Below are 72,089 nucleotides of genomic sequence, written 5' to 3'. Positions count from 1 at the left end.
TCCTAACCCTAACCCTAATGGTAAACTTAACCTTAAACATAATAATAACCCTAACCCTAATGGTAACCCTAACCCTAATCCTAACCCTAACCTTAATCCTAACCCTAACCCCAACTCCTAGCCATAGCACTAATGGTGACCCTAACCCTAATCCTGTCCCTAACCCTAACCCTAATAGTAACCATAACCCTAATCCTAACCCAAACCCATACCCTAACCCTAATGGTAACCCTAACCCTAATCCTGACCCTAACCCCAACCCTAATGGTAACCCTATCCCTAATGGTAACCCTAACTCTAATATTAACCCGAATCCTAACCCTAACCCTAATGGTAAACTTAACCTTAAACATAATGGTAACCCTAACCCTAACCCTTGTCCTAATAGTAATCCTTACCCTAACCCTAACCCCAACTCCTAATCCTAACCCTAACCATAATGGTCACCCTAACCCTAATAGTAACCCTAATCCTAACCCTAAACCTAACCCTAACCTTCATGGTAACCCTAACCCTAATGGTAACCCTAACCCTAATCCTAACCCTAACCCTAATGGTAACCCTAATACGAACCCTAATAGTAACCCTAACCCTAATCCTAACCCTAACCAATACCCTAACCATAATCGTATCACTAACCCTAATAGTAACCCTAACACTAACCCTAACCCTGTATGGTAACCCTAACCCTAATCCTAACCCTAACACGAACCCTAACCCTGACCAAAATGGTAACCCAAATCCTAACCCTAATGGTAACCCTAACCCTAATGGTAACCCTATCCCTAATGGTAACCCTAACTCTAATATTAACCCGAATCCTAACCCTAACCCTAATGGTAAACTTAACCTTAAACATAATAATAACCCTAACCCTAATGGTAACCCTTACCCTAATAGTAACCCTAACACGAACCCTAACCCTGACCAAAATGGTAACCCAAATCCTAACCCTAATGGTAACCCTAACCCTAATGGTAACCCTATCCCTAATGGTAACCCTAACTCTAATATTAACCCGAATCCTAACCCTAACCCTAATGGTAAACTTAACCTTAAACATAATAATAACCCTAACCCTAATGGTAACCCTAACCCTAATCCTAACCCTAACCTTAATCCTAACCCTAACCCCAACTCCTAGCCATAGCACTAATGGTGACCCTAACCCTAATCCTGTCCCTAACCCTAACCCTAATAGTAACCATAACCCTAATCCTAACCCAAACCCATACCCTAACCCTAATGGTAACCCTAACCCTAATCCTGACCCTAACCCCAACCCTAATGGTAACCCTATCCCTAATGGTAACCCTAACTCTAATATTAACCCGAATCCTAACCCTAACCCTAATGGTAAACTTAACCTTAAACATAATAATAACCCTAACCCTAATGGTAACCCTAACCCTAATCCTAACCCTAACCTTAATCCTAACCCTAACCCCAACTCCTAGCCATAGCACTAATGGTGACCCTAACCCTAATCCTGTCCCTAACCCTAACCCTAATAGTAACCATAACCCTAATCCTAACCCAAACCCATACCCTAACCCTAACCCTAATGGTAACCCTAACCCTAATCCTGACCCTAACCCCAACCCTAATAGTAACCCTAACCCTAACCCTAATGGTAACCATAACCCTAACCCTAATGGTGACCCTAACCCTAATCCTAATTGTAATACTAACCCTAACCCCAACCCTACCCTAACCCTAATAGTAACCCTATCCCTAACCCCAACTCCTAAAACTAGCCCTAATGGTTACCCTAACCCTAACCGTAATCCTAACATTAACCGTAATCCTAACCCTAACCCTAACCCTAATGGTAACCCTAACCTTAACCATAATCCTAACCCTAATAGTTACCCTTATCCTAATCTTAACCCTTACCTTAACTCTAATCCCAACCCTGACCCTAACCCTAATCCTAACCCTAATAGTAACCCTAACCCTAATCCTAACCCTAACCCTAATCCTTACCCTAACCCTAATCCTAAACCTAAGCCTTATAGAAACCCTAATCCTAATCCTAACCCTAACCCTATCCTAAACCCTAACCCTAATGGTAACCCTAACCTAATGCTAACCCTTACCCTAATCTTTACCCTAACCCTATAGTAACCCTAACCCTAACCCTAATAGTAACCTGACCCTAACCGTAATCCTAACCCTTACCCTAATGGTAACCCTAACCCTAATCCTAGCTCCTAGCCCTAATAGTAGCCCTAACCCTAATCTAAACCCTAACCCTAATGGTAACCCTAATCCTAACCCTAACCCTAATGGTAACCCTAAACCTAATTCTAATCCTAACCCTAAAGGTAATCCTAATAGTAACCCTAACCCTAATCCTAAAACTAATAGCAACCCTAACCCTAATCCTAACCCTAACCCTAACACTAATGGTAACCCTAATCCTAAACCTAACCCTAATGGTAACCCTAAACCTAATCCTGACCCTAACCCCAGCCCTAACAGTAACACTAACCCTAATCCTAACCCTAACCCTAATGGTAACCCTAACCCTAATAGTAACCCGAACCCTAAACCCTAATGGTAACCCTAACTGTGATCCTAACCCTAACCCTAATGGAAACCCTAATCCTAACCCTAACCATAATCCTAACCCTAACCCTAATGGTAACCCTAACCCTAACCTTAATCCAAACCCTAACCCTAATGGTAACCCTAATCCTAACCCTAACCCAAATAATAACCCTAACCCTAAACTTAATGGTAACCCTAATGCTAACCCTAATGGTAACCCTAAATCTAAACCTAACCCTAATGGTAACCCTAACCATAATCCTGAACCTAACCCTAACCCTAATGGTAACCCTAACCTTAATAGTAACCCTAACCCTAATCCAAACCCTGACCCTAATGGTAACCCTAATCCTAACCCTTACCCTAATGGTAAACCTAACCCTAATTCTAATCCTAACCCTAACCCTAACGGTAACCCTAAAAGTAACCCTAACCCTAATCCCAACCCTAATAGCAACCCTAAACCTAATCCTAACCCTAACCCTAAAGGTAACCCTAATCCTAACACTAACCCTAATCCTAACCCTAATGGTAACCCTAACCCTAATAGTAACCCTAACCCTAATCCTTACCCTAATAGCAACCCTTACCATAATCCTAACCCTTACACTAACCCTAACCCTCACCCTAATGGTAACCCTAACCCTAATCCTAACCCTAATGGTAACCCTAACACTAATGGTTACCCTAACCCTAACCCTAATCCTAACCCTAACCCTAGCCCTAATAGTAACCCTAACCCTAATCCTAACCCTAATTTTAACGCTAACCCTAATCCTAATCTTAACCCTAATCCTAACCCTAACCCTAATCCTAACCCTAATCCTAACCCTAACCCTAACCCTAGCCTTAACCCTAACGGTCACCCAAACCCTAACCCTAATGGTAACCCTAACCCTAACCCTAATAGTAACCTTAACCCTAATCCTAAACCAAACCCATACCCTAATCTTAACCCTAATCCTAATCCTGACCCTAACCCCAACCCTAATAGTAACCCTAACCCTAACCCTAATGGTAACCCTAACCCTAACCCTAATGGTGACCATAACCCTAGTCCTAATTGTAACACTAACCCTAACCCCAACCCCTAACCCTTACCCTAATAGTTACCCTAACCCTAACAGTAACCCTAACCCTAACCCCAACTCCTAGCCATAGCACTAATGGTGACCCTAACCCTAATCCTGTCCCTAACCCTAACCCTAATAGTAACCATAACCCTAATCCTAACCCAAACCCATACCCTAACCCTAACCCTAATGGTAACCTTAACCCTAATCCTAACCCTAACCCCAACCCTAATAGTAACCCTAACCCTAACCCTAATGGTAACCATAACCCTAACCCTAATGGTGACCCTAACCCTAATCCTAATTGTAATACTAACCCTAACCCCAACCCCTAACCCTAATAGTAACCCTATCCCTAACCCCAACTCCTAAAACTAGCCCTAATGGTTACCCTAACCCTAACCGTAATCCTAACATTAACCGTAATCCTAACCCTAACCCTAACCCTAATGGTAACCCTAACCTTAACCATAATCCTAACCCTAATAGTTACCCTTATCCTAATCTTAACCCTTACCTTAACTCTAATCCCAACCCTGACCCTAACCCTAATCCTAACCCTAATAGTAACCCTAACCCTAATCCTAACCCTAACCCTAATCCTTACCCTAACCCTAATCCTAAACCTAAGCCTTATAGAAACCCTAATCCTAATCCTAACCCTAACCCTAATCCTAACCCTAACCCTAATAGTAACCCTAACCCTAATGCTAACCCTTACCCTAATCTTTACCCTAACCCTATTAGTAACCCTAACCCTAACCCTAATAGTAACCCTGACCCTAACCGTAATCCTAACCCTTACCCTAATGGTAACCCTAACCCTAATCCTAGCCCTAATAGTAGCCCTAACCCTAATCTAAACCCTAACCCTAATGGTAACCCTAATCCTAACCCTAACCCTAATGGTAACCCTAAACCTAATTCTAATCCTAACCCTAAAGGTAATCCTAATAGTAACCCTAACCCTAATCCTAGAACTAATAGCAACCCTAACCCTAATCCTAACCCTAACCCTAACACTAATGGTAACCCTAATCCTAAACCTAACCCTAATGGTAACCCTAAACCTAATCCTGACCCTAACCCCAGCCCTAACAGTAACACTAACCCTAATCCTAACCCTAACCCTAATGGTAACCCTAACCCTAATAGTAACCCGAACCCGAACCCTAAACCCTAATGGTAACCCTAACTGTGATCCTAACCCTAACCCTAATGGAAACCCTAATCCTAACCCTAACCTTAATCCAAACCCTAACCCTAATGGTAACCCTAATCCTAACCCTAACCCAAATAATAACCCTAACCCTAAACCTAATGGTAACCCTAATGCTAACCCTAATGGTAACCCTAAATCTAAACCTAACCCTAATGGTAACCCTAACCATAATCCTGAACCTAACCCTAACCCTAATGGTAACCCTAAAAGTAACCCTAACCCTAATCCTAACCCTAATAGCAACCCTAAACCTAATCCTAACCCTAACCCTAAAGGTAACCCTAATCCTAACACTAACCCTAATCCTAACCCTAATGGTAACCCTAACCCTAATAGTAACCCTAACCCTAATCCTTACCCTAATAGCAACCCTTACCATAATCCTAACCCTTACACTAACCCTAACCCTCACCCTAATGGTAACCCTAACCCTAATCCTAACCCTAATGGTAACCCTAACACTAATGGTTACCCTAACCCTAACCCTAATCCTAACCCTAACCCTAGCCCTAATAGTAACCCTAACCCTAATCCTAACCCTAATTTTAACGCTAACCCTAATCCTAATCCTAACCCTAATCCTAACCCTAACCCTAATCCTAACCCTAATCCTAACCCTAACCCTAACCCTAGCCTTAACCCTAACGGTCACCCAAACCCTAACCCTAATGGTAACCCTAACCCTTACCCTAATCCTAACCCTAACCCTAACCCTAGCCTTAACCCTAACGGTCACCCAAACCCTAACCCTAATGGTAACCCTAACCCTTACCCTAATCCTAACCCTAACCGTAATTCAAATCCTAACCCTAACGGTAACCCTAACGCTAATAGTAACCCTAACCCTAATCCTTACCCTAATAGCAACCCTAACCCTAATCCTAACCCTAACCCTTACACTAACCCTAACCCTAATGGTGACCCTAACCCTAACCCTAATCCTAACCCTAATGGGAGCCCTAACCCTAATAGTAACCCTAACCCGAACCTTAAACCATATTGGTAACCCTAACCCTAATCCTAACCCTAATGGTAACCCTAACCCTAATGGTTACACTAACCTTAACCCTAATCCTAATCCTAAACCTAATCCTAACCCTAACCCTAATCCTAACCCTAACCCTAACCCTAATCATAACCCTAACCCTAATGGTAACCCTAACCCTAATCATAACCCTAACACTAATGGTAACCCTAACCCTAGCCTTAACCCTAATCCTAACCTTAACCCTAACGGTCACCCTAACCCTAACCCTAATGGTAACCCTAACCCTAACCCTAATAGTAACCTTAACCCTAATCCTAAACCAAACCCATACCTTAATCTTAACCCTAATCCTAATCCTGACCCTGACCCCAACCCTAATAGTAACCCTAACCCTAATGGTAACCCTAACCCTAATGGTGACCATAACCCTAGTCCTAATTGTAACAATAACCCTAACCCCAACCCCTAACCCTTACCCTAATAGTTACCCTAACCCTAACAGTAACCCTAACAGTAACCCTAACCCCAACTCCTAGCCATAGCACTAATGGTGACCCTAACCCTAATCCTGTCCCTAACCCTAACCCTAATAGTAACCATAACCCTAATCCTAACCCAAACCCATACCCTAACCCTAACCCTAATGGTAACCCTAACCCTAATCCTGAACCTAACCCCAACCCTAATAGTAACCCTAACCCTAACCCTAACCCTAATGGTGACCCTAACCCTAACCCTAATCCTAACCCTAATGGTAACCCTAACCCTAATAGTAACCCTAACCCGAACCCTAAACCATATTGGTAACCCTAACCCAAATCCTAACCCTAATGGTAACCCTAACCCTAATGGTTACACTAACCTTAACCCTAATCCTAATCCTAAACCTAATCCTAACCCTAACCCTAATCCTAACCCTAACCCTAACCCTAATCATAACCCTAACCCTAATGGTAACCCTAACCCTAATCATAACCCTAACACTAATGGTAACCCTAACCCTAGCCTTAACCCTAATCCTAACCTTAACCCTAACGGTCACCCTAACCCTAACCCTAATGGTAACCCTAACCCTAATAGTAACCTTAACCCTAATCCTAAACCAAACCCATACCTTAATCTTAACCCTAATCCTAATCCTGACCCTGACCCCAACCCTAATAGTAACCCTAACCCTAACCCTAATGGTAACCCTAACCCTAATGGTGACCATAACCCTAGTCCTAATTGTAACACTAACCCTAACCCCAACCCCTAACCCTTACCCTAATAGTTACCCTAACCCTAACAGTAACCCTAACCCTAACCCCAACTCCTAGCCATAGCACTAATGGTGACCCTAACCCTAATCCTGTCCCTAACCCTAACCCTAATAGTAACCATAACCCTAATCCTAACCCAAACCCATACCCTAACCCTAACCCTAATGGTAACCCTAACCCTAATCCTGACCCTAACCCCAACCCTAATAGTAACCCTAACCCTAACCCTAATGGTAACCATAACCTTAACCCTAATGGTGACCCTAACCCTAATCCTAATTGTAATACTAACCCTAACCCCAACCCCTAACCCTAACCCTAATCCTAACCCTAACCCTAACCCTAGCCTTAACCCTAACGGTCACCCAAACCCTAACCCTAATGGTAACCCTAACCCTTACCCTAATGGTAACCCTAACCCTAATTCTAATCCTAACCCTAACGGTAACCCTAACGCTAATAGTAACCCTAACCCTAATCCTTACCCTAATAGCAACCCTAACCCTAATCCTAACCCTAACCCTTACACTAACCCTAACCCTAATGGTGACCCTAACCCTAACCCTAATCCTAACCCTAATGGTAACCCTAACCCTAATAGTAACCCTAACCCGAACCCTAAACCATATTGGTAACCCTAACCCTAATCCTAACCCTAATGGTAACCCTAACCCCAATGGTTACACTAACCTTAACCCTAATCCTAATCCTAAACCTAATCCTAACCCTAACCCTAATCCTAACCCTAACCCTAACCCTAATCATAACCCTAACCCTAATGGTAACCCTAACCCTAATCATAACCCTAACACTAATGGTAACCCTAACCCTAGCCTTAACCCTAATCCTAACCTTAACCCTAACGGTCACCCTAACCCTAACCCTAATGGTAACCCTAACCCTAACCCTAATAGTAACCTTAACCCTAATCCTAAACCAAACCCATACCTTAATCTTAACCCTAATCCTAATCCTGACCCTGACCCCAACCCTAATAGTAACCCTAACCCTAACCCTAATGGTAACCCTAACCCTAATGGTGACCATAACCCTAGTCCTAATTGTAACACTAACCCTAACCCCAACCCCTAACCCTTACCCTAATAGTTACCCTAACCCTAACAGTAACCCTAACCCTAACCCCAACTCCTAGCCATAGCACTAATGGTGACCCTAACCCTAATCCTGTCCCTAACTCTAACCCTAATAGTAACCATAACCCTAATCCTAACCCAAACCCATACCCTAACCCTAATGGTAACCCTAACCCTAATCCTGACCCTAACCCCAACCCTAATAGTAACCCTAACCCTAACCCTAATGGTAACCATAACCTTAACCCTAATGGTGACCCTAACCCTAATCCTAATTGTAATACTAACCCTAACCCCAACCCTAATCATAACCCTAACCCTAATGGTAACCCTAACCCTAATCATAACCCTAACACTAATGGTAACCCTAACCCTAGCCTTAACCCTAATCCTAACCTTAACCCTAACGGTCACCCTAACCCTAACCCTAATGGTAACCCTAACCCTAATAGTAACCTTAACCCTAATCCTAAACCAAACCCATACCTTAATCTTAACCCTAATCCTAATCCTGACCCTGACCCCAACCCTAATAGTAACCCTAACCCTAACCCTAATGGTAACCCTAACCCTAATGGTGACCATAACCCTAGTCCTAATTGTAACACTAACCCTAACCCCAACCCCTAACCCTTACCCTAATAGTTACCCTAACCCTAACAGTAACCCTAACCCTAACCCCAACTCCTAGCCATAGCACTAATGGTGACCCTAACCCTAATCCTGTCCCTAACCCTAACCCTAATAGTAACCATAACCCTAATCCTAACCCAAACCCATACCCTAACCCTAATGGTAACCCTAACCCTAATCCTGACCCTAACCCCAACCCTAATAGTAATCCTAACCCTAACCCTAATGGTAACCATAACCTTAACCCTAATGGTGACCCTAACCCTAATCCTAATTGTAATACTAACCCTAGCCTTAACCCTAACGGTCACCCAAACCCTAACCCTAATGGTAACCCTAACCCTTACCCTAATGGTAACCCTAACCCTAATTCTAATCCTAACCCTAACGGTAACCCTAACGCTAATAGTAACCCTAACCCTAATCCTTACCCTAATAGCAACCCTAACCCTAATCCTAACCCTAACCCTTACACTAACCCTAACCCTAATGGTGACCCTAACCCTAACCCTAATCCTAACCCTAATGGTAACCCTAACCCTAATAGTAACCCTAACCCGAACCCTAAACCATATTGGTAACCCTAACCCTAATCCTAACCCTAATGGTAACCCTAACCCCAATGGTTACACTAACCTTAACCCTAATCCTAATCCTAAACCTAATCCTAACCCTAACCCTAATCCTAACCCTAACCCTAACCCTAATCATAACCCTAACCCTAATGGTAACCCTAACCCTAATCATAACCCTAACACTAATGGTAACCCTAACCCTAGCCTTAACCCTAATCCTAACCTTAACCCTAACAGTCACCCTAACCCTAACCCTAATGGTAACCCTAACCCTAACCCTAATAGTAACCTTAACCCTAATCCTAAACCAAACCCATACCTTAATCTTAACCCTAATCCTAATCCTGACCCTGACCCCAACCCTAATAGTAACCCTAACCCTAACCCTAATGGTAACCCTAACCCTAATGGTGACCATAACCCTAGTCCTAATTGTAACACTAACCCTAACCCCAACCCCTAACCCTTACCCTAATAGTTACCCTAACCCTAACAGTAACCCTAACCCTAACCCCAACTCCTAGCCATAGCACTAATGGTGACCCTAACCCTAATCCTGTCCCTAACTCTAACCCTAATAGTAACCATAACCCTAATCCTAACCCAAACCCATACCCTAACCCTAACCCTAATGGTAACCCTAACCCTAATCCTGACCCTAACCCCAACCCTAATACCTAACCCTAACCCTAACCCTAATGGTAACCATAACCTTAACCCTAATGGTGACCCTAACCCTAATCCTAATTGTAATACTAACCCTAACCCCAACCCCTAACCCTAACCCTAATAGTAACCCTAACCCTAACCCCAACTCCTAACCCTAGCCCTAATGGTTACCCTAACCTTAACCATAATCCTAACCCTAATAGTTACCCTTATCCTAATCTTAACCCTTACCTTAACTGTAATCCCAACCCTGACCCTAACCCTAATCCTAACCCTAATAGTAACCCTAACCCTAATCCTAACCCTAACCCTAACCCTAACCCTAATGCTAACCCTTACCCTAATCTTTACCCTAACCCTATTAGTAACCCTAACCCTAACCCTAACCCTAACCCTAATCCTGACCCTAACCCTAACCCTAATGGTAACCCTAACCCTAATCATAACCCTAACCCTAATGGTAACCCTAACCCTAATCCTGACCCTAACCCCAACCCTAATAGTAACCCTAACCCTAACCCTAATGGTAACCATAACCCTAACCCTAATGGTGACCCTAACCATAATCCTAATTGTAATACTAAACCTAACCCCAACCCCTAACCCTAACCCTAATAGTAACCCTAACCCTAACCTCAACTCCTAACCCTAGCCCTAATGGTTACCCTAACCCTAACCGTAATCCTAACATTAACTGTAATCCTAACCCTAACCCTAATGGTAACCCTAACCTTAACCATAATCCTAACCCTAATAGTTACCCTTGTCCTAATCTTAACCCTTACCTTAACTCTAATCCCAACCCTGACCCTAATCCTAACCCTAATAGTAACCCTAACCCTAATCCTAACCCTAACCCTAATCCTTACCCTAACCCTAATCCTAAACCTAAGCCTAATAGAAACCCTAATCCTAATCCTAACCCTAACCCTAATCCTAACCCTAACCTTAATAGTAACCCTAACCCTAATGCTAACCCTTACCCTAATCTTTACCCTAACCCTATTAGTAACCCTAACCCTAACCCTAATAGTAACCCTAACCCTAATCCTAACCCTAACCCTAACCCTAACCCTAATGCTAACCCTTACCCTAATCTTTACCCTAACCCTATTAGTAACCCTAACCCTAACCCTAACCCTAACCCTAATCCTGACCCTAACCCTAACCCTAATGGTAACCCTAACCCTAATCATAACCCTAACCCTAATGGTAACCCTAACCCTAATCCTGACCCTAACCCCAACCCTAATAGTAACCCTAACCCTAACCCTAATGGTAACCATAACCCTAACCCTAATGGTGACCCTAACCATAATCCTAATTGTAATTCTAAACCTAACCCCAACCCCTAACCCTAACCCTAATAGTAACCCTAACCCTAACCCCAACTCCTAACCCTAGCCCTAATGGTTACCCTAACCCTAACCGTAATCCTAACATTAACCGTAATCCTAACCCTAACCCTAATGGTAACCCTAACCTTAACCATAATCCTAACCCTAATAGTTACCCTTGTCCTAATCTTAACCCTTACCTTAACTCTAATCCCAACCCTGACCCTAATCCTAACCCTAATAGTAACCCTAACCCTAATCCTAACCCTAACCCTAATCCTTACCCTAACCCTAATCCTAAACCTAAGCCTAATAGAAACCCTAATCCTAATCCTAACCCTAACCCTAATCCTAACCCTAACCTTAATAGTAACCCTAACCCTAATGCTAACCCTTACCCTAATCTTTACCCTAACCCTATTAGTAACCCTAACCCTAACCCTAATAGTAACCCTGACCCTAACCGTAATCCTAACCCTAACCCTAATGGTAACCCTAACCCTAATCATAACCCTTACCATGATGGTAACCCTAACCCTAGCCTTAACCCTAATCCTAACCTGAACCCTAACGGTCACCCAAACCCTAACCCTAATCCTGAACCTAAGCCTAACCATAATAGTAACCCTAACCCAAATCCTATCCCAAACCCATACCCTAACCCTAATGGTAACCCTAACCCTAATCCTGACCCTAACCCCAACCCTAATAGTAACCCTAACCCTAACCCTAATGGTGACCGTAACCCTAATCCTAATAGTAACCCTAACCCTAACCTCAACTCCTAACCCTAGCCCTAATGGTAACCCTAACCCTAACCCTAATGGTTACCCTAACCCTAACCCTAATAGTAACCCTAACCCTAACCCCAACTCCTAACCCTAGCCCTAATGGTTACCCTAACCCTAACCGTAATCCTAACATTAACCGTAATCCTAACCCTAACCCTAATGGTAACCCTACCCTGATACTAACCCTACCCCTAACCCTAATGGTAACCCTAACCCTAATCATAACCCTAACCCCTAACCCTAATGGTAACCCTAACCCTAACCCCTAACCCTAATCCTAACCCTAATCCTAACCCTAACCCTTAACCCTAATCATTACCCTAACCCTAATCCCAACTCTAATCATAACCCTAACACTAACCCTAACCCTAAACCCTAACCCTAAACCCTCACCGTGTTGGTTCATACAAAGTGTTTATGAATATATTTTTTGACACTGAAAATGTAGTGGAACATACTGCCTGTAAAAATCTGAGCAGTGAGCAGGGACTCTGAACATGTAAAAGACTACATTTCCTCTTTGTCTGTTGAGCAGGTTTGCACAGTAGTAACATAAAAACATGTAAACAGTGTGATGGCTGTAAGCTTGTGTAGCAGCTGTGATAGTAGCAAACAGTCAGTCATGTCTGACTGAGCCTGTGGCCTTGTTAGCGGTAATAACTAGTGTAAACAAACAGCAGCAGTGTATTTTAAGGTCATCACAAAACATCAACCAAACCCTCCCAGTCAGCACAAATCAGTGGATCTGATGTGGCAGCACACTCCTCTTATTTAAATCTGCTGACATGAGAAAAAGCAACATTAGCTAATGCACTACTTAAAGACCATAATCGCTCTTTCCCCCACTGTTAATGAATGCTAATTAGAAGTCTGGAGCAGTTTTCTGGCGTGTGCTGGCTGCTCCTCTAATGTGCCGTATTGTTCCTCTCCTCGCTCCAGCTCAGCACTAATGCTGCTGTGCCAGCTATTAAAGTCAGATAAGCTATCCATCTTTAGCATTGCCAGCCAAAAAGCCACTAATAGCTTAGCCACAAAATTGTTAATTTCCATGGTTTCCTTTCCTTGTTTGAGTGTTCTCTCGACGTGTGTAAAATGGGCAGATATTCCGCATGGCTCTTCAGTGTCTGCCTCATGTGTTTCATTTTCTTACTCACCTTTTACAGCTCCCTAAACCCCAAAACAGTCTGTCAGGGAAAAAACAAGCTGCTATATTTGTGGGTGCCATTTTACTGAGCCCTTTCAACATGACACTCAATCACAGACACTGTCAGGAGGAGCTGCAGGCGGAACACAGCGCTCCCTCTATGATAAATGTTTCTCATATAGGAGTGCATTTTAGATTCACATCCTTAAAAGAAGCCCGTAATAATGTGATACAATCCATGAAACTACTCGGCTGTAATAAGGTTAATCACAACCACACTTTTAACGAGGATTAGGAGACATATTAGCTGCCATATTAGCCTCATTTCAGATTACTGTTAATTTTACAACCGATTTTAAGATCTGGCAGAAATCCATTAGCCAATTTAGGCTAAATAGGCCAGGGAGGGTTTGAAGTGAAACAAGTCGACATTGCTTGTTTAAGAAAAATAATGTGCTGACTTATGGTTATAGGCTTTTGTTGTGCACGTTCTTTTTCTAGTTCTTATTTCTTAGCGTTTATACTTACAGTAGTAGACTGTAGATAGATTAACCCTCCTGTTATGTTGCGGGTCAAATTGACCCTTTTTAAAGTCTTTTTAAAGGCAATATATGCCTTCCAAACCAGCTAAATGCAGCATAAAAATATTGGCAGCATGTGACAGAAGAGGTGTCTCGTGTTAATTTATCCACACCACTTCATAAAAAATAAAAATTCAAAATGTAAAAAATAATAAACAAAAAATCTATGTCATGTAAAACTATTGTATTTATATCTAGGTCTTTTCAATGTACATTAAAAAAGTTTTAACATTAATTTTAATGAAAAACAAGTGAGTTATCCTCATTAAACCATGATCTGTGAGAATTAAAGAACACCATTGGACTAAACCTTGATTTAAATGGTTAGTAATGGAGTTAAAAATTAGATTTAAAAAAATGTGTTTTGGGATTTTTAGGAGTTATGACGTTTCTGGATAATTGCATATGCTCCAGGTCAAATTGACCCAGGAACATTTTTGCTGATCCAGAGAAATGCACATACCAGGAGGGTTAAGGAACTGGGAGGAGAGAGTGGTGAAGGAGATGTGGAAAAATGTACAACCTCCCTACATGGGGCCAAACCAGCATCCCACTTGTACATCATTTTAATGTTTGTATTTATAAATTTGAACTTTTTTTTTTTTTTAAGTTATGTTTTTGGCTTTTTTGCCTTTATTAGATGGTACTGCTGAAGAGAGACAGGAAATGTGGGGAGTAGAGAGTGGGGGAAGACATGCAGGAAATGGTCGACAGGGCGGGAATCGAGCCGGCGACTCCTGTGACGAGGACCGTAGCCTCTGTATGTGGGGCGCTTAGACTGCTAGGCCAACAGCGCCCCATAAATTTGAAAATTTTAACTTTGTCAAGACAGTCTTACATTATGGTTTACTATTTTGAGTTGTTGTTCTGTATTGACACGTCACTTCAAATTTTGTGTAAACACAGGTCAAATTGTATTGCAATGTGTCCTCGGCCTGTACAGTCATTTAGTGCCTGCTTGCTTTTTTGTGTAGCATTTCAGTTTGGTACTGAACACACTGATGACCTACATTTTTCTCTCGTGAATAAATGACAGGAGTGTCTGTCTATGTCCACTTTAGAAAATCATTGCGGCAATCATTGTAAAGTGACACATTGTAGTGTCTCTCAGAGCTTCTCTGTGAGGTCACACACATCCACCTAAACAAATAATGTCCACAGTGGAAACAGCCATGTTAGGACAGGGTGATATTGGAGAGGTAGACATTCAAGGTGATCCAAAACATACATTTCAATTTGAGAGTATGGAAATGTATAATCAGCAGAGGTTTGTCTAGTTGTGAGACCAGTCTTTTTGAGAAAGCGCCCCATAACTACAAATTTTCCCCAGAGATGTGAGCCGTAACAGCCTCACCGTTGTTCAGTTTTGACACCTACAGACACCTCTGTCTGAGTCTTACCCAGACAGACGCATCTTATTTCATGGATCTGAAACTAAATCCATAAAGAGCAGAGGAGAACAGTGACTCTGTGAATGTAATGGCTCCCTCATGAAAAGTCTTGAGGATTTCTTTCTGTGGCGAGTACTCAGGAATAAGCTGATACATGAGTAAGTGTAAATTTCACCGCCCCAGATTTTTCATCTGCACAGAGATGAAACAGTCTGGCCTCTGAGTGAGAAAACCCAGGAAGTGATTAGTTTATAGAGCGTGCATGAGTTATGGTCCTGCGGTTTTGTAGACGTGCCCGGCTCTGTGGCAGCGCGACGTGGGAAAAGTGAACCTTTAATGCTGTGCGACTTTATGGCTGTTCATCATGTTTTGTTTGACACGTACCAAAGTGAAGTTTACCATTTCCCCCACGGTCTGGTGTTACAGTCAGACAGGCTGATGGATTTAACAGATCAGAGCGTCACTTATATTTGCTCTGGAGAGGATTCTGAGAGTGAGCGGAAAAACCTCCTCTCTTTGGAAGATAGTTATGGGTTTATATTTGATAGAACAATACTGGAGTAAATATCTGCGATAATTAGAAAAAAAGAAAGAATGATCCTAACATTATTCAGCATCCATATCACAAGATGTTTAATTATGTTAACCTAAAATTGGCAAAAAAAACAAAACAGATAGACTGTTGAATGAGAAGTCAATGTGTTCATATTATCTCATTCAAATTCTCTTTTTTTTACAACTTAGAACACAGATACCTCATAATAAAGTTGACCCTGATACCTACCTTTTTAGTCTCGCTTTTAACTGAGTTTTATTCTTATAACAGTTTTATTTATTTATTTATCATCTAGTTAAAATTTTAGGCACTTTTTGTTCTATTTTATTTATTTTTTTAAGTATAGCATCTTATTTTCCTTTTATGGTTTAATATTTTAGTGTTTTATTATCTTAGTCACTTGTTTTATTTTATTTATTTATTCATTTTAAGCATAGAATCTTATTTTCTTTTAATGGTTTAATATCTTAGTGTTTTATTATCTTAGAAATGTATTTTATTTTGGTGATTTTAATTTCTTGTGTTGAGTTTTAACATCTTATTTTACCTCCAGTGTTTCCTCATTAAGATATCATAAGAGCATATCCTCAGTTTGTTCAGCAACTTATATTTTATTTGTATTTATTTATTTTATTTTCATTGTTTTTATTATAAATGTGGCATATATTGTGTTCTTCACTTTAGGATTGTGGGTGGGTTTTGGGGTCGGGGCTGGATTTGGATTAGGATAGGGGGGGGGTCTTTTTATTTTTTTGTACAACACTTTGTGTTACAGTATAATTGTATGAAGTGATTTATAAATAAAGTCTGATTGATTGATTGATATAATGCCCGATTTGTATAATTCATTTGACATTATAGTGGCTGCCATCCCCTCATAACTGGAACTGGGTTGTTTCCCAGTTCAGCCATGAATGAAAAGAAAGTGTGTTCATAAAACAACTAAACTGTTCAAATTAAGTAAGTGTTACCTTCATCTGACTGGGAAGTTATATGCTTTAAATGAATACAAATTTAACTCATTATCTAAAAATTTAGTCCTCTTAAAATTTGAGGGCAGCCAGGACACTAACTTCTTAGTTCAAACAACAAATTCTTACAGTTAGAAATTCGTAGTTAGAAACAATACGTCAACAAATGTTACATTTACTGGTATTCTAGTAGGTTAATACATTAAAGTTTTTAACAGCAAACAATTATTGATCTGCAAAGAAAAGCTGACCAATCAGTACATCTGCGTGAAGTCCCAAGTCACTCATTCACTTAGAACTTCCTGAGGCTTTGTCAAAACTCATTTCATAACTATTCCAGTAATGTGGGCATGTGTGAGCAGGTGCAAACAGGAAATAATTTATTTTCATTTTTAGTTGGTTGATTAGTTTCATATAAGAACTAAAGCCATCAATTTGAAAAGTAAGACCAAAAATGAATTTGAAGAGCTGGATTTGTTTCTAAAGCTGTATTCACACATGCCCCAAACTCCTGAACACTATCTGATATTTTACAGGTGAGCTGCATGTATGGACACAAACAGCCAAAATGCTCTACCCGACTTTATCAGGACTTTTTCATGCCTGCCCAAAGTAAAATTTGTACCAAGAAGTCATGGTACAAACACTAACAGTGACATTTAACAGGATGAATACAAACATCCGGGGTTGAAGAAAAAGTATCAATAAAAGGAGAAGAAGAAGAAGAAAAGACTTCTGCATTTCTGTCCGTTTACATGTAGCGTTGATAAAAATGTGAAAGCTGTCATCATAGTGTAGGTCTCTGTTTTTGGCCTTTGCAGTGTGTGAACTTGCAACTGTAGAAGACTTTGCATGCAGAGCTCATGAAAATTTCTTCAGCGTGCATGTGTGAAAGAGGCTTAAAAGTGACACATCAATAGGGCAGCCAAATGAGGGAATGGCAGAGTTTTTTTTCATCATCCTTTTCAGGCTTCGAGTTTCAGACTCATACATTTGTCAGACAGTCAGCAGCTTTTTCAAATACATGTATCTCCGTTTTAGGTCTTCCAGATGATGGAATAATGTTGTCACTGGGTATAAATGTAGCAAAAGTTACGCAACAAACAAGAAGCAACAAGTAAACTTCTCTGCCTTTTATTGGCTCAATGTCATCCATTGATAAAACGTATTGACAGTAAATAAGATCAATGCACCAGGTGTACTGAGATGTGAAACCAAACATAAAGCTTCCTTTTACTTGCATAAGAGTTTGCCTTCAGGCTTTTGTACTCCTTTGTTTGACTGTTCTGCTTGGGTTGTCTTAAGCAATCAGGAGGAGTTTAATAACCCAAAGCTGTAGCAATACTTCTTGAAGGATCTATCTGTCTGTGAAATCTGGATCTGAGTTCCTCTGCCAACCACTTCTTGTCCCGTCACTCTCAAGCCAAACTGAGATGACTCCACGGAGGAGGATCAGTCTGACGCAACAGGACTTAAATCATAAACCTGACACGGCCAGTCAAAGTCTACAGAATTCTTGAGGAACTCTTTGCTCCTCCTCTTAGAGAAATAGTATCTACAGCATCCTGTAGTTGTCAGCGGTTTCAAGTGATGTGCCTGCAGGGCTGGGAGGTACCAGTGTGTTGACTGACAGGTGGTTCAGTGGTTAAATGTGTGTCATATCGCTCTTTACTCAATCTCAGATCAGTGGAGCTGTTGACTCACACAAACACACATCTCCTCTCCACCCTTCGCTGCACTGACACAGCCGCTAACAAACAACTTAACACTCCGAGGAATGTGGCCCAACACCAAAGCGAAGGCAGAACAGGTCCTAATGAACCACAAACAGCCGCAGGACTCCAGGGCGCCAGCACCTCATATAACAGCCACTATTATTACTATTATTATGATTATTATTATTATCATTCCTCCTTTGGCTCTATCATTGCCCAGATAGTCTGTCTGTTGCCAAAACAACAGCTTGTTATCTGAGGAGTGATCAGCAAGTGCTAGCAGAGGGTTTGCCCTACTGACTTCTCACAACACATTCAGGTTTAGAGCTACAGGTGTGAGCATTCCTGTGCAGACTGGGAGGGATGGAAAGATTGGCCTGTGACTGATGGTAGGAAACCACCACACCTTAGAGGCTCAAGATTCCTGAGATAAGGATTACCTGTGAACCAAAGGTCAGACAAGAAAAGAAAAACATCCCCAACAATATCATCTCCATCTGCTTTATCCTTCAGTGGCATCTCACACATATAGCAGACATGCTGTTCTTTGATACAACCTATGACAAGGATAATCCAGGATCTTGTTACACCTCTTAAAGAGTTAATTGCTACCTGTCACAGGGCAGGCATCTTCTCTTTTACAGGGCCCATAATAGCCAAGAGCATCAATCTGCTTTGTGGTGTAACTCATCAACCTAAAAGGGTGGATAAGTAATCTGGCAGATAAGATGGGAAACCATGTGAGTCAACGCAGCCACAGAGAGAAGTAGATTGTGGTGAAATACTTTGTTTTTCAGGGCAGCGCTGCAATACACTGTTTTGCCTCAAGCACCAAAGGAAGCAGAGTTGCAGTGAGTCAAAGCAGCTGACGAGGGTGTCCAGCAGGCCTGTGTGATATGAGAGAAATATGTAGTGTTCAATGTAATGAAATGAGGTGCGATAAATAAATGAAGAGAAAATAGAAATAGAAGACACACTTTATTAACTCCCAAGGGTAAATTCAATTGTGCACCTGTCATCGGCTGACATTCGGGGTCGAGTATGTCTGTCCTCTTTCTTGGTCCTTGTGTGTCTTCAGGTGGGCGAAGAGGCCGATCCTGGACCCGCATATTTTGGGGCAGTATGGACATGGGTGGGCAGTGGCGATTGTGGGTTTGGGTGGGACCTTCTTGGTGGAAGCAATCTCCTTTCTGCGTCTGCGCTTGTCTTCTGCGGCACTGTGGAGATCTGCATTATACTGCGCAGCTCCATCTCGGACAAGTTGTCTCCAGGCTGCCCTGTTTGATGCTGTGGTCTCCCAGGTCTTAAGGCCTATGTGGCACTTCTTGAGGTTTGCTTTGACGTTATCTTTGTACCTTTTCTTTTGGCCTCCTGGGGCACACTTTCCTTGAACAAGCTGTGAGTAGAGGACTTGCACCTGTAGTAAAAATACACACACATTGGCTGGGAATACACAGACATGCACTAACAGGATCCTATGAACATGCACTAATTGAAGATGTCAGAGTGAGGGGGCTGCTTTGCTAAAGGAAACATTGGCAGAGGCGCATTCCAGCAACCAGTCCCATTTCCATACTTCTGTGACCCTCTGGTTCCCAATCCAAGTCCCTACAAAGTGAGCTAACAGTGCAAATATTAAATATTGCATATCACCTATAGCTCATAGTTTCTGTCTATCCACTGTTCTTTTTGCTTTACATAATACCTGTTCCAACAAAATTTCCCTCCTACATCCAAAATGAATCCAAAGAGCCATTTGTCACCATTAAATGGGAACCAATTAGTGTGAGGGTGGCTGATACCTAGCATGAGTTTCATCTGACTGCATCAAAATGATGTAAAAGCATGGCCATTATACTCAGATCTCCTTCCAACAGGTAAAATGTAGCTATGCTAAAGGGAGGAGGCATTGATTGCTTACACAAAAATATTTTTTCTTGTTTATTGTAAATGCTACTTATTGTGATAATTCTGAAATTGGGATGAATTACGTAGTCTGAGTGTCCCCTGTGTTTTTTTTTCCTGCTGCCAGGTACATGAAAGATGGGAGGTGGTGTCACGTCTCCCCAGTGTCAGCCGCCTCCCCCGCTCTGAATTGCTCCTCTGTTCACCCGTAGTGTCGGTGAGGGCGGCGAGCTCATCGCAGCATTTCAAAGGTGAGTGATTTATATGGCAGCTGTTCCCCAGTGTGCCCGTTCCCCGTGTTTAACAGCTGACAAACACATGCTTTTTCTGTCACGCTCGCATTTATGGCCTCACACACAATTCTATTAGTGCGTCCTCCACCATACAAGGAAGTTTTTATGATGCGCTTCTATCAGTCAATCAAGCTGGCTGGTTACTTCAGCAATGCACACAGACACCAATATGATAACAGAGACTTAAAGAGCTAACAGCTGCACTATCTCTCAAGGACAACAACTTTTATTGTTGTTTTATGAATGTTTACATTCAACAAACTTTTTCTTTATTTGATTTTTATATGAGAACGCACTTAGAGGTAGTTGTTTGATATTTGAGCTCTCTGCATTAACCCAGTGCAGCACACTGGGAGAGTGTAACCTTATTTCATGCTGGCTCTCAAATAGTGCTGAGAATTTGCGAGGCAGTTAGTGACCGTCATTAATAATGGCCTCGGCTGGGCTGACAGCTGCTGATTGGAATGAAGAGCTGCTACACGGCAGACAGCTACAAATTTCCCTGACAGCCAGGTCTCCATTACTGGGCGTCAGCTGCCAAAACAGCAGTAATCAGTGAGGCAGAGAGGAGAGAAAACATGCTTTCTCGCAACCAACACCTTCCTTTCTGCCGCTACTGTTTGGAAACACAAACACAAACAAATACGTACACATATAACTTACTCAGCTGCTCCAACGGATAGTGTTCAAACATCTGCTGAACATCTGATGAGATTATCTGTCTAGAGGCTTTCATTAAAAGATCAGACAAGTGTTATTTATACTTCTTACCTTTAATGGAGATTGGTCACGTTAGCTGTGAATTATGAATTTTGTGTTACAACATTGTAGATTCAATGAAATAGCAACTGTGTTTCCTTGATTCGTGGATGCTAAAAACTTGTAAGCAACAGCAAAGCGTGTTTAAGTGAAGGGTACATGATCAAATTAAGTGAGCAATATGTAATATATCTACTGAAGTAAATCATAAAATAACCTTAATATATCATCAGACATTAAGGAAACACGTTATGTTGAAATACTAGCTTCTCAGACAACAATGCGGCAGCTAGCATGTCCCCCTCCTAAGTTTTGATTCTGATCCGGGACAGTCTGTATTCATTTTGGCCTGAGAAGGTAGGCCGTTTTAAGGCCCCCCCAACGCTGCAGTTTTGGGCGCCCTCCAGGTTGCCAGATATGAGACCAGTTATCAAGGCAAACCAACAGGTGTTGATGCGATGTAAGCTAACTAGCTCAGATATACAGAGTACTGATTCGAACCAACTTAAAAAATAATATAGCATGTTTCTATAAAGCTCCTTGACAAAAACGTAGTTAAATTACTGTAAATATTGGGGATGCTTTTGACAAATGGGGAGAGGTTAGAGAACAGAAATGTTTCAAAACCAATGTAGAGCTGGTTTATGTTCTACTGACCAGGTAAGCAAAAGTCTGAAATTTTGAATTTTACATGGCTACCTGTATGGTCATCATATCAAGGGAGTGAGTTGAATGCCGTCGCTCGCCAGACTTGTTCCAGTGGTGTCAAACAGTGAAGTTACTCATCTGTCTTTATTTGGGAGTCACACAAAGTGACTTGTTTTGATTTACATCATGATTTAAACTGTAAATGTTAAAATGAGCATTATGTAAACAAGATATAGAAGTAGTGAGGCCGGCAGTCCCTCCACAGCATGTGTGTGTGTGTGTGTGTGTGTGTGTGTGTGTGTGTGTGTGTGTGTGTGTGTGTGTGTGTGTGTGTGTTCAGAGCATTCAGAGTTTTTTCTGGTATAATAACATGCTCAGAATTGGCTATCCGAAACATCGCCAGACATGCAGCTAACATGGACAAAATCACCAGGACTGAACAATAAGTATTTTGTACAAATGTAAACATAAGCTTATTAACTAACAGTGAAGGACTTGTCGTTTGACATTTCCTCATAGAGTTTCAATCAATCAATCAATCAATCAATCTTTATTTGTATAGCGCCAAATCACAACAAACGTTATCTCAAGACGCTTTTACAAACATAGGAGGTCTATACCACTCTATGCACTCTTGAAGCTTCAGTGTCCAAGACAAGCGCATCTGGTTAATTTGGCCTCTGTCCTCAGTCCATCCATCAGTTTGGTAGACAGAAATATCTCTTCTATAGTGGAATGGAGAAACAAAATTTTGTACAGACATTAATGTTCCCCAGAGGATCATCCTGATCATGGGGAACAATGTTTCTTTCATTGTTGAGAACTTGAGGGTCTAAGGTAAAATATATGTGAGCAATGTTAGCACGTAGATGCATGACTTTATACTCCTAGTTTTGTACTATTTCACCAAAGCTAACATTTTTCACTTTCCTTATGATTCCTGTGAGAAGATTATTCTGATTATGAAACAGACTAAAATTAAGTTATTATCTAAATGACCTTCAAAAGAAAATAAGACCTATTGGTTGTTTTTACTCCTTCACACACTCGTAAATACTTGTCTCACTCTTTGTGTCAGTTTTCTTGTAAATAAAAATCCAACACACTAAACAAAGTTAAGCATGTAGAAATGCAATATGTCATCTGCTCATCTGCTCATCTGTGCATCTGTCTGCCATCAGACACTGTTAAGGTTTAAACTAGCGCAAGATGCTAAGATAAGATACTCCTTTATTTGCCTCACAACGGGGAAATTCATGGAGTTACAGCAGCAAACAAAAAGGTGTACAGTACAATAATTTAACAAGAGTATATATAGAAAAGAAATGTCCATCAGAGATGACAGCTTGGCAACAACTCTTCCATCAGCCACCACCTCCACAGGGTCCAGGACTGAGCTGGCCTTCTTCACCACTGTGTTCAGTCTTGCTCTCCTGTATCCTGTCCGCCCACAGCAGGTGAAATCCTTCCAATGTGGCGTTCGTGTCCAGTGTTAGCTCTGTTAGCATGTTGCTACTCTGCCAGTATTCCCTCTGGTGCTGGGTTAGCTCATCCACCTTATCGTAGATAGATCTTGTAAACAATGCTACCATGGTTACACGTAGGATCTCCGGACACACAGGAACAAAAAAAGTAAAAACACCACTGCAAACGTAGCCAGTTCGGTGTCCATGGCCAACAAATGAGTCATTAAAAAGTCATGACAGGCTCCAAATACAAAGATAACTAAACAGATATGAAAAAAAGAACAATGAAGAGAGAGCTGCTGCAACTAGCAGCCACTCGAGCGGCGCTTAGCAAGTAGTTTACTTGCGAGTAGTTTTGACGTTGAAACAGTTTTATGCAGAAATGCTACGTCACCACTTTTTCACCCAACTGCATTTCCACCATTTCCTCAAAAAATACATTTCCAAATTTTTGGAATTGAATTTCCACTTTTTTTCAAAATTGTGACTTTATTCTTGACATTTGGACTTTTTCTTGAAGTGCATAATAGAAAAAAAAATCTCCCTATCCTTTTTCTCTCATTGGCCCCAATACTTTTCTGTACAAGGATCATCAAAGTTTAGACTAATCAGAAGTTCCTCACAGGGGCTTTTAACCAAAGTGTTTCAGTGACCCTTAACCTTACTTCACCCATGTGTAACAGCTGACTGACTCTTTTGTTATCAAAGCACTTAAACTGAGCAGCAGTTCTGTTTCCATCTGAGTGCATTTGGTAACACAAATCTGTGGCATTTATAATATGAGATATGTTTTTTGGTGGACACTCGAGGGACTAACATTATTCTATCTCTTGTTTTATTCTTGCTGCACAGACTGCACATGAAAGCAGGCCAAGACTTTTTTGGCCAAGAATAATATTAGTTTCTTTGGAGCATAAAAGTAGAAGAATTTAATACCTCTGACTGGTTGTTGCAGAGTAATACAGTAATTCAATCAGAAATAAGTATCTGCATAATTCTCACAAGGCTAAAATTATAGACGCTGGGAAACTTTCAAGCCTCACAGAGTGTTTTGCACATGAATTGGAGCCTGACTGAGATCCACTATATCATGCAGTGTGTACATTTATTCACGCACAGTTTGCTTAAGACAGGAACCATGTGCAGGGATGTAAGAAGCCAAAAATGACACCACTATGGAGTTCCAAATGCATGATCATGTGACTGTGGTTGTAAGAGTGAGGAGGGCAGGCGTAGCACTGTTTCAGTGGGAGGAGTAAAAGTGAGAGTCTGTGGCCTTGAACGGTTTGATCCCTGTAATGACAGAGGGCTTTGGTATGGGTCAATCTGTCAGCGCTATGCTTCCACTGATCCCTGCTGCTCCCCGCTGCAAAGCATGTGAACATGGTCGCTGTTGAAAAAATGTCCCTGGGTGTATCTCACTGTCCACCAGGGAGTAGTTTCTTCTGTTCCTCATGTGTTGGACTAATTGAGATATGAGGTGAAAAGCAAGCACTTCACTGATATGTAGTCATGTTTTATGATTGGGGTCATTAGCTCATTGTAGGGTCTGGAAAACTATTTGGGACACTTAATTGAAGCCAAAACTCTGTCAGCCTAAAACCAGATGTTGTAGAACATTAATATGAATCATTACTCAAACTTCCTCCTGATGCTGTTGCACACATAAACTCCTGTACACACTCTGTGGTAGGAGAACAGGACAGATTAGATATCAGAGCCACATAGATTACACTGACACTCCAGCAATCACTGACGCCTTATTTATTCTAGAAACTCAGCGCCTCATCTTATACCAACTGAGCAAACAAACAAGCCCACCATGCACATCAATCCCCAGCATGCACATACAGTACGCACACACACATATATGCAAAGTGCAGAGCTTTCACAGGAGGTGGCAGACGACCAAGAATGGGAGGCTTCATTTTATAGCTGCCTCTTCCTTGTCAGCTTTACTCCTCGCAGCAATAAAACACTCCATAATAAAAGGCGCTATCCCGGAGAAGCAGCAGGACTGCAGCTATAGATAATCCACTCAGCTCACATGGCTCGCTCAGCGTTTGCATATCTCGCCCCAGAATTCATTTTGTAGGTTTACTTCAGCTGGTTTTGAGCATTATGGAAGGCATGGAAATATACGGCTTATAGCTGCTGGATCAACAAGAACAAAGCAATATTGTGACCTCAGCTACAAGTGGGAGAGCAAGCTGCTTAATTAGCACCTACCACATTATCTCAACAAGACCTTTAGGGGTAAGATAATTAAAGCTCCAGATAAAAATTAATAAGAGGAGGAAAGCTGCCGGGGAGTAATTTAATATGTACACTATTGTTGTTCTTTAAGTGGCACAATAAGAAAATACTTCATCACACCTCTATAAACCCCACGCTTATGGCGGCTAGATAGGAAAAACGTAATCTAAAATAAAAGTTATTCACAGGGCAGAAGTCATCACATAGCCAACGTGTTCTAGCAGATACTCTCGCTGCCTCTAAATCGTTCACCGCAATTTATGTCCGTACTTGTAAATCTGCGGTCAAGGTTACTTGGTTGGAAGCGTAGCAGAAGCAGACATGTGTCATTACAGCCAGTACAATTCACACAATATTTATGACACAGGATGTCCCATCTGGAGCTGCTTCCTGTCGGCTGCCCCCCCCCCCTCCTCCTGAGGACTGGCTGCCTGCATGGAGCCCCAACAGTTCGTCTATGGGACATCTGCTCGTCTCCTCTGGGTGTAATGCTATACAGTCGCTCACAGCAGCAAGGCTCAGACAAAACCGTTTGTGTCCAGATATGATGATGTGATGTGAAGGGCAGCAGCTACTGATGATTCTTGGTTGAGAGGTGGATTTATTAGTTGATTAGATGCTATATGTACAACAGTTCGCTGCTATTTTGATAACTGATGAACTGATTAAGCTTTGGATAACATAGTAAAATTATAGCTCGTGAACTGTGATAATTTGCTTTTCCCTGTCTATGATAGACAACTGAATATTTTGAGGTTTGACATTGTGGACGACGTGTTCATTTAATGTTCTACTTCCGATACGGATACAGATAAGATAAGATAAGATAAGATACTCCTTTATTCGTCCCACAACGGGGAAATTCATGGAGTTACAACAGCAAACAAAAAGGTGTACAGTACAAGAATTTCAACAAGAATATATATAGAAAAGACATGTTCATCAAAGACGACAGATTGGCCAGAAGGAGCCTTCTGCTACTGCATGTTTTCTGGAAGCTTCATCATACAAACTTACTTGATAATCAACACAAGCTAGTGAATTGAAGGAGTTAGCCAGTTAACAAGTTAGCAGCCTGTCATACAGCGTCTCCGAAATCCACTGCAAACGGACACGTTTTTGAACATGCTTGAGGCAGATTTTAGACTGAAATATTACAGAGGGGAGGAGAGACAAACCTGATATCACAGAGTTTCCCATGGGAGTGAATGAACTTCCCATTGACTAGGCATCTACATACAGTATGTAAGTGGAAACGAGATGTATATTGTTTAAGACCAAGCGGCAACCTCTGGTCTCAAAATATGAAGCTCATGAGGAAGTGCTATAAACTGCAATTCATCGAGAATCCGCTTGAGGCTGGCAGCAGAAACACCGGAAACCACATAGACATGAATGGGAAAAAGATGATCTTTGCAGCATTAATAAACATGTTTACAGCCTGGTTCAAAAAACGGCTTGGCTCTACGTAGATAATCTCTCTATCGGCACACACTGTACGGGGGTGAACTTTTTTCTAACGCGACGGTTCAGAAGATACTAAGATTACAAGTTTTCGCCCAAATAAGGACATGACTGACTTGACTCCTGGTCGGGAACACATAGCTGTTGGCTCGGGCGCTCAAACTCCCCCTCTTTACGTCACACTCTGCCTGGTTGAGTTCTACATTTCCAATATGGCTGCCGCCCTCGATTGGCTTCAAAACAGCGTTCAGGAACAGATGGGTGATGTCACGGATACTACGTCCATTATTTATACTGTCTATGTTTAAAATGTACATATCTACAGTATTTTATCATACATTTAGGAGAAAATTTTAATACCTTTTTTTCCCCAATTTTTTAAGTCTCTACAGAAAAATGACATGCACATTACCACCACCTGCAGGTCAGTGGAATGGTGTGAAGCCTGTTGTGTAGCATGATATATATTTAACCAGTTCACAGAGTTCACAGCTGCACAATTGGCAGGTGTCACAATGGATCAGTGCAGTGAAACATCAAGGGCCGGTGGATTATTTGTGCCATGGTGAGGTTGACACTTGGAGTAAAAATATCTGTACATTTGTCGCCATATGATAATAATCTTTTAATGTCTTAATTCGTAGGATTTGGAGGCCTTGTTATCAAATGGTTAAGGTTGGTGTGGCCTGCGGGGGCTGACTCTGGACGAGGCAGAAGCCCTGATTTAACACAGCGTGAAACTGCTGTTAGTCATAGATCGCCATGACAGCAGCTCTCATTATCACTACCTGGATATGCATGGCATGGTTGTCAGAGCGACGCAGGCACAGGGGACGGACACACATGATCATCACAAATCAGCCGAGAAATGGGATGTCTGATCACTCTCCCTGTTTCTGATGGAAGTGCAGAAATTCAGCTCTGGCTGTTCCACTTTATGGTTGTTAATGGAATGCAGATGCCTTATTAAGGTGCAAATTGAGAGGTAGAGACGTTCAGTCAGGTTTATTTTCCTGTTTCTCTTTTAAGCACGGAGAATAAAGGGGGAATAATACTCTAATTTCAACATGACAACACTAAAACAGGGAGCTTTTGATCGAAAAAGTCCTTGGTTCTGGCACTCTCCAGCCACTCAAATCAGACCAGCCTCTCATCCCTGTGTCCTTCTGTCGAGTGCTGCTGGGTTGCCAGTTCCTCTCTCCCCCTCTGCTCTGAGTGCTGAGGGCTCCAGGACTGCAGGTGCACAGCCTGTCTGCCCACTACAGGTGGGCCCCAGAGAAAAAAGCTCACATCTCACCCTTCTCTTGGCTCATTAAAACCTTCAGCTGTTCCTCTCCCTCCTCCTCCCCCTCCACCCCTCTCCTTCAGCCTCATACTGCTGCTCACACCACACTGATCACACCAATCAAGCTTTGATTTACTGTATTTACACCATCCTCCTGTCCCCGTTGTGACTACAGGGAATCTGAGGAATGCCCCCCCTCCCCCCTCCCTGCCCTCAGTGCAGCCAGCATCCTGCTAAATGTGAGCCAATCAGTGGCGGTGGGTGGAGTGCCAAGCCACAGAGCACTTCTTCCCGTTGGCAACCTTCCCTGTGGTGGCTCTGATCACAGCACAGTGTTAACAACACGTGACCTGGCCCCGCAGCCCGCAGTAATTGAGGTTACATCCCAGGCAATACCTTGATGAATAATTAAAAGGCCAGAAACAGAACTCAGAGTGACTTAGCCAGCGCCCTGGGGTCTAATAACGTGCTTGGACTGTATTAGGTAATCTATCCACTGGTGCCAGTTAGTGCCGCACACACACACTCACGCAGAAGCACACAACTGGGCCCTGATAACAGCAACACAACAATATCAGTCATTGTCAGGGCAGAGTGCTGCGTATGGCTACGGGGACAACATGAAGAATTATTTCAGGGTGAGTGGTGGGCACATATCTTGACAGCTATGTGGAAAGAAATTGAAATGCAACAAAAATGATGTCTTAAATCATGTGACGTACAAGAACGTGAGATGTGTAATTATTAGATGCTTTACATTCAGTTTCAGACATATTAAACAAAATGATTGATTCCTTATTTTATATTAAAATGTGTACAATGGACACTTATTGCCCATGTCAGTGCTTTGCATGTGTAACAGGAACTACTCTGTGACCTTGACCGCACTGAAACCTGAGTACGGAAACACTAGCCCCATTTATAAGTTGCCTCTAAGCCTGCAAAGGTGATAAAGATGTACCTCCATACCAGCAGCAGCCGTTAAAGCCACTAGCGTCATCCACAGGGTAACAGAGGTCATTCACACTATGCTAAAATATGACTTGTTTTATGGACTGCAACCCTGAGTATAAGATTAGAAACTGCACGTCCAACTGAATCATTTGTGTGGAGACACTCGTAGCGACAGATCACAAAAAAGCGAAGGTGCAATCATAAATAACACTTGTAGACCAATAAATAGAGGGAACAAAGAATATTAAAGTGCAGTATCAGGGAACAGTTGGATCCACCGAGGAAATAGTGAGCCAAAAGTGGACATAATCTGGTTGTGAGCTTTCTTAGGAGTTATTACAAAATAATCACAGGATAAGTGGCATCAAGCTGCACAGAGGTGTGCTAAAGAAGGATGCAAGGGCTTCCTACTTTAAACCTAAATGATAGACCTGTGTATGGTGAGTTCTGTTTATACACTAAACCAAACTACTGTTTACATGTTCTCTGGGTGCAGTATGTTTTTGAGAACACTGTGGCCCTTTCCTCTGACAAGTCTCTGTGTGTCAGAGCTTCGGCAGCAAGCAGAGGGGAGCTGCCAGTGCAGAATAATTAAGACCTCTGTGGAAGTGACAGGGTCACTAGGAGGTATGCAGCATTGCAAAGCTCCTCTCCTCAGCTGCTTCCTCTGTGAGCTGTCACGGCCACTGCGTATTTATAGCAGCGTGGCGTAGCACTCTCCTCTCCTCTCCCCTCAAGCTCCCAGACAGATGTCACCTTCAAGCCACCGTCTCTGGGGCTAAACACGATGCTTTCAGCAGCCTAACAAGCCGCTCACACGGGCAATCAGCAGAACAACAGGAGGAGTCTAAGGACGACAACGACGCTGCCTCATTCACATTGACTTCCCCCAGGTGGGCAGGCAGCCGTCCCCCCTCTCCTGTTTGACCAGCCGTCTTTACATAACAGCATAAGCCAGAGCTAGTCAGTTACTGTTAGTGTGCAGCACGAGGGCCTGAGGCTGGGGACACAACAACACACTCAGTCAGGGAAGAAAGTTACAATATCTGCTGCTCATGAGTAGCACTTCAACCAGCACACAACCCTGAAAACTTCTTCTTAATAATTTAATTCCATGCTGAGGCTCTCGAGCCCAAGTATGAGACTTTTAATTTGATTCCATCAATAAATAATGTCTTTCAGTGCTTTCTAATCTTCGCGCATTGTAAACAAGGCAAACATGTCCTCACAACAGACAATAGAAAGATTTCCAAACTCATTTGGATTTCAACATAGAAAAATACATATTTAGAGGAAAAAAGACGGGGCACAGCGGAATGTCAAATGTGTGTTTGTCTCTGTCTGTGCCTCAGATAAGAGACGAATGAGGGGCCTCTGTAATGTAAGCCCTGCTGACTGAATGTGTTGACATAGCTTTAATTCAGCTTGATACCAGACACCAGTAGTCTGTCTGAGCTTCTGAGCACAGGGGGTGTTAACCTCTCAGAGATTCTCAAAATACACAAACACCAAGCACCACTGGTCAGGAGGGATTAAAATAACTTTTCAGAGTGCCATGCTCGTATACTATCATTTCCACACTTGCCTTCGGTCAGCAATATAACTTATTCAAACATAGCGAAGCACCGGTTTAATGATGAGTAAACCTTTTTAGTTTAATGATCTATTAGCCATGTGTTTGTGGGCATGATTAGAATCACATTCAGATGAGTGCAATTGCTCTGCTCTGTTTATCAAAGCAGCTATAAAGTTCAATTACAGCCTCCAAACACATAAACATCTTGTATGGGGTAACAGATGCGATTTATGACCGTGGCTATGATTTGATCCTTTAACCTTACACAGATTGCTAATGTGTCAGACTATCTGCCCAGTAGTGTGTTCTCAAGGCTACACTCTTAGAAATACCCCTGTTAAAAAACGGTAAACAACTGGCAGTAGGGTTGCCAGGAAGTTACTGTAAAATTCACGGTATATTGCTGTAGCTGAAATTTACAGTTTGTTAATGTTTTTATAAATACTGCAAAAAGCTGTTATTTTAAACCTTAACAGGAAAATACTGTTGAAAAGTTTAGCAGCTTCTTAACGTATATTTACACTTTTTCTTAAGAGGTATATTTGCAGATTTTTATTCTCCTTGCATGTCAAGTTATAAACAACATGTTTTAATGTGATAAACAGCCTTTGGAACTGCAACTTAAAATGTTAACACAAATAATCAAATTTCAAGGTGTCTTTTCAAACCATGTCTGTCTTTATTGAAATTGAACATTCATACAGGTATGTACTGTATTAGGTATCGCTGTGTGTGTCTGCATGTGTGTGTGTGTGTGTGTTTGTGTCTGTGCGCGTGTGTGTGTGTGTGTGTGTGTGTGTGTGTGTGTGTATGTCTGTGTCTGCATGTATGTGTCACTGACTACACAAAGTCCCACTCGAAGTCCATTACTCTTTTTAGGAGACTTGAGACCGGAGATCTGCCAGAGCTCTTTTTGACCTTCTCTTTGCCCTGTACAGCCTTTGTGTCCCGCTCAGGGTTGATCCCGATGTCCCGCCTGAAAAACAAGAGTGCGTGTTCAGAGTTGGGAGTATTAGTTATTGAATTACAGGAAACACTTTGGTGGCTCATCTAAACATAAAAAGAATAAGAAAATGTCATACATACCATGCAGTATCAGCCGAGGAGTTGTGGGAAGTGGGAGGGTTCTCTCCATATCAGCTGCTGTGACGGATTCCTAGGACAGTTCAAATTGTAAATAATTTTATGATTGGTAGTTTGAAAAGAAGTTAAAAAGTATGACAAGGACAAAATAAAAGTAGCAAAAAAGCAAAAAAAATTCTCTGTATTGTATTATTGATACTATTATCAGTGTCTCCCTTTTTGAATAAAGAAAGGGGAGGCCTGTTCTGCTTGTCAGACCAATCTCTGGCATCATAAAGAATAATAAACAGAAAAAGTAGACTAGAGAAATGTTTACTGTACCTCCTTCTGAATTTCCTTGCCAGACAGGAACTGCAAGGATTCTGTAAAGGGAAAAAACAACATTAGAACAAGAAAAATCTAGAAATATTCAAGCAGCTACTCTCTTTATAACAACGTGTTTATTCTATCTCATGAATTGATCAAATGAAAGACACAGAAGTTTACTGCTTCACTCTGTTCAGCTGGAATGTTCCTGACTCCTGAATTGTAATTATGTTTATGTCCGTTAATAATCGATATGAATCTATAATATTTCCTGCAAGGTGCAGGCTACTTCTCAAATCAGGTCAAACTTTTTAACAAAGTTCATACGCTGAGCTTTTATCATTCAAGTGTCCCTCTGTAACCAAATAATATGAATTAATCCATACACTGAATATTAATTAAATATATTATAAAATATTAATATGTTATGCTGTTAAAACAGCCTTTTTGGAGGTTGCCACTTTTAATTTATATGTTTCAACGCATTGCAGACCCATATAACAACCCTTACCAACATTTAAATTACAAGAAAATGTTTTGTGGAGATATTCCATTTAGCAACTGTTAAGATCAAGCTAATGTTAGCTGGCAAAATTTACTCTCTCTGTGGGACTGCTGTTTGTGTGTCATGTCAAACTCTAGCTAATGCTAATCTTACAAATGACTTCAAACTCAGTAAGTGATGGTTTTTGCCTATTCTAACACGCAAAGCAGTAAGGCACTCACCTGTTTGTTGTTAGGATGGAGTTGGGTGGAAATTTGTCTTGTTACTCTGCTCTCCTTCCAAGCATGTGGTCTCACATTCTTTTTCCCAAAATGCAATGCAAAAATTACAAGAAATTTCTGTTTTCTTTCCTTGAAGCAATAATACAGTAAAATAACGTTATAAACCGTAATTATACAGGGTTGTCCTGTACTTAAACATAACAGGATCTTAACGTTGAAACTTCCTTGTAAATTTACAGCAATTCGTTAGAGTGTAGGGTAACACCGCCTGAGCCTCTGGATGAAGTGCCGGTTACTCAATATCAGCATGTCTTGCAAGTCATAAGCCTGTCACTGCCAAAGTGGGCTTCTTTTACTGCGCCTGGGGCGATAATCAGCTGATGCTGGCTGTCAGTCGTCGTGGCTATGGGACAGACAGGGGACAGACTCAGAGGACACACAATCGCCCTGCTGACAAGTATCCCTAACCCCAGCTGCTCTGGCGGCTCCTCTGTCATGTGGAGAGGAGAGACAGGCTGAGAGGGAGGTGGCAACAGGGCCCCGCTGAGAAGGGGAGAGGTACGCAGTCTGGTGAGAGTACAAATTTCAGCACCCCTGCAATGCTGCTCGCTCCACCCCTCTCAGCAGGCCATTCCCCTTTCCCTTCCCTGCAGCGGTGCTTCCCAAAACTTCCAGGAGAGCAGGTCAGGGGCTGGACGACAGGCCTCAGTACGCACAGGCCGGGGATAAGCCAACAATCAGGTGCAACATAGTTTAGGAGTGTTAGCTCAGTTTAGACTGCTATTGTGAAGTGTCACAGTACCCTTCCGGATGTGTCCTTTCATTTCATACATACACACAGTATGTATACATAGCCTTACAGACTTACTTACTGCATTTACTTTACACCTTACTTTGGATAACAGCTTTCATTGAGAGAGAACATCCTTGACATACAAGGATTTCCACTGAGCAAATGAAACAGCTCCTTCAGACATTCAAAAAGCTGCTAAATCAGAAAACAACTCCAAGGTTGAACAATTTTAAAGTACATAAAAACATTAAACTGTATTGAGGTTTTAAATTGGAATGCTTTTAATTCATCTAGATACTTTCATATCATTTTACTTGATAGTTATACACATGTGCTTTCACCAGCAAATGTATAGTGCTTTTAATCCACTCACTATTTAAAAGTTCTACAATCTGATACATTTGATGACTGGTTTTCATTAAAAAAAAACTTTATCAGGGACAAAGACACCGTGTATTTTTGTGTGAAATTGTACAGGTAAAAATTGTCCAGTTCTCTCTGATGGATGAACCATAAAAAAATAACACTGTTGTATAGAAAAAAGTGTTTTTTTATTGTTGTTTTTTGTGTGTGTTTCGTTTGTTTGTTTTGTTTTGTTTGTACAATCTTCAGACTCTGTGTGATATTTTCAGTTACCTCCAGTGTGACAATAAGTTTGATGTAATGAAAATGAGATCTGCTGTTCCATATACAGAGGTGAGAATTATCACTCTCTCAACTCATAATGACTGGATATATGATTCTCAAAGACATCATACGGACAGCTGATGAGCTGGAGGGCATGTATGCGGGAGGGAAGGGAAATAATATTGTTGATGTTGGAAAAGGGCATGTATTTGTTTATATTTTACATTGTAAAAAAACAATAAAAAACTTGTTAAAGGGAAAAAAAGTTGCTTATTTTAACACTTCAGTTCCTTGTTATTAATCTACCAACATATGTTTGTGCCAATAACAATAAAACTTTTGTTGTGCAAATGTTGGTCATTGATGTTAGCCAGATAACTTTTATATTTGCACATTTACATTTTGCATACATTATAAAAACTTAAAATAATTATAATCATTAATTTTAGTAAAGTACCTTTGAGTACTAAAAGAATACAAAAAATTGGTTCTGAGCCAACAATTATCGTAAAACTTATAATAGAAACAGGTACCAATTAAGCACAGGGTCTGCTTTGATTGCCCGATGTGGCTCCATGTTTTGAAAAAAAATAGGCACGTCTCAGGTATAAGACCACCTGCATGCATCCCATTCATCTACTGATCCATCCATTCGTATATTTTAATTATTTATCTGGTTGTCTGTGCAATGAAGCGCCTATTTACTCAAACGCCATGATTCACATTTACTGATTGTCACAGCAGCACAGGGAAAACATCCAGTAGTAACTGAACGCTGTTAGGTTGTCAAATTTGTGCTACAAAAACCAAGAGGGGCAGCAGGACTTCACCTCTTCAATAATCCATGAGATGTGTTATTGTTCACTCATTTTGTTTACAGGTAAATTCTTGCTGGTTTATGTCAACAATAAAAGCCTGTCTCCGATAGAAACCTGTCCCAAATTAAAGCACAATGAATTTATAGACTGAAACGTATGAAAGTCTCGACCACAGATGTAAGTTTTATAGCCGATTAAAAAACGTGTGTATAATTCCTTTCATTATGGTAAAATTTGTGAAAGTAAAAACTGAAATGGACTGTTCTGCAGTTTGCAATGTTTTCTGCTTACAAAAATTTCGACTCATGTAAAATTTAGCAAATACATTTATCAAGGGAAGAAACAAGCATCCCTCAAGTCCCCCAATCTGTGCACTCAGGTGGCACTTCTCATTTGGATTCAGCAAAATGAGAATGTGTTGGGTAATGTTCCCAGCTCTAAATAACCCTGCTGCATCTACGATTTAAATATAGAATTGGGTCCTACTGCCTGGAAAGCTATGCATTGCCTTGAAAAGTTCAGGCCCATTAATTAGTGTAAACTTAACTGTGGCCCCTTATAGACGTGCTGTACTCACTGTGTGCTGACATGCTCAAATGACCTCACATCAACACACATGTGTCAGGGTTCATCTGCAGACTCACAGTGCATGACGAGCCAGGGCTGTGGGGGCATGCAATCTCCATGGTGGAGGTGAGGAGGGTTGTTGACCCCCTCGGTTTTGATTGGCAGATAAATAGCTCAACCAGAATCTTCTTTCCGAGGAATGTGCTTGTGTCTGTCAGAGCAAAGAGCAGCTGGCAGGAGTAAAGACAGAAGATCAAGTCAGCTTTAAGTGTTAGAATAAGATCCTCACAGCTCTGCCTGCCATTTAACAGCACACCAGACTGTCTCACTTTAGACGCTCATTAGCAAACCGAGGACTTGTTATTGCAGTGCAGAGGGAATGCACTGCTCATGAACAAGACAGCCTTTATTCACTCAGACCTAATGCTGCGATCACACTGATAGACCTGCTGCTGAAAAGGAGCCTCTTATGGACACACAATGAGGCATGAAACACGGTTTCATAAACACGAGTAAACTCTTTACATCAACCATAATTCACACAGCGCGGCGATGAAATGATATTTCTGATGGCTCCTTGTGCAGATTCAATGCCAATGTTCTGCTGAGCTGCAGAAAGACACTCACACACACTCACACATTCCTCCAGTCCCCGCCAATTGCAAGTGTTGAGGTGTTGAGTGTTGATGTATGCATATCCTCTCACATAAGGCAGTTAAATTAGCAGTGAAGAGGCCTGAAGAGCTCTGCTCTCACGCTCTCACTGCCTCACACAGAATGAATTAACACTCACGCCACCTCCGATTAAATAAAAGTCATTTAAGGAGGTTTACATCACTTCCTACTGATGAATTTGAAAATGGCACTCCTACATATTAACACCTCTGTATTACCAGCAACTACAGTATCATTCTCATCTTACAAGGAAAGAGAGGTAACTTAAGTGGTCTGTGACCTTTATCCATCTTTAAATGGTCAGACAGAACTGACACCGCTCATCATGTCGAAATATCACATGACGACTGCAGAGAATTTGTCTCAGTGATTATGTAAATTCTTTGGTCAGATTGTTGGCTGCAGTGCCAAACTTTCCCCTGAATAAACCCTTTTACTTCCAATCCTCCAAACTTTCCTTTAACCCTAATCTATCATCTCAGTTATCCTGCATGATTAATCTGGGGCCTTAAATAACCTAGGCAGGCTTGATTAATCGAAAGGGGTGAGGTGTTGAGATCTGGCCCTACGGTGAATGTGCAGAGCCAGCACACGCCTTGTTCTTCTGTGGCCACTGCCATCTGTCTCCCAGTGGGAGTTGTTCCTCCACAGCGCCCCTCGCGACTTTGCGGCTACATTACTAACACGTTTCTGACACATACAACACAGATGTCCTTCTTCTGCAGGAAGTCCTGCATCATGGTCATTTAGAATGACTGGAGCAACAGAGTAAGAACAAACCGCCCTCAAGCAGATCATTTTCTTCAGGTCATCAAAATATTTGAGCAGCATTGCAATAACTTTGACATCCTAAACAGAGAAGTGCATGATATGACACATTACCTATGTCAGCACTTGACACCTGTCCTGCCCAGTGAGAGTTCAGGCAGTGGCAGAGGAGTCTGCTAATGGTTCTTCCTGGACAGCAGCACTGGTGGCAGACAGACAGGACAGACAGGTGGTAACATTTGGCCGTACTAAATCTTTCCTCGGCTTCTCTCCAGGCTGAAGTAAATGTGACCAAATACTGTCTGCCTTTCACTCTGGAGGTGAGACAAGAAAGTGGGGTGACTGCGGTGATGTGTGTCTGTGTCACCACACGGGGTTCAATGCAGCCGTGTGGTGATTCAATTCAATGACTCCAATTGCACTGTCATTTTGTTATTGTTTCTATTTTTTCTTACCCCTTGTTAGTTTATATTGTTTTCATTTTTGACTCTGATTTTGTTTCCTTTAATGTAAATTCGTGTATGTATATATTTATATCTGTGCGGTGTCCTTGAGTGCCGAGAAAGGCGCTTTTAAATAAAATGTATTATTATTATTATTATTATTATTATTATTATTATTACAACAACATGTTGAAACAGTCTCTACCTGTCACACTTATTCCATTAAAGTACTTTATATCATTACATAAACAAGAATACAAACATTAATCAAAGACCTTAGGACACAAGGTTTTCTCTGGTCAATGCTCACACCATTCGGCACAGCTGTCTTGGCTCTGAGGTGATCCATGTTTTTTTTTCCTACAGGGTAAACCCATGACTGACAGGGGACTGTAACTGTAGTACTGATGTACTTTCTGCCCTTTATCTTTCAAAGTTCCATGCCTGTCATTTCTGCCATATTTGCTTTTTATGTTAGCTACGTAATCAGAGAAACAGACATCAATTCAGCAAACTCAAGCTGCCATGGTGTGAATACTCTCTGCATATCTTTAAATAGCAAACCGATTAAAGTGGACAGCAAAGCCTGTGGCTGATGAACTTGCTTAAGCCAGGAAACTATGATTTAATTATCATCCCAGACTTTACACCTTTACAAGAATATCTGATCATCTTGATAAATGGGTTTGTAATTTCATTACGAGTTGTTTCACACTGGATTTAGACCCTCTTGTATATCCTGTTGTTCTGCTACATGTTCCACCTATTCGATAATGACACCACATACTGGCCTAATGAGATCATAAACACTGCAGTTTAATGTTGCTATTAATACGAGAAGAGTTTTTTCACACCTGTGTAATTAATGACCCACTGATGAAATCTGACAGAGACGCTCCAGGGCTGGACAGCAGCTCATTATTACCACTGCCTTTCACTTTTCAAGATAGTAAACACTGGATGATGTCATGTGATAAAACAATGCCCTCTCTCACAACAGATGTCATTTAGTCTTTTCTGCATGACTAACCATGTAAGATACGCTGACACAGAGGTGTGTTTTGTCTTTCCCTCAAGCTAAGACAAGGTCACTTTCATTTTCTGTCTCATCATGGGTCTTCCAAACATCGATTAGGCAGGGCCAGATCCAGGGGATGGTCTGGGGTGGCCTGAGCTTCCAGGAAATTTAAATTTGCCACTAGTAATCTGATTAATAGCATGATTAGAATAGAAATGCTTCATAGATAACACCTCAATAGGAAGAGACTGGTCTGATCTGGCCCATTCAGAAATAAATTTCATTCCAAATCAGATTTTTTAAAACTTTATTTGTAACAAACTATGTACAGCAGGGGTTCACAAACTTTTCAGCCCCCGACCTCCAAAATAAGAGTGTCAAAGACGTGCTTATTGTCCCTTGAGGTGGTTAAATTCTGCTTCATATTTCATTTAGCTGGTCTGCAGAAAATTTGCCACCTGCATGCACATATGGCTATGCTATATTTTTTATTTGCTAGGCTGTATTTCAAATTTGTTTCTATTTACAATGATTAGTCAAATATGCTGTTTTAGATTACTTTAAAAAAAACATTCTGGAGGAAGTTTTGCAACCCCCCATTAGTGTCTTATGACCCCCACTTTGAGAACCACTAATGTGCATGACACAGTGACGGCAGCATTTAGGCAGAAGAAACATTTACTTCTGCTATTTCACATAAAGGCACATCAGACTGCTGGAACAACTCTGCACATGTCAAAATGGCTTTCTTTTGATGAAATCCTTGATGCATGCACAAACTCACCTCAATCAGACCATCTTATTTAGCATCCAAGTTAACAGTGAAGTTGGAATTTATAATCAGAATGGTTGTAACTGGACTGAAGAAAATTTGCACGTGTTAATGTGACTTTGAAGTCTATGTCGTCTTTTGAGTCTTTAAAGAATTAAGCTTAGAAGATTTATGAAATAACACTCTGATAAAAAAGTAATACACAGGAATAAAACTTCTACAAGATACTTCATTGTTAGTAGTTGAAGTGGGTTCATTCATGTTCCAAGTTCACACAAACTTCATGCCAACCCAACATTAGTCAGAGCCCCCATTAGAGCCATGCCCTTTGAAAAGGTCTGGATCTGTCCCTGCGATGAGGAGATCCCTGAGGTCCCACTGGTGGTAGAGGACAACGTTGAGGGATACAAGAAGACCAAGGAGGCTGTGCTTCTGCTGAAGAAGCTAAAAGCCTGGAACGACATCAAGAAGGTAACCTACGTTTAAGAAAATGATCAAATAGTTTTTTGACTTGACTTTGCATTTTAATAGAAAACAGTTATATGGACAAGATGTTGTCATCTGATTCATTTGTACTGTGAAGTGTAGCATTAAAATCTTGGATGACATTATTTGCCAAAAGTTTGATTGAGAACATTTCGTCTATCCATGGTAACTGATTAGGTTTACTATACTAGACATGACTGGTGTTATTATTTGTTGACGTCTAGGTGTACATTGATGAGAACAGCTCAATTACAGTCAGAAAAGCAGATCCATATATTTATATATATTTTCATTTACATGCTGCTCCTGTTTAAGCAAGGTGTATGTATATTACACAGTCTGTGATCTTTCATTTTAATTATAGGACAAACAACAAGAATACTTCCCATGTGTATAATTATTCTCTGAAACAGACATTTGGTTGCTGTCACAATTCAAACCACACACTCTTCTTTCCCTGCAAATATAATAACTCATAAATACTCCCACTGCTCTACTCTGATCTTTGCAGTGATACAGAGTGCTGCAGCTTAGCACACTTTACTGGTCAGTGTCTTATTTTCCACTGCAGGAGGGGGGTGGAGAGAGTGAGAGGAACACTCTGTTAATTGGACATCGAGTGAGGCTAACAATAAGCTATGCATGGGGAGATTTGCCTCGGCGAGCCGGGGTAAGGATTTGGAAGAAGAGGAGTTATAATTGGCCGTAAGATGAGGAGCTCAAGCCAGCTGTACGCGCTCAAACTGTGACATTGGACTCTTATTCCCCTCTTCTCCGTGAAAATGAGCTCAAGATTCGGAGCCTCGGGAGACATAATACATGTCACAGCCTACAATAATGGTTAATTTGAAATCATGTAGCACCCCTCTCTCTTGCCGTCTCACTCGTCTACCCTTTTCTATCCCACTTCCTCTCTCTCTCTCCTTCCCTCCATTTCTCACTCTCTCCCTGAAATAACCCATTCATCCTAAAAATGGTTTTCATCGTTTTCTGCCTCCACCCCCAGCCCACCCCCATATGCCATTAGTCCCATCCCTCCATGCTCTAACAACCAAATGCATTTCCTAGATTTTCTCTATAGCAACCCTTATTATCCTGGAGCTAATGTTTTAAATTCAATTGCAACAATCCATATCCAGGCCAATTTACTGTCTCCTTTTTAAAAGCGGCCCTCCCAACACAAGCTTTAGAGAAGCGCGTCTGTGGAGCGGAGATAAAAGCCGGCTGGCTCACCGTATATACAAGCATCCCATCCCAAAACAACACTCCTGTTTGTTGCTAATATATTCATACAGAATGTCTTGACAATGCACAACCACCTCCTCCACATTTATAGAACACGACAGCAAATGGACTCAAAACATGCATGAACATCCTGAAGCGTATATCGTATATATAACCATAAATGTGACCCCCCCCCCCCCCCCCCCCCCCCCCAACCCCCCACATGACCTGCGTTGCTCTCTTTCCAGCTGTAGGCAAACTGCAGCAGTGGCTATTAATGTTTCACAACATAGTGTATCTGTGTCTCTGTCTCTCTTTTTTCAAGGGCACACAGCCAGAGGGAAGGCAAGGGAGGGGTTTGGTGGAGGGTTGGGTGTTCAGACACAGACAATATTTCCCCCATCTCTTGTGCCTCAATGCTTCACTGCTCGCCAGACTCAATCACATGTGCGGTGTGCTTTCATGAATTAATAACGGGCACTTTGGAGGCCTGGCAGGAACACGGTGACCACACGCTGATGGAAGTTTAATGAGCAGCACGGGGACTGCGTCGTCATGGCAGTGGCGGGTCTCTCGGCGCACTAGGCCATGTCCCCGGCCCCTCCCCGCAGAGCCACAGTGTTTGGGCTCTCATTACCTAGATAAATATATCTGCCCTCTGGATCAGCCCACAGGCCCAGCTTCCTCCTCCCTCCCCTCCAGAGATGCTATCACAGCCCTGATTACACTGCTGTGCCCTTGGGACAATGGCTGGGCCGGAATCATGAACACGCAAACATCAGTCTCAATCCACTCCTCTGCTAAATATCAGGCCTTATAGAAAGAGCAGCAGCAGCTCTGCCACAGTCTGACACAGGTTCAGGGTTGTCCAAGCAGAGATCACTGTGACTAGAGTAAGGTTCAATGGTGTTTCCAATAGGCAATTATCTCAATCGGATCACATTTGGATTCAGGCAGCAGTGCAGGGTAATTACCGAGGTCAGTGGCTAAGAGTGTACCCCTCCCTCCCTCCCTCCCACCCTCCTCCTCCTCCTCCTCCTCCTCTTTCACAGTGTCTATCTCCCTCTCCTTGCTATCCAGGCTCTCTGGGGACTGCCCCACTGATGAGTCTCTGAGATGCAACACGCTCATTGATTTAAGACCCGCCACAGGCATTGATTTGAAATGGCTGAGGTACCAGGGCGCAGAGCACCCTGCCTGTCTTAATGACTAGATCAAATGCATCACACCTCCTCGACTGGCTGCTCCAATACTGACTACATTCAGACCAGCTGCAATCACACAACTAATTCCCTCTCAGACTCAGGAATTTATTCTCTGCTCCTTCTTTACTTTCATCAATAGAAGGGATTTGAACATTGATGTAAACAAAGGATGACGTCAGTTAGACTACAACAAGGAAACAGTGAAAAACATATTATCTTACCAATAAAGCATGAGATGTTATTTAATATAGCAAATATGTCTTACATGCAGAGGAAAACAGCAAATGCTCACATTTCAAGAACTAAAACCACAGAGTGGTTAAAAAGAGATACAATTCATCTATTATTTAGGAAGTGCAGTTGTTGCTGGGATGATTTATATTTCAGTTAATTTATTTGAGAGCTATATGTACTTCCAACATGCAAGACATGCGGTCCTGCAGTGCAGGTTTATGTATTAACAAAAGGCCCCATTTCAACCAGCCAAACATTGAAAAACACTCCATTGATTCAACATTCTAGTATATGGTAAATGGTAAATGGACTAATATAGCGCTTTCTAGTCTTTCTGACCACTCAAAGCGCTTTTACACTACTCGACACGTTCACCCATTCATACCCATTCACTCATTGATGGTAGATGCTATTTAGTGAGGGAGCTAATCTCATTCATTCACATTCACACACCTCTGAACAACAGAGGGAGCAATTCGGGGTTCAGTGTCTTGCTCAAGGACACTTCGGCATGTGACTGCTGGAGCTTGGATCGAACTGCCAACCTTACGGTTGATAGATGACCGACTCTACCCACTGAGCCACAGCCGCCCAATGTTAATACAACATTAATAGAATAAAAGCATCAAATTAAAAAGAGTTATAGTATTTCTATCCATGCATTATTCTACCTATACACCAAAACCTAATCAACAATAGTTTCTGGTGTGTTACACAAGTAGCTCCTTGTCTTTAGCTTTAGAACCACCTCAAGTGACACCACCTGATGCTATTTTTGAGCTAATTTTGTGCAGCTCCCTTTGTAGCCTAAAAAACTTTATACACTGTATAAACCAACTTTTATTTTGACATGTTAAGTGCATTTTGGTGAGAGTACTTGCTTAACTTGAATGTTTTTCCTTTATTTCATACTTTTAACACAGTGCTACTATGACTTCCAGAAAACCATTTGAATATATCTGTCCCCGGTGTCCGAAACAGGCCATGCACAATGCACATTAATATAACATAGTGGTGTGTTGTTGCAATTTGTATTCAAAGAGAAACTGATGGCTTTGCAGGCAGATGTAATATGCACTTGTAATGAAATGGAAGGGCCTCCTTGAATTCCCCGGTGTGGAGGGGTCTCTTCGTTTTCTTGCCTCTTGCACCTCTTGCTCTCATGTTTATATAACAGTATAGTCTCAATCATTCTCTCCAGCTGGTTGAAGGTTACCAGGGGCAAGAGGGGTAACAAATGGGCTCTGCGCACCATCTGAGAGCTAGCAGGCTGAAGGCTGGATAATGGCCTGTCATAATGGACAATATAGGCAGAACCCTCCTGAGACCAGGAAACCAAAGAACAAGTAGGCTGAATTATTCATGGTTACCATGGCGGCCCGCACAGCTGCATTACATTAGTCTCTTCATTAGCTGTGCCGTATTCTACAAAAAGCTTGAAACTAAAATATGACCAATATTTCCCATTGAGGGAAGACATTATCATAAGCTCTCAAGGGGGTTTATTCGTGCTTAAATGTGCCTGAGTGCTGACCTTCCTCACCACAGTAATAATGTGGTGGGGATTAAAATGTGATTCCATCCACGACAAGAGCTTCTCATGCTTATTCTAATGATGGGTGCACTGTGACAGCTCAGCTCGCCTGACACTGCAGTCATTTCCCGCTAATAAGACACTTAACACAGGGCCTCTCGCTCCTCTCCTCTCTCTGAATACTGCAATGAGGCAGACACAAGTAGGAAGAAATCTGTACTCTGGGTTATATTTGCTTTTTCGCCTACATGTACAAATCCATCTGTCACTCAGATTACATTCAGGAGATAATGTGGAGAGAGGTGTAACACTTTCTATATTACGAATGCTGGTACTGTCTGTATGCAAAGACAGAAGGAGTTAGTTTTGTCATCATCTCCAGAAGAAACCAGCACAGAAATAAACTCTAAATTTGCTTATGTATTTCAATCCTATGCAGGTATTTATCCCCATTTAGCTTCTTAGTCTAATGTCTAAACATAATGCTCTCTTAACCTGCGATATATTACTTGCTTGCAACACTGCCAATGAACCCAGTTCAAAAATTGTATGTTTGAATTTCCATGCAAATACATTATCGTCGCCTCCGGACTCACTCTTTTCTCAAATTGATAAAGATAACAGTGTGAAGAATTATGTAATTTGGGGATTCCTCCGTGAAAAGGCACAGTACTAACTTCTCTCTCTGTAGATTCACTAGGCTTGAGATTTATCCATGATCAGATAATAAGTCTCAGCTTTCAATAAAAGCTAATTTGTTCCAGCAATTGTAGATTTAAAACTCACATATTCATACAATTGTGACAAATTACAAATTCGATACTCAACCTTTTGACTAATAAGATATCAAAAGGGACTATCTGTGGCCCTTTAATCGTTACTGCATTTTTAAAAGGAATGTGTTTTCCACATGATGACTGGTGCAGCTTCTGTGATGTTCCACCTGTTGAAGAAAAGACTTGCTGTCTAAAAGGAAGACATTAATCAAGTATGTGTGCAAAAAAAATATTTTCTTGTTAAGAAGTTTAGGGTCAGGGAAAACCCTTGGTTCACAGAAAATCTAATTTGTGCAAGAAATAAATCTTAAACCAAGAACACGTTATCTAATTCTCCTGCTGATTGGACAGCAGCTGGAGCACTAAGAAACAAGAGCCAAAAGCCTTGCTAGCAGTTGCATAAACAATTCTGAGGCCAAGCTGTGCTGTGAGCAAAATGCTAATCTCAGAATGCTAACATGCTAATTACGTCAGTGTTAACACTATACTGTTAACAATGAGGTTATCTAATTCTCCAGCAGATGGTACTACGGTTAGAGAACAAAGAAGCAAAGGCACCTTTATGATTAGAAAGTCAAAATCAGAGTTTTACCTCAACTAGGGATGACTTACGTCTTTCTACCCATCTTCCCAGTTCCGTTCTGTACATTGTTTATACCTAGGATACAAGCCTGTGCACATTTTTCACTGCGTCATTGGTTGTGGAAATATTTGTTAATTCACTTATTTAGTTGTGTTTATACGTTGTGTATATATGTTGTAAGATATGCTTATTTTTACTTCTTTAATTTTAATTGCTAATAACTTTTTAATAATTGCTATTTTATATGCTCTTGTTTGCTTTATACTGTTTTGAACTGTCTACTTTGCTGCTGTAACACTTACATTTCGACGTTGTGGGACGAATAAAGGATATCTTATCTTATCATATTTCCAAGTTGTTTAAACAAAATAAATTCAGACTAACTGACTAATTACGTACAATTCATCTATCACAGCTAAACATGAAGTCTCAGAGCCTACTAATCAATACTGTCAAATTGGTTTGCTGAGTTTGTCTAACACTTGCAGAGCTAGCACCTCAGCCTTCAGTCCTTACAGGATAACATTTATATGCCTGTGCTGGTTATGCACTGTTCCAGCTGGTTATATGGCCGTTTAACCAGACGTCCTGCTTCCAACTTTATCTCCATTTTAGAGATCAAAATAATACAAAACCACACCGGGCTATGAGATGCTATCCGTCATGTGTACTTGTTAACATCTGAGTAGTAGAGCATTATGGTAGAAGACATTAACCGAAGTGACAGCCCCTGACTAGTGGTGGATTACTGCTACCAATTGGACACAACATATGCATGACATTTTGAGGTTAGAGTAATACAAATATTATTTTATTTTTCAAAATTTGCTAAGTAGTGAGGGTGACAAGGTTTAATCTTTTACTCAACTAAACACGCACATCCCTGATCTCAAGTCGGATCTCAAAATAACCATGCACACTGAACTAGAAGGCTGACTGAAATTTTTATACAAGTATCAAAGTCGAATTTACAGCTATTCACTTAAAAGCATGATCAGAACTTTGGTAGCAGTTACATAGACAATTCTTTGACCGTGCTGTGTGGTGAGCTAAATACTAAATTTAGAATACTTACATGCATGTTTTTTGTTTTTTTCTTTTGCAGCTGTTTTTTTAAAATTTATTTCTAACTGTGGGTTTTTTTAATATATCTGTTCATTTATATTATAATAATTTTATTTATATATTGTTTCATGTAAACAAATTAGATATTTGTTTTTCACCCAAATGTGATAAGTCTTATGTCTTATGCAGCTACTGTGTGGAGTCCCTGCTAATGTATAAACCAGGCTGAAGAGCACTGCTGCTCTAATCTACTTCCTATTCATAAAACTATGCTATTGTTTGAGTGGAATAATGTGATTGACCTGCATTCACAGCTGCTGAACTAAGGTAAAGATGACGGCAGCAGCACGTCAAAGGTGCTGCTATTTTAGCCATCGGCTGTTGCACTCACAGTGCATCATTTATTCATAAGGGGCAGTCCGTCAGAACAGGATGGCTCATGTTGGCCAATATACCTCAAAACCGACAGCTCAGGACCAGCTAGCAGTCAGGCAGATGGTTTAAGGGTCATAATACCTGGACAGTCAAAGTGACCCATCAGGGGGCCCTATAAATTATACGTATATTATTTTACAGCGATAAGAACCTGTTCTTGTTGAAGCATCTGGCGAGTAATTTGACAGCTAAACTAGGGCAATTAGTAGTCTCATGTTTGACTTAATTCCTTAAATGGGACCCAGACACACGTTGACACACATGCACACACACATACTTATTCATTCAGCCTCACACAGATGCCACAGACTGCACACATGTTTGAGGCAGCCTTTTATGCATGCATGACCTTTCATACATAAACAAATGCAAACAGAAAACCATCCAACCACTCAAAAAGACACACACACACACACACACACACACACACACACACACACACACACACACACACACTCACAATCACACTCACACTCACACTCACACTCACACTCACACACACACACACACACACACACACAAACACACACACACACAAACACACACACACACAAACTAACACACACAGACACACAGAGTTAATGATCCATTTTCAGGGGAAGCAAAATGATTAGCACTGCTGAAACATGAGCAGTTATTAAATAGTCAATACTTTGTCATTATAAGTGAAGTCTGTTCCCTCAGAGTGACGGTATTGATCTATACATGTGCTTACTGGTCATCGACCTGGCCAGTAATTTGCTCCCAAACAGATTTGAGATATGAGGTTTCTATTCTGCAGCGGCCTGTATCTCGGTTACCTAAAGCTGAGACATACCCACTGAAAGAGTTCAGTGATTTAAGAAGATTTAAACATGTCAACAAGGAAGTGAAGCTAATTCTAATTAAGCATGCATCATGGGAGGACACATTTCCATTTAATGTACAGTGTTTATTCACTCAATCATCACGATGTCCAATTATAAGCTAGAGGCATCCAGGAGCTTTCCATCAAATCACTCCTTGATTTTTATCAGCAGATGGAGCTGGCATGTTGTCATAGCAGACATTAAGATACCAATCAACAGGAGAACTAGGTAGCTTAGTCTTAGCTAAACAATGTAGTGTTAACAGTGATATAATTAGCATGTTATCATTCTGACATTAGCATTTAGCACAGCTGGGCCACATAATTGTTTACATAACTACTAGCAAGGCTTTGGGCTCTTGTTTCTTAATGATCTAAACTTAGTGTAATTAGCTTTAGCCTAAGATTCATTCCTTTCACAAAGTAGAGCCAAAGGATTTCTGAAAACACAGGGTTTTCCCTGGCAGTGGGTCATGGTGCTCATGGGAAATGTAGTCTTCATCCTGGAATAACACCACCGGCTTCATCCAAATCGGACACCAGAATCAACACAACATGAAAACTCCTCACAGAAATTTTAAGCCTCAAATAGTAAAATTTGATAGTGAATAATGAACATCCTTACAGCCAATGTTAGGATGCAAAAAAACAACTTACAATATTCTACTACCGGGGCGCTGGTGGCCTAGAGGTCTAAGGACCCCACATACAGAGGCTTCAGTCCTCGTCGCAGGGGTCGCAGGTTCGCTTCCCAGCCGCGACCATTTCCTGCATGTCTTCCCCCGCTCTCTACTCCCCACATTTCCTGTCTCTCTTCAGCTGTCCTATCAAATAAAAGGCAAGATGGCCAAAAATATAACTTAAAAAAAACACAAATAAAACAATGTTCTATTATCCTCATGCAAAGAATACTGTATAGGCGCTCAAACAGCAGCAATGGAAAAGCTTAATCATTATGGAAATTGCAGCATCATACTTCAGCTTAGCTTAGATTAGCCTGGCTTGGCTTAATTTAGCTTAATTTACCTCACTACAAAGATGGAAACAGGGGGGAAACAGCTAGCCTGGCTCAGCCTAAAGCTGTGCATTAAAATGTTACATCCAGTCTGATAAGTTGGTTAAAAACAGTTGCAAATGTATGCATCATCAATATATAGTTGTGGTAAGTGTTGTATGTAAGAGATTAATGTTACCACTTGCACTTGTGTGTATCAAGCAACAACATGTAGAATGTCTTCGTAGAATGCATATTTAACTTAAGAGAAAAATATCACATAGGATATGCTTTTGTAAACTTTATCATGCCAGACAACCAAACCACACCACTACCTGTTTTATATGATGATAGTCATTTGGCTGCAGCTGTATAATGAACTTGTTACTACCTTAATCAATCAAAGAAATTAGATTTGAATCATCCACGCTGAGAGGTAATCAGAGAAGAAATGTGTACAGTTTGATGAAACAACAGTTGTGCTGTCTCTCCAAACTTGAAGTACAGAAAGCTCCTGAGCTGTTTGATCAAATCTCTGTGGCACCCTCTGCGAATCAAAGCAAAGCGATTATCTGTGGACTTCCACCTAAGGTGTGCCTTCACTCAGCCTCTGTGACAGGCCTGTTGTCTCGGAAACAATGCATTATTTAATTGGATATTATTCAGAGGTAATTTAAATGCAGACCTAGACATGAGAGAGACCTTGAAGATTTATGTTTGCTTAATCCTTTGAATTTGTGTATGCTGTGTGATTCAGCAATGCACTGGAGCAAAACCCAATCATTTGAAAGAAAAAAAAATGCTCTTTAATATTCATAATCCCTTTTGAACTGTAAACTCCATCTGTAGTTAAAAGTGATGACTCGTTCAAAGCATAATCTTAATCCTTTTTTACGCAGCTTAGTTCTGAAACCAAAGGGAACTGTGGGGAAATTGAAAGCTGCCATCAATGCAATAAAGCAGAATCAAATACAAGCAGCAGGGCAAAATCTAATTCTCATACAAGGGCTTCAATGCTGTTCATCTGTGAACCTTACTGAGAAGAAGTGTATTTAAACATGCTGAAGGTCTCGACATCAAAAAACAGACACTAAAGAATTCTGAATAATGTTAGAATCTGACAAGCACTAACCATATAATGTTTCCGGCAGCAGCAGCAGGTCATTATGCTTTTACTTCAGCCTTTGTTGTAGCTCTCCTCAGTTTGAGTTTACTGTTCTACGAGACATCTCTGTGTATTTTATCTAAACAACTGGGCTGCTTAGTTTGTCCCAAATGAAACACTGAGACACAGTTATAACAACACAACACATTAACCAGTTTACCATACCCTCATTAAAATGAGAGTACAAGACCTTGGTTTGTGGAAGAAGCTGCAGCAAAGAAACTCTCTAAAAGAGTAACTTCTACAAAGTCTCTTCAACACTCAAGTAGTTGCTCCTTTAAGCAGCAAGGTGGAGGGTGAAAGGACTTCAACCAGGAGGTTGGTGTGATCTTTGTCTCAACTTACGTTAGCCACAAGTTTTCTATAAAGTTTTAGCTAAATTTCTTTTGCAGCTTAATTTTAATACTATCTTTACCATAGCCAAGAGCCTCATGTGACCACATTGCAGATAACGTGCTGATCTAGCAGGACGTCAGTTTTTAGCAATGCTAATGCTAATCAACAATATTCACAAGGAAACCAATCTTATCTGACAATTAGCCCAGGGTGGAGAGCTCAAATTTATGACAGTCAAACTATTAAATTAAATAAATGCAATGAAATGCACTTTATAGGCTCAACTGCTTGATTTATTATTCATATAAATGTTTCACTGCTACACCAGTGTGGTCTGAAACCACTGGTGTTGTTTCAGACCACCAGTCTGGTTTCAGACTGGTGGTCTCTTTGATGTAGCCTTCTCCAGAAAGGAGAAAGCTTTAGTACTTATTCTGTGAAGATCAGTGTTTATTCTTTATTTTTTAAAGATAGCACTGTTCTATATTAAGAATTACTCAGGAGTAGTTTTTCAAATTGTCCAACCAGTACCAATATGAAGTGCAGTTATTCCAAGATCATTTCTATTACTCACTGACGTCCAGTGATCCCCGCTTAATGTGACTGTAAGGCATATGACTTGCCTCAACATACTAAAATGGGAAGGTTGTTTTCTGTTATCATCATAGAAGCAATAGCAGGGAAACACAGCTGTGGCTGTACTGTAATCTAGAGAATGTTGATAGAAAACAGCCAGTGAGGCCTCTGGCCTATTAGCTACAGTCAGAGCTACTATCAAACAGCTAATACTAGCATACTGCCTATTACCTAACATTTCAGTCAGCTAGGAGTGGCTGAAAGCTAATACTACTTTTGAAATGTGTTGTTTAACAAGAAAAGAAAGGATGTAAACTCGAAGGTAACGGCACCGTTAGGAAGGAAGAGGTTAAATGCTAACATTGTCTTGTAGCTGATGTTAGCTGCGGAGCTAACTTAAAGCTGGGGTTGGTATCCAGATTTAGATACACTTTTTGTTATACTGGTTAAAATGAACTTTATGTCTTGATGGCAATCAATACATAATGTGTTCCCTAAAAAGAGCGGAAAAAAGCTGCTATCTACAGCTGGAGTAAATCTGGGAAAACACCAACCAATCCCTGCCTTTAGGGTCCAATTTTATGAAACCAATCAAATCACGTTCTGCCGTTCTGCCCGCCTCAGGCGCGTACATTTCCCTGGCATGTACTCCCCGTCCCCTGCCTCGGGCCTGTCCCCTCTGACCCGATGAGGTGAGACGGAGTCCTGAGGAAATGCTACATTCAAATTCATGCTAGTTTTCCATGACTACTAACCCTAGCTTTAAGCTATAGTCTAACATTAGCTGCCCCTGAAGAATTGTATCATCAAGTATATTTTCAGTGCTCATGAATAGATGTGAAATGATAAGGATTTTCATATATCCTTTATTCTAATCTATAGCCTTGAAAAATGTGGCATAAGATGAAACCAACGCCTGAATTTGAAGATGACTTTCAAAAATTGTGCATTGATGTTTTGCTCCATTGTGCTACTACACTGTAAATCCTACTCCTACAAATCATTCATGGCATCAACTCAAGTACCAAACAATTCCAAACAAGCACTTCTGATGATCTTGTGATCAGAACACTCTAAACTAATGTCTGACATTACAAAAGCAATGGCTCATCCATTAAAGAACAGTGTTGTTGTCAATAACCTCATCTCAAAGTGACTAATTTGAAAAATGTTCAGCATCTCTGCAAAGACATTAAGTAGGTCTGAAACATTTTGTTGTTCTTATCTGTGTCTGTTTTCACTTAGCTCCAGTGATGATGAATGGAGCGCTGGGAGCTACGGATGGGTTAATTAGCAGTGAGAGCTCATCTCATTAGACAGTGAATGGCATCAGTGTTGAGTCTAACGTGCTGTCAGAGCTCTGATGACACATTCCTCCACAGACCTGCTTCAGCAGAGCTCCATGTTTATGGCTCTCTTTATAGACAGTGACATACTCATGGCTGACACACATCATTATACCCTTGTCTTTAAATCACACAATCATTTTCTACAAATACACGTGGGAGAGGGCATTATGCTACCTAATATTTCTCCCCTTTTATTCTGCAAACCAAGAATTCCAGAAAATACTCCACAGGAATTAAAGCAGACATTGCAATGCAGGAACATTGAGTATCCAAAAGGTACAGAAAAGGAGAAGTACACTGATGTACACAGAAAATGCTAGTTAACATTTAGTTGAACTATTTGAAAAAAAGCTGTACAGCCATAACTAAAAAATGAACACTTAACAGATTTTCAACCGGATCTGTCTGAAAGTGCCCCTGAATAAGAAGGTAAAACTGGCAGACAACTAGTAAGGATGCAAGCAGCCCTTTCAATAGGAAGTCAGTATGGGCTTTTGAGGTAGAATGAACCCTGGACCATGCTATTGTAGGTTTTGTTTTTCAGTCATCATGACTGGGGTGGAGTCACTACTTGACTATTCTCTTGTCTAAAAAACATTTCAAAACATACAACTCGCTCTGAAAACAGTGTAACTTCAAAGAAACCAAGATTAAGAGCCGAATGGGGAGAGACTGCTTTCAGTACTGCTGCTCTTATTACGTATAATCATTTTCAAATGACAGCTTAGCTACCCTCTCTGGTCCCATATGGCATTTCTAAAGAGCTAGAGTTTGAAGTACTGAGGGAAAGTAACTGCAATTGTTATGAAACTTGAAAAAAGCATGTATGAATGTGTGTATGAATGGATCTGTTTTTAACTATGATTATATGTCTATATTACTGCAGAGCACCCCTGGAAAACAGACCTTGACATAAGATAAGATAAGATAATCCTTTATTTGTCCCACAACGGGGAAACTTACAGTATAACAGTAGCAAAGTGGATAGTGCAAACATTACAATAGTGGCACAGAAAAATATTAAATATTAAATTATGAGTAATTAAAAGTAAACTAATGTATCCTAAGAATGATATATATACAGAACAAGTGTAAAATTGTGTAAAGTACATTTACAGCTTATTTACAGAACCAATAAGACAAGTAAGAAATATGCACAGACTAGTAATATTAGGGGTGAGTATTGGCAAGAACCTCACGATACGATACACATTGCGATACTTGGGTCACGATACGATAGTATCACAATATCACAATATTGTGATAAATAGCGATATTCTACACAGTAAACTAAGAAAAAATAGAGATGGTGTAAATGTAAATCACACAATATTACTCAAAATTGAAAGGACAAATTAAGTCAAAAGTATTTGATTGAAAACAACTTTTCCACTTTACTGTTTTTGAAATACTGAAGTTGCATTTTAGTTTTCCAACTCGGCTGAAATGTGAATTTCTTATTATTACAAAAATATCAATATTAAGAGTTGAAATAATAATACATTTTAGTTATAATGCACTTTTCATTTACAGAAATCTCAAAGTGCTACAGGCACACAGTAAAAACAAACTTGAACATTTCTTAAATATCGATATCATATTGGAGGTCAAAGTATCACGATATATTGCTGTTTCGATATTTTTTCATACCTCTAAGTGATTTAGGTAAAAACATACGTACAGAAGTACAGCCTCAGTTGGTCTTTGGAATAAAGGATAAACAAAAATGAAAAACAAATTGTGCCACAACAGATCAATGGTCTGCTGTGATTTGACTCCACATTTTAGACTGGGCTAAGCTATGCGAGAAAACAAAACTATTCACAACTTCTGCCAAAAACTCTATTTCTGAAAACAATTTTAAAAACTGGAAAAAACTATTTGTTGTTGTTTTGAGTCATTCTGTAGATAGAATGACAAAAATAATGTCTGAGTCAAAAAGTGGGGGTTTGTTGAGTGGCATTTTATGGTCAAAATAAAGTAGTTTAAGTCATATTTCATGGTATCTATATCATACACACCCCATGAATTTGTGAACATGCCTGATATATTTTTACACTCAGTGAAATATCAAATCAGTCTGATCCACTGTGTATTTTAAACTCATACTGTTTTTTTTTTATAATATCACAACTTGGACATATTTTATACAATATAAAAGAAGGAAATTCTTAAGTTTCATTTTCCTTCAGTTGGTAATTCACTTGCTATGTATGCAGTATTACAGCTGTATGTATCGTCACCATAATTGTGCACTCATTTTGACTAATTTTGTCTAATATTATATGATTCCTTCCATGAAGATGCAAAGTGTCTCCATTTAGAATCTAATTAAGTTTGATCTCATTCTGTCATGGAGCAGGTGTGAATCCCTCTTCTTTCACACTCTGTGAAAGAAGAGGTCCATCTCTGACACAGGAAGCAATCCCGCCAAAATCAAAGTCATTTTTCCACAGCACCTTTCAAACTGTAAACATGACTTCAAAAAAACAAGATTCTATAAATTAGAAATTAAATTCCTTATTTTCTAATTAGTATATCCACAGGAGCTGTCTACATGTTCGTCAAATACGGACCATTTGACAAATCATCGCCCCTAGCAGGCCTAATGTCTCGTGCATATTCATGGCTTTTTCACATTTCCAATCAAAGTGGCTGGCAGGTCTCTGGTGTGAGCTACGCCTCTCACTTCTCTATGAATCATTCATGCTGTTTAGCTCACAGTTGTTTGGGTGCATCTGGCTCGGGGAGGTATGGGGTTGGCCAAATGGAGAGGCCACATGGCGGCTCCAGATGTTTTGCTTTTGTATATGCACAGCTCATCAAAAACAACAAGCAGTGCCACCCTGGAGTCTGTGCCATCTGGGAGAGACCAGACAACAGCTTCTCGTGCTCCCTGGTGAATTATCGGGGGACTCTTTTGAAAAGATACGAGTTACATTAGCTTCATTGAGCAGATATGAGGACAGGAGAATCTTGTCTAGTGTGTTTAAAATTTGGTAAGAAGGCTGTGAATTTGAAGACATTTCTTCAGTCCTCAAATGTCCTTAATCAAAACTCCAAATCCCTGACAGATAGAAGCAGTGTTTTCTAACTCCTCTGGGTGTAACCTGCTCACGTTAAATAGGGTAAAGCTAATTTACTTGGCTCTTAAAGCACCATTGTGAACAAATGATTAACAATGCTGCTGGAGCACTTACTTGTCTTTATGGTTTTTGTTGAAATACATCACAGCATCAATCAAAGTGATGATAGGAACATTTGAGAGCTCAAGTTCACTTTTCACACAAAGTTTCTGAATGTCTGTCAGGTCACATTACTCTGAGAGCTGTGTGCTGTGTTCTCTGCAGGCTCTTTGTGTCCAGCCCCCTGTGCACATCACACCCATCCCCAGATCCCTGCCACTCTCAGTAAAATCATTATTTAGTCCTTTTGTAAGCAAGCAGTGTCCCAGATCACAAATTAATCTTTCATATGTTTCCAAGATCTAGCCTTCTGTAATCCCATCTGTATGAGACACAACAAAGCGCAGCCAGAGAGCGCCCATGAATTATTCATTCATTTCTCATGAAAGCCTTTCGTTATGTCTGTCATGTTTCACTCTTGCAAGGAAAAATCCATTGATCCTTGCCTTTTTCACTGACAACAAGAACAAACAAGCGACATCACATGGCCGTGCATTTTCTCACACTCCAACAAACAGATCAGACAAAAACGCACCAGCAATAAAGCGATGTATAATATGCATATGTGCATAATGTGTACGCACGTCACAAACGCTCGCTCGCTCGCACACACTGTAGGCACATCACGTTAAACACATCTCCACGCTCTTAACTAATAGCTGCAAGTGCGACCGCAGGGAGAATGTTTGAACTACAACACGGCGAGGCGCAGTGGATTAAGTCACACGTGCCTTGCCAGAAATCATTTATCTCCAGTGGTATTATAATATAATGGGCATGTCTTCTTTTTGACAAGTTGCCTTCATAATTCAGAGCAACAGAATAGAGAAAACAGCATTGTTAACAAGAAAAGGCTTTAAATCACAAGCACGGAGTACATTTCCTGTGAAATATTAATGTGGAAAGTGTGTTTGTGTACGAGGAACAAAGGGCAGAGTGTTGTACATCAATGGGCTGACAGTGCTGCGGGCTCTGCTTACTCCAGCTATGGCACGCTGTGTATGTATAGGGGTTTGGTGTGTGCGTGTGTGTGCATGGGGGGGATAGAGGGGGTCATTTATAATATATAGGCCTGCTGGGGTGTGAGGTGTTGGGTCTGCTCAGGTTAGTGTGCACAGCTCTGTGTGGCTGCTCCTTACCTAGCTCGGAGCACTTATTTACTTTAAAAGCTTTCCTGCTGGACTCTTGTTTGGAAACTTGGGTGGCTGGATGGATAAGACAGATCCAATTCACTAATACCTTCTCTTTTTTTTTTCACCATGATGAACCTATCGCCTTAAGGCTTGCAGCAAACAACTCTCCCTCTGAAAGTCACAAAGCCTTGTAAGTCCACATTAGTGTCTTGTTACCTGTGATGTAATGAGGTTAGTCGGTAAGTAGTCTGCAGGATGCTTCTGTAATGCTCTCAGGTCGGGGGAATCTGCCTGGATCCTGTTAAAAAAACAACACAGTGATTTTATGTCTATTTATAGCGAAACTACACCTCAGATAGGTATAAATAATTGTACATTAAACACATGATCACAATTAGTTAATTAGTCAGTGTTTTGTTTCACACAAGAATACAAAAATACAAGCACATAAAGTATATAATAGCAAAAGACGCAAAAAAGAATAATAGAAAACGATCTAAATATATACTTTTTAATACAACAGACAGTTTCTATTTTTGTAAAAAGACAATAAAAAAGGGGGCCTGATTAAATGTGCATTTAAATTCAGCAACTGACTCCAAGTTATTTCATAGAGAACTGACAGCAGGTGTCTTATAATAATCATATGAGTCTGAATTATCATCAAAATAATCTCTAAATCAACACAATATTAGCAAAGCTTAGTTGGGCCAATGTGTTATTGGCTCCATAAAGGTATATCTAAAATACTATTTAATACAGTTTTATCCAATAAAAACAACAGATACAGTGGGTGGCGGTATGTGATCTGCTGTCACATACAACAAAGGAAAAGTGACCTGAAAAGTTGTGATCACAGTGGAGATGTTTTGGAGAAATACAAAGCAGCAGTGGCAGCAGCTAGCATGAGCACAAACAAAGGGAGTGTCATAGTGCTGATTTGAGAACCGCAGAGTTTACCAGAAAAAAACAAGTGGCAACCTCCGGTCTCAAAATATGAAGCCCATGCGGAAGTGTTATATACTGCAAATCATCGAGAATCCGCTTGAGGCTGGCTGCAGAAACACCGGAAACCACATACACACCAATTCAAAAAAGACGATCTTTGCAGCAATAACAAACATGTTTACAGCCTGGTTCAAAAAATGGCTTGGCTCTACGTTTTTTTCTAACGCGACGGTTCAGAAGATATTTAGATTACGAGTTTTTGCCCAAATAAGGACATGACTGACTTGACTCCCAGTCGGGAACACATAGCTGTTGGCTACTCCTCCCCTTTACGTCACACTATGTCTGGTTGAGTTCCGCATTTCCAATATGGCTGCCTCCGTCAATTGGCTTCAAAACAGTGTTCAGGAACAGATGGGTGACATCCCGGATACTACGTCCATTATTTATACAGTCTATGGAAAAAAACTCAAAGCTAAAGCAATTTGTAACACAATGGCTGAATTTACAGCACTTGATCAAGCTTTTACTAAAGTAGAAGAGCAGCTAGTGTATATGGTACCCCGAGTTGATGCAACATTGCAGGTGTTTCCCCGACTGCTCTGTATGATGTGACCTCTACAGACGATCACAGTCTGACAACAATGTTGGGACTTTGGTTTTACCAAGTAGTTTGACGGCCCTGTGGCTGGATGAAGACCTTAACGTGAAAAGATATTATTGCATACAGGAGTGCTCTAGTTTGCAATTTGAAAAAAATTCTATTAAATTTAAAAAAGGATGAAAAATGTAGAGAGGGAGCCGTATTTTTTGTTTTTTGTGACTTCCAACAGTGATTTCAGTTAGAAATGCTGTATGTGGGGCACTGGTGGCCTAGTGGTCCAAGCGCCCCACGTACAGAGGCTACAGTCCTCGTTGCAGGGGTCGCCGGTTCAATTCCAGGCCGGTCGACCATCTCCTGCATGTCCTCCCCCACTCTCTCCCCACATTTCCTGTCTCTCTTCAGCTGTCCTATCAAATAAAAGGCAACATGGCCAAAAATATAACTTAAAAAAAAAGAAGAAATGCTATATGCTACATGCATCTGTTCATCATGCATCAAGTCTTCACCTTTCTCAAGTGTGCATAAACTGGAAATTTCTAAGTACAAAAATGTATTAAAAGTATCTGTAATCTTATCAATGAGGAGCTGGTTAATGATCAGTTATTGGTATGGGTTAAAAAAATCAATACCCTACATGCCTTAATAATATTAATGTGAAAATGACTATCTCTATTGCACCTGTAGCTGCTTGCATTCTTGTCAGTCTTACTTACTTCACACTACACTGCTGCTTGGATATGACAACTTGCTGGTGCTGATTGTGTGTACTTGACTATGTAGATTACACAGCAGCTTGCAGGATAAGAGTGCTGTTGTTGGCCCATGCAGGCTCGCCTCCTCCCTGCCTGTCAGCGCCAAGCGGAGATGAGCTTGTGGCCCGTTCTGTCTGCTGTTAATCCTGCCTGTTCTGCTTTGTCAAAGCTGCTGTTTGAACAATGGAGCTGTCTTCTTGTCTGCTAATTTAGGAACAAACATTTGCCTGCGTAGCAAACAAGCTCTCCCAGGAAGTGCTATTAATAGGATAATTAAGCAGACGGTAATGAGCAGGATTACTGCTAATTATGACAAGATTTGTTTTGGCATTTGCCTGAGAGGCAGCGGAGTGTTAAAGTCTGCACAGGAGTTCATCACTGCAGCGAGCAAGCAGGCACCTGAGTAAACAGACTGCGACTCACTGGGGGTATGGGTGTGCTGCTTGTGTGTACATGTGCACTTGTGTGTGTGTGTGGGGGGGGGGGGGGGTGGGAGGGGAGTGGGTGGGATAGGTGTGGGGGGCTAGGATAAACAGAGGGTGGATAATAGCAAAAGCACAACAATGCCAGAGGTACAGCCAAAGCAGGCTGTCAGTTTGAAACAGGGTCGATCCAGCCTGCCTCTGACTGACTCTCAGGCTGTGAGGGGCTGCCAGGTGACCCTGCACACAGTACAAGTGAGAAATGACCATCACAAATTCCATCAATCACAAGTTCTGTCTTGTTTTGTCTGATAAACAATTTAAATCACGATTTTTAATTCACATGACAACAGTGAGAGCAGCAGTGTATTCTGACCTTCCAAAAAGTGTTACCAGTGAATGTCAGTTATTTATTAGTGATGGGTAGAATATTTAACTTATCCATACTTTTCAAAAAACAAAATAATGTTCAAATTATTTCTGTGCTTAGAAGATAGGGGCACTTTTCTTGCTCCATGGTAACTGTTCATGTGCATTCATCTCCTGTTGGTAAGAACTGGTAAAAACCATAGACTGTATAAAATATGGACGTAGTATCCGTGACGTCACCAATCTGTTTCTGAAGAGCTGTTTTGAGGCCAATTGTCGTCGGCAGCCATATTGTGGCTGTCGACAATTGTGATGTAAAGAGGCGGGCTTTGAGCCTCCTAGCCAACAGCTACAATGTTCCCGCCTGTCAATCAAGTCAGCTGTGCCTCTCATTGGAAGACTCGTAATCTCAATATCTTCGAAATTGCCGCGTTAGAAAAAAATTCACCCCTCTACAGTGTGTGCCGATCAAGAAATTAGCTATCCAGACTACACTCGTCTTTTGTACCAGGCTGTAAACATGTTTATTTCTGCTGTAAAGATCGTCTTTTTTGAATTGGTGTGTGTGTGGTTTCCAGTACTTCCGGAACCAGCCTCAAGCGGATCGTCGATGAACTGCAGTTTTTAACCATTCTGCATTGGACTCGTATTTTTAGACCAGAGGTTGCAGCTTGGTAAAAACTAGGGATGTTCTGGAGTAGCTAATTGTCTAGTTGTTTAAACTTTTAGCAGAGCTGGCACCACTCGTCTTTGGTCCACCCTGCAGGGTAATGTCTACATGCCTGTGCTAAGTGGTTATATAACACATAACCCAGACACAGTTTACATACAACTTTGCCTCCTTTTTCTAGATCAAAATACAGCCGCGCCATGCTAGGAGATGCAGTCTGTGCTTTGATACATCAGGGGTAGTAAAGCATTTAAACAATATGACAGTGGCCTTTAACAGGAGACAAAACCCCAGCTAGTAGTGGCTGGTTGCACTACAGCTTAGACACAACCATCATTTTGTATCTGCAGTTATACAAATATTTTGTTTAACTGTCTGGTTATTCTGGTGTCGACTAGCAAGAGTGACTATGTTGAACTGTTAAGTCAACTAAACGTTCACACCCCTAAAAAAACAGAATAATATACACAAGTGTTGTTGATAATAATAAGATACAGGTTGAAGGATTTATTACTGGAAACACCTTAGCTGTAGGATATAGGTAATGAGAGTTAGTTCTGTGCTGCTCTAAACTTTTAGCTTAACTTGTATGACTTTTTATTTCCTCAGATTGAAATTTCTTAGTTGCAAGTGACAAAAAAATACAAGCAAGGAACTAAATCATCTTTTTTCCGCCTAGTACTGTTCTCAAAGAGTTTGTTAAATAGACATTTTTTCTGTCTCTGGATGCCAAAAGAGGCTGTGTTTACTTTGAAGTCAAACTTCAATTCATTTTTCTTCAAAATGTTTTTTTTTTTTTTTGGTACTTTAAGTTTCGTTCATTTGCAGCTAACAAAAAAGGGCAAAAAGGCAAATCTTCAGTTTTACACGAGGAGTTTGATCATTTCCAGCACATTAGTGTGTTATTAGTTGCAGTATTATTGTCAGTCCCTCACATGATAAGAGATTAAATTAGACTGTTCCTTCCTGGGAATGCAGCCGTCGGAAGAATTAAACCATGGGGTGACTTTAAGCGAGATGAAACCTTAATTCACAAGATTCAATCAAAAACTGACAACAAACAAGCCCAGTTGAGGTGGAGGGGAATCTTAATGCGATTGTAGCTAAAGCTCAGACAGTGAGCCGCCTCTATTAAAGCATGCCACACGGCCCAGCAGCTCGAGATAAGACAGCTGAGTCTGGGATTTAGAGCTTTGGCTTATCGTCATCTTCACACCACTGTCTCACCCAGAGCAGAGAACACGGCCCCCAAATCCTCTCCGACTGGGAACCAAGTTTGTCTTTGGGCTGTAGGTGCAGGTCCAAGTCAAGCTCAGGTACATTAATGTGTTTTAACTCTCAATTAGGACCTTGATCTCTCAGCCTCCTGAAAAACACACAGCAGCTTTGGCACAGCAACAAGACTTTTCATTCTGTAGCAGAAGCTGGGATAAGATTATAGAGAGCAAGAGCTGTGTGGAGCACTGTTTCAGAAATAAAATTGCTTTTATTCCACCCAACATGTGTTCAGAGAGATTAAGGCATAATCTTACAACGTTTAATAAGAGCCCGTTTGTGGCCTTCCGGCTGAGGCAGAAAAAGTGGAGCATGCCTGCTCTACTTTAAATCCTGTTTATTGAATTATAAAGAACCTTAAAGGATCAGAAATGTGACTCATACATTGAAATATTTTAAGGTATTTCCACGTCAAAGCACATCGAGTTAAGTAAGCACTGTTCAGAAACTTTTTTTTACATCCAGCGGTTTTGCTTTCAAAGCACAAATGAACTGGGTTCAAAAAAAGGACTATACGTGGAATATGTTCCTTATTTTATGTAGATTCCTACTAAATGTACCATATCAATTACTTAAAGGAAACTGGGTGGAAAATGAGTCATGATCCTTTCATTTAAGATTCAACGTTAAAGTGAAAACATGATAACATGTAGGAGATTTGCTGCCACAACCTACATCCAAATCCTGCTCTATTCTCAAACATAAGGCCATATTGGAAATCCCTAACCTCAATTTATGTAATCCAAAGCCCTTGCATGAACTTCAGCTTGAGCTCTGGCTTTCAAGAGGTATTTGGAAGTTAAAGTCTCAGATCAGATTTGGACAGATTAGAATTAAGAGTTGGAAGTCTGGGAGGGGTGGATATGAGGATTTGCACTGCTCCACGAGACGGCCTTGTCAGTGATAAGTTATACTGAGCCACGGGTAAGAGGATTGCCCAGACTAATCCGAATCAAAAGACATACCATGTGAATTACATCCCGAAACAGGTTCGCTTACAGAGATTAGGAACCTGCATGTAAATCCTGTCATACTCTACTTGGCGCTGGAAGATGAGCCTGAAAGAACAAACACAAACATGTGCTTTGTACCCTGCTGAAGCTGCTGGCACGAGGTCGGCTACCAGAATCGTCGTTTTCCTTGATTACTGCTTTCTTTTTCCAATTCTTCAGGAGATTATCCATTGATGAGATGATCTAGGCCAGGAACACTAATTATGCACACCACATCCAAGAAAGTGCTTGGTACAGAGGGTCGAGAATAACCCTCTGCTAGTGATCTGACAACCACAGACACCCACACAGCACCCTCCTCAGCCCTCCTTTCCTCTCTTTTTTTTCTCGCCATTTCTCCATCCCACCATCACCACGCTAAGCTCTAGTTCAATGAAGCATTTATTTCTCTTCCTGTTTGACATGGGTGATTCTATCAAGGCATCTGGCAGCAAGTGCTGTAATACAAGGCTTTCTGTTGAGATGTCAAAGAATGCTACTCTCTGCTGTAGTGAAAGAAAAAAATTGCTTGCATTTTTTCTCTCTCTCTTTCTTTTTTTTTGCTTCCAGAAGTACTGAACAAACAAGACTTGTATCCCTGGCCCAGAAATGCTTCAAAGAGCACATGTCTGCTGGGACTGGCTGTGAAATGTAGAGCAGTGTTGGCTGCTTAGCTTTGCATTTCAGCCAGAGCAAGCTCATAAGAGCACTGCAGAAATCTGGGCAGATCTGTAAACCAGGGAGAGTGGAGTATGAGGCACAACTTCTCTCGCTCTGCAACATCCACACAAGATGGAAACATGTTACTGGGATAAGAACTGGGATAAAAAAACACAACCGCAGTTTCATAACTTACCCAGCACTCCCATATTTCATAGAGTCTGAACCACTCACTGCTCACTGTTGTGGGTAATGAGACACAGTGATCCCAAAAGCCTCTGAGTTACAGAGGGCCACAGCTACACGCTTAAAACTGATGAACAATATTGCATCTGAAAGATTGAAGGAAACGGTTGTGCCCTCATGTGCACAAGGAGATATACTATGGTAATTACCCGACACATCACGACTTGTGAAAAATGCAGCAAAGCAAAGCTATTTTGTTGTAGATTGAATGGATGTAAATGCTTTAGGGCACAGTGTAAATGGAGAGCACTGAGACGAAAGCAGTAGAAGCCAGCATGAGAAAAACCATCAAGCAGTGGTGCAAAACTCTCTGCAGCGCTGTGAAGCATGCCGAATAGAGGTCTCTCGCTGCAGTATAATGGCTCATAAAGCCGCAAATGGTATTTCCACTTCATTCAGTCTCAAGGCCAGGTTCCAAGCAGCTCCTCAACGATGGAACTGAACCCATTAGCAATCGATTAAAGAACCAGCAGGCAGTCAACCACTCCGCCTGCGGGGACGACGGGGGCTGGCAGGGGTTATGGGGGGCCTGTCGGACAGCCGAGGCTCTCAGGATTGAGGTTCAAATCTTTGTTTATGTAGAAATAGCGGCGAGCACTTTAACCTCAGATCCCACCCCTGTGGAGCAGATTAAGACGGTCAGATTGTGAGCGGGAGGGAAGCGGGGGCCTTATGAGTGGCAGAACAGGGCAGTGTTTGATTGACACATCACATCATTGATGCACAAGGTACATCACCTCCCTGAGATAAGACAGCACCCGCGGGACACCTGTGACTCCTCCAGAGATGGTTGGTTCCTTATTTGATGAGCATATTCATAAGTCTTATTGAATGTTTGAGCCGTGAATGTTTACCCAGAACATGAGATATGAATGATGAACAATTTGACCTTTGAGAACAGATTAGAATTTCAATCAAGTGACCACAAAGCAATCCATAAAACTCTATGAAAATGGAGAGTGGATTTCTGTAATCAGCCCAGACTTAAGACATCTTAAATTTCCTCTTGAGGCTTCCAATCAGTTTCTTGGCACAAAGTTAACTTAAAATGTATTATTTATTCTACTTCCTCCCTATACTATACATGCTCCATCTATAACAGCCTGTCAGCTTTTGTTCTTGGTACTGACCTTTGTCAGCATGCGCCTCATAACTGACATTTTCAATTACACTGCAAACAACTTATCAATATGCATGGATTTCCCAGCCAATATCAGAGCAAACAGAGTTGTTGGGAAAGCTGAGTCTGTCAGGGGAGAGAAATAGGGCAGACATGTCAAGGTCAGGATTTTGTTAATGAGGGACGGGCCGCTGAATAATTGAATGGGCTGAGCAGTATCGACTGTTGAAGCAGAAGCGTTTAAAGCGTTGGCGATCGTTAAGGAAAATCCTCCCAGCACTTTATGTTCTGTGGCAGTAATTTATGCACGGGCATCCAAGCGGGTGCCCTATGGTTCACAGCACTGAATGCACAAAGCAATGAGTGGATTAGCCGAGCACACTCGAGAAACAGCAGCCAAGCGTGCAAGTCATTCCTGTGCATGAAGTAATGACTCTGGCAGTGCAATTATTCTGCAGTGCATTTTAAATACAAAGACAAACGGCAAGTGAGAGGAAGTATTAAATATTTGCTCTCTGTGTACCTAGCAGAAACATGACAAAAGGAGATAATCGTGCACAGAATGGTGGAGATGAAGGTGATCAGTCTGCAAATGATGTTCCACATGAAACACCCTCAAAACAGATGACAGCAGTGACTGAGGGCTGATCCAGAGTAAGCAAAACCTAACATGTGATTTTATGCTGCGCTCTCTGTAAACAGTGATCTGATGAACGGCTGAAGTGATGACATCAGCTGGTTATTGCTGGATTCCCTGGCAGACAAAATCTGTGATTTTTGGCCGCAGAAAACAAATTCGGATAATTGTGGGATCAAAGCAGCAGATGTAAATGCCTGTAAACAAGCTAAGTAATTCTACTTTAGCCAAATGCCCCCTTTGTTTTGAGCGCAATCGCAGCCATTTTTAATCTGCACCAAGAACTGCTCAAGCTGTTGTTGTTGCCGCAACACACTCAAGCAGTTCTCAGGCCTCTAAGCCTCCACCCCTCTCTGCTCTCTGTAGGTTGGGGAGCTTTGGGGGGCTTCTAATCCCTCTATGTAATTACTGCTCCCTGCAATGGCCAGACCATCTCTGTGTAAATCAGATTAGCTGACCTAAATCGCTCTCGTTTCTCTCTACCCCATCAAACAATTCCTTATCTACACCCAGAGAGCTAAACAACACACAGACACCACTCCTCCAACCTCCCGCCCCCAAAGACATGGCCTGTTTATTTGATCAGCACAGGAAAGCAAACAGTGTCTCCATGATACACAAACAGGCAGGGCTGGGCCGGGCCCTGCTGGGTGGCCGGAGAGTGAGGGAAGGGCTGAGTCGCTGGAAGACGTGCAGATAACCGCCTGATCACGTCCACAGCTCCCATACTATGGCTCTAAAAAGCAAAGGAAGCGAGGCAGACGCATAACATAGACAACGCTGTTGCTCAACGTGTGGTAAATAAAGGTCAGCGAACATGATAGAGATGTATTACTCCTCTCTCCACAGCCTCCTTGCCTCCTTCCCATCCAATTTATTCCTCAGGTCATACATTTACAACTTTGAAAGGGGGGCTGAAGGAGGAGGAAGAGGAGGAGGGGTATAGAGAGGAAATGCTGCTCTTCAGTGGGAATAGAGACAGGCTAAAGTAAAGAGGGGGAACAAATGAGGTCTGTGATCCTGCCTGTCCCCTCCTCTCCACCCTCCCTCCCCCCTGAGCCCCAATCAGGCTGAACCGCTGCTCTCAGCGCGACAGCCAGGCCTTTGTTGCCGTCTGAATGAAGGTTAAATATCCCTCGAAATCAGAGCTCTTTGGCTTTCTGGACGCATAGTCAGAGACCCAGCGCCTTTCACATGCTAATGCCCCTGTTTTTTATTTCCTTTGTAACCATGGTTAGACAGCGGTATCATGCTAAAGGGCGATGAATAAAGCGGGTGAATTTGTTTTTTTCTCAGCTTCTTTTCCTCTCTCTCTCTCTCTCTCCATCTCTCTTTTTCTCCCATCCCTCCCCCTGTCCCCCCCTCACCCTCTTTTATCACCATCTCTTTCGAAGCCAGCCCACATTCCATCCCCCTCCTGCAGGGGTTTAAAAAAGCACAGATGGTCTCTCCTGACCTGCTATTCATCATTGTGTCAAAAGCTTTGTCACAATAATGCGCCACAACAACAAGCTGAAGGATTGTATTTGTTTCTATTGATGAGGCCCGTTAATTTCACAGACGTCTCATTAGGCTTAAACCACCAATTAATTTCTTTTGTTCTCATTAAATGGCTAATTCTAAACATGAACCGTGCTGACAATGAGAGCTGCTCAGAGCCAGACAGCGCCGCTCCCGCCACGGAGCCACTGGAGCATGAAGCAGGCAGGTAGAAGGAGAAAATTGAAGAGCAGGAGGGGGCGCGGAGGAAGGAGGGGAGGGGGGATGAGAGAGAAAGTGGTGGCGAGAACAGGAAAGAGCGAGGGAGCGAGGGAGAGCCCTGACAAAAGCCTCTGTTAATTTGTAGACGCCCTTAACACTAGGCATAGATGGCAACTCATTAACTGCTTGCAGATTTTTTTTTTCCTGTCTGGGGGATCAAGTGGCCCTCAGGAGTAAAGGTTGCAATCATCTGTTGGTGGCTTCAGTACTCTGCTCTGAATAAAAAGGAAAATAAAAATGATAGCAGAATAAATCAAAACACAAATGGGAACAAAAGAAAAAATGAAAAGTGCAGACTGGGATCCAAGGTAGTAATTTTTCTATTGAAAGTGTGCGCACAAAAGCTATCTTGTGCCTGCACTCCATTATGGCGGTGCAAGCTGTCATTATGGCCAAGGATATATGGAAGCCTCATAATATCCAGAGATTGGTAGTTTGTTAGACAGCACCATACAATTTGCTGCAGCCTTGAAGGATCCTTGAGCCTCTCTTGACAATTTACCGAGGGAATTGCCGGAGCGTTGCCTTTTGTCTGCTGGAGACACAGGGGCAATTATCCAGCCTCCTGTAATGTTTCCCTGACTTTAATCTCCTGGCTGAGAGCGTAAAGCAGAATGGGTAAGGTTTCAGAGTGCCTCTGGGTTCTATTAACACACAACTGCTGTTTCTGTTCAGGCCAGGCAGCCAAGGGAGGACTGCAATCTGACAGACAGGCCTCCCCTGGGCTTTTAGGGAGAAAACATGATTATGTCATAATATATTTTCGAAAAAGAGATCCATTTGAAAGATTGCCCCTCTGTCTTTTCAATCTAACATGGCTCTGCTTTTGTCAGGCTCAGTGGGAGTGCTGGGAATGACAGATGCTTCAATGAATCAAACAGGGATAGAAATAAAGTGTTTACCAGGAAGAGAAAAAAATCACCAGAGACTGAAAGCAAGAGAAAGAAATCCACTTCCACTAACAATTACATCAAAGACCTATTATTTGGCTGTTGTCAAAAGGAGCTTCAAAAATCTTCTATTTGTGGATAATTTATGAATAGATTGACCAAAAAAAATGAATTGCCAAATTTTTGATAAAGTGACTCATCATTTTATTTTACGTATATATGTGATGAGTTCGACCAGCTTTTCAAAAGCTTTTGCACACTTATTGTTTCAAGTTTGTACCATTTTGACATACCACCATGACATTTTTTAATCCATTAGTCCCACAAATATTTAGCAAAGTAATAAACAAAGAGTTAGCCAAAGCCTGAAGAAATATACCTAACAACTGGATTTGACATAATAGTAGTCTTGTTGAAAAACAACCTGCAGCTCCTAAAGGCTTCGTAGGTGTGTCTGTACACTCTACTAAATGATAGCAAACATATCACTTCGCAGCTGAGAACAACACTTGAGCCTCACAACAGTGTATTTCGACAGGCTGAGCTCTTCAGCACAGAGATCATGCAGCCACTTCACTACTTATACGTGTGAGAGCTTTCCAAAAAGCCAAGAGACAAGGGCGGGCAATCTTGTGATCAAAGTATACCCCTTTTTAGAGTGTGGGCTGCACTCTGCACCTCTCCACTGATGACTATAGTACACTACAGAAACACCGAAATGAGAGCATACGCTGTGATAAAAGCAAAAGGTCCAGTGGTCCCTGATAGAGTGTGGGATGCTGCTACATATGAGATAGTCACATTGCTCTGACTGTAGGTCAAAGTATGATCCTTTTAGCACACAAAACAATCTACTTTATACACAACATGGAAAAATGTTTAATGTCAGAAAGTCCAATCATATTATGAGATATATATAAAGAACAAATTAAAGATTATTCAGTTCAGTAGTTGTCTACCACATTATAACAATCCTGGATCAGTATAGTGGATGTGGATTTATGATCAATTTGTTTCTCTGGTTGAACTTTAATATTTTTTATTTGACTGTGAATAATCAGGGAGGATTTATTAGGTGAACAAACAGCTATTATAAATCAATATTGCCAGAATTAGGATTTAAATGAACATTTCTTCTATACGATTTTTACTGATTATTGTTTTTCTCTGTTATAATATTCTATCTAATTATTTGTTTTGGTCATCTTATTTTTTGGTTTTCTCACAGCTTATTCACAATCTCTTTTTTTGCAAAATGTTCAGCTCTTTTCACTAGAAAATCAGGACAGGATCAAGTTTTCAGGAAACTGCATATTAAACATATATATAAATCCGGGACATACATTTCTGATACAGTGAAATCTGAAAGCTAGGGCTCTAATCAGACTTTGGAGGACGAGCTGTAACCACATTGTGTGCAGCAGCGTGTCCAGAAGTTTTTGACCGGGTGGCCCAACTGAGGCTCTCACATAGGCAGGGGTGGCCAGTGCACTCGCAAATAAATAACATTTACCCTTTCTGTCGTCACAACCTACTTTCATTAAAGTATTAAACAGTTGTTATATTCCTTTTGACTTAAAAAAAAAACATAACAAAGTTGCATAAATCTTCTAAGCTTAATTCTTTAAGGACTTACAAAAGATGTTTTTTCAAAGTCCCATTTGAGGGCACTAATAAATAAATCTACTAGTGATGTTCGATACCACCGATTTCCTTTCTGATCCGATACCGAGTAAAATTCAGGCTGGTATCGGCGATACCGATCCGATACTTTGTGCAAATACACCTTTTGTGTCTGGTAAATCTAAAAAAAGTAGTGTATTTCTGAGTTATTAATTTATTTATTTTAACTTCTAAGTATATCGAGGTAGCGGCCTCATTTACGATACAGCCGAGCTAATACAACTAAAGAAAAACCAAACAGAGGATACAATCATACAAAATATATGAAAATGGTGTTTTAAACACAAACAAAAAAGAAAATAAGTAAAACAATAAAACAATTACAATGAATTATTGCTTCGTTATTAAGAACTAGAACTAGTAGTTCCCACCAACCGTGTATCATTTAGACAAGATCTCAATGGTTTAGTTTCTTTCCACTGTGTTCCTGTTAATGATATACATTGCCTCAAAAAATGAAGTATCAAAAGTAGCGATATTTTGATTTGAGAATCAATTTTAGCATAAAGCATAAAGATCTGGTATCGGAAGTATCGATATTTCAGTATCGATCCGCACATCACTAAAATCTACTGCCAGCCTTTTAACTCATCCCAAGTTATAGATTTTAACAAAAAACCCACCTCTGACAAGGCAAACAGTCAATCATGGTTAAGAATTTTGTAATGGCCCCTGGGGTGGCCAATTGGATTTCAAGGGGTGCCAGTGCCACCCTTGATCACCCCTCTGGACACGCCACTGATTGTGTGCAGGAAAATCAAGAACATAGATGAAAACAGTGGTGCACAGGACACCAAACTTAAGGCTATAACTGGAATATGAAATAAACAGTTCACACTCAATTAAATTGTGAGTTATGTATCATAAGACTTTGCAAGAATCATGTTCCTCCAGTCTAATAAGGCTGAGTATCTTATTGAGTTATCTTGATTTGATTGTTGATTTGTCATGAGTCTGGATGTTTTTAGTTTCTGTAAATTGGTTTAAAATGTACTGGAGCCGTTGTCACATTAACTGATTATCCAACACTCACCCTCTGAAGCTTCACATGCGGCTGTTGTAAAGTTTCCCCTGGAGCACGAGTTGGGTTAGTGGTTAGCCAGGCTGTGTGCGTCATACACACGTCACATGTTGCTGTCAAAACAAAAGGTCCGTATTTAAAGGTGGAAACACGCCTGTAGAGTCCACTTCTCCTCTGGTCAACTGTATACTCGATATGTTTCAAACGGGGATCATTTAGTCAGAATAAGGTTCAATGCATCCTCCCAGTGCCTGTGGGAAGGAGATAGAGCCGCATGAGCTACTACCGCTATCACATGATCTTTGACATTAGCACCGGTGTGTTTCCGGGAAAGGTGGGTTAGAGTATATTGCATGAGTACATTTATATGAAAGTATAGTTTATGTATTGTTACCAGCCGAAATGTAACGCGTAACTCTCACAGGCTGTATAAATAACTCTATGTGGTGGTATGGCCTTTGTGTCAGTCTAGCACAGGGGTTCGTGTGGGTCGAGACCCCCTGGGGGGTCGCTAGACACAAATTGGGGGTCGTGAGCAGTGTTGACAACTCCTAAGTAAGGAAAGTAGCTATTGGCTGTCCTAAAAGTCACTAGAACTTGCTAAATAACGTCATCGTTTAATTTGCATAATTTAAATTCTAATAGACGCTGTCGGAGAGATGTGTAATATTGTGTAATAGGGAGAGACAAAAACAGGTTAAAAAACACCCTAAATATGTTGCTTATTACACTTAGGAGCCTACAACAAATCAAAGTAAAACATAGAATTTGTCAACAATAAAATTTTCAAGATAGTTATTGTATACAATCTACATCAACAATCTAAATGGATCAGCCAGCGGTGTCTTCGTACATGTGTGATACATTTGCAGTCTTGATGCTGAGGGGTGAACACCTCCTGCTCTGAATGCAGCCTAGGAGGGACTCACAGCAGCACCCACTGCCCGTTGAGAAGAGTAAGAACGATACATGCTTTCACGTCACCAGAAAAAGTTGCCAGATTTGTCGCTTGTCGCTTTTTTGAAAAAGAGTTGCTAGAGGGGTCTGAAAAATCGTTAAATATTGAGACAAAGTCGCTAGGTTGGCAACACTTGTCGTGAGATGTCTTCCAGAATGTTTATTTTTAAGTTATCTAAAACAGTACATTTTACCTAT

General features: G+C 41.1%; 1 long non-coding RNA gene across 2 annotated transcripts; it reads right to left on the bottom strand.

Moving 5' to 3' along the window:
- Positions 1-39,275: 39,275 nt before the first annotated feature.
- LOC117813787 lies at positions 39,276-71,443 on the bottom strand. Of its 2 annotated transcripts, XR_004631451.1 has the most exons (4): positions 71,329-71,443; positions 70,947-71,185; positions 57,101-57,182; positions 39,276-40,209 (listed from the first exon to the last, which is right to left on the bottom strand). It is a non-coding gene; the product is annotated as an uncharacterized LOC117813787 (long non-coding RNA). The 2 variants fall into 2 exon arrangements; XR_004631450.1 differs by lacking the exon at positions 71,329-71,443 and having other exon boundaries at positions 70,947-71,275.
- Positions 71,444-72,089: the final 646 nt, after the last annotated feature.

The sequence above is a fragment of the Notolabrus celidotus genome, chromosome 6, assembly GCF_009762535.1.
Source record: "Notolabrus celidotus isolate fNotCel1 chromosome 6, fNotCel1.pri, whole genome shotgun sequence".
NCBI lineage: Eukaryota > Metazoa > Chordata > Actinopteri > Labriformes > Labridae > Notolabrus > Notolabrus celidotus.
The sequence above is the reverse complement of the archived record's forward strand: the minus strand, read 5'-3'. Positions and strand labels throughout refer to the sequence as shown.